The 60,948-nt window shown below is 39.9% G+C and overlaps 1 protein-coding gene across 1 annotated transcript; it reads right to left on the bottom strand.

Moving 5' to 3' along the window:
- Nucleotides 1-1,804: 1,804 nt before the first annotated feature.
- On the bottom strand, nucleotides 1,805-19,786 carry LOC141404621 (uncharacterized). The gene is made up of 5 exons (XM_073988095.1): nucleotides 19,436-19,786; nucleotides 19,104-19,367; nucleotides 18,933-19,001; nucleotides 18,778-18,867; nucleotides 1,805-3,037 (listed from the first exon to the last, which is right to left on the bottom strand). The coding sequence occupies exons 1-5, from the start codon at nucleotides 19,724-19,726 to the stop codon at nucleotides 2,942-2,944; spliced, it is 810 nt and encodes a 269-aa protein (XP_073844196.1). The 5' UTR covers nucleotides 19,727-19,786; the 3' UTR covers nucleotides 1,805-2,941.
- Nucleotides 19,787-60,948: the final 41,162 nt, after the last annotated feature.

Below are 60,948 nucleotides of genomic sequence, written 5' to 3'. Positions count from 1 at the left end.
AAAACATCCACCAAAGTGGATAAAACATCCACCAAAGTGGATAAAATATCCCAAAAGTCGATAAAATATCCACCAAAGTGGATAAAACATCCACCAAAGTGGATAAAATATCCCCATAGTGGATAAAATATCCCCAAAGTGGATAAAATATCCACCAAAGTGGATAAAACATCCACCAAAATGGATAAAACATCTACCAAAGTGGATAAAATATCCCCAAAGTGGATAAAACATCCACCAAAATGGATAAAACATCCACCAAAGTGGATTAAATATCCCCAAAGTGGATAAAATATCCACCAATGTGGATAAATATCCACCAGTGTGATATCCACCAATGTGGATCACCAATGTGGATAAATATCCACCAATGTAGATAAATATCCACCAATGTGGATAGAATATCCCCAAAGTGGATAAAATATCCCCAAAGTGGATAAAATATCCACCAAAGTGGATAAAACATCCACCAAAGTGGATAAAACATCCACCAAAGTGGATAAAATATCCACCAAAGTGGATAAAATATCCACCAAAGTGGATAAAAAATCCACCAAAATGGATAAAACATCCACCAAAGTGGATAAAATATCCCCAAAGTGGATAAAACATCCACCAAAATGGATAAAATATCCACCAACGTGGATAAAATATCCACCAATGTGGATAAATATCCACCAATGTGGATAAATATTCACCAATGTGGATAAATATCCACCAATGTGGATAAATATCCACCAATGTGGATAAAATAACCACCGATGTGAATAAAATATTCACCAACGTGGATCACCAATGTGGATAAAATATCCACCAAAGTGGATAAAACATCCACCAAAGTGGATAAAACATCCACCAAAGTGGATAAAATATCCCCAAAGTGGATAAAATATCCACCAAAGTGGATAAAACATCCACCAATGTGGATAAAACATCCACCAAAGTGGATAAAACATCCACTAAAGTGGATAAAATATCCCCAAAGTGGATAAAATATCCACCAAAGTGGATGAACATCCACCAAAGTGGATAAAACATCCACCAAAGTGTATAAAACATCCACCAAAGTCGATAAAACATCCACCAAAGTGGATAAAATATCCCAAAAGTCGATAAAATATCCACCAAAGTGGATAGAACATCCACCAAAGTGGATAATACATCCACTAAAGTGGATAAAATATCCCCAAAGTGGATAAAATATCCACCAAAGTGGATAAACATCCACCAAAGTGTATAAAACATCCACCAAAGTGGATAAAACATCCACCAAAGCGGATAAAACATCCACCAAAGTGGATAAAATATCCCAAAAGTCGATAAAATATCCACCAAAGTGGATAAAACATCCACCAAAGTGGATAATACATCCACTAAAGTGGATAAAATATCCCCAAAGTGGATAAAATATCCACCAAAGTGGATAAACATCCACCAAAGTGGATAAAACATCAACCAAAGTGTATAAAACATCCACCAAAGTGGATAAAATATCCCCAAAGTGGATAAAATATCCACCAAAGTGGATAAAACATCCACCAAAGTGGATAAAACATCCACTAATGTGGATAAAATATCCCCAAAGTGGATAAAATATCCACCAAGGTGGATAAAATATCCCCAAAGTGGATAAAATATCCACCAAGGTGGATAAACATCCACCAAAGTGGATAAAACATCCACCAAAGTGGATAAAATACACCAAAGTGGATAAAACATCCACCAAAGTGGATAAAATACACCAAAGTGGATAAAACATCCACCAAGGTGGATAAAACATTGTGGATAAAATATTTGTATATACATATATTTATTTTATTAAACATTTTTATCCCCAAATGTGAACAATATTTCCACAATTTTTCTATTATTATCTGCAAAATATTATTACCAACCCTCGTACTGTTCCGGCATCGAACCGTGGACGCTTTAGAATGCTGGTGCGTTCTATACGGACGATGGCAACGGCGTCAACGTATTGTCACGTTTGTTTGGTTCCATTTTCAGTTAAGGCTTGCTGAGCATTGTGGTCGGTCCTTCCTCATCGTTCCCAATGCTGCAAGTCCAAATGAAATGATATGTAATTGGCAATTACTGGACGCCTGCTAGCAGAACTAACTTATGTAGGTTCAGCGCTATTCGCTCACATGTATGGATTTCCCATAGAATTCAAAAAAATATTTGTGTGGATGTGTAGACAAAGGCTATGTTTTATTACGTCGAATCCAACAGATTGACCAAAAGGTGTTTCTATCTTTGCAATACTGTTTTAGTTATTTTGTTTTTTTTTTTGCGATTGTTAGAAACCAATGCCGACATTTGGTGGCAAGACCACCACCAAGCCTTCCAAGCCGTTCAATACTCCCAAGGCGTCGTAGTTTTTTTTGCTATTTTTTACATTTTCCTGTGGCGTTGGTGGTGACGGTGAACTTTTTCACAAACACACTCACACACAATTCTATTGCGAGCATTGATGGTTGGTGTGTGCAACAAATAAAACAACTTCAATTACGAAACATTACGATGGCCAACTGCCACTTGCCGCAGTAGGGAGTCATTGTTCGGAGAGATTTATGTCCCGTTTGAATGAATTGCCAATAATATTTTTGTTAATTTTATAGCCATTTATTAAGTTATAGTTTTTTTGTTGTTGTTGCTGTTTTTTGTGCGAAGGAGATACAGTAGGTAAAACATATTTGTTCACAAATGTGCTTAAGCATTCTGCCTTTTGGGCTACGGGGTCCAGTCTCTGCAACGAATTTTTCATAAGTAGTTTATGTTATAAAACTTGAAGATTTATTGGTTTTATGGCTTAAAACTGATTTTCAGCAAACATGTGTGTGCGCAGGTCTACCGAAATTGCTGGGAAATTATTTCGTTTTCCAAATCCAAGAACTTGCTCTACAGATAGACAACAGCTCGAAGAGTTATTGAAGTTTATTTATGTTTTGGTTTGATTTTGTGAAGCCTGACTAAATTCACCATTCTCACTATACTGGATGAGTATTATAATATAAGTTACTGTTCCGGAAATTAGCTGAAAAATAGAAAAAAATATGTTGGATTATTTTGAGTTTTATGGAGGACTTTTTACAGTTGTCCCAACCTAGCTCAATTGAACGACCTAGCACTCTAAGTAGTTTCAATTGATCGCTTAGTTTCTATGAAAAAAAACTACGTATGAGTGATTTACGTTCGTCAGTATAACAAACTGTACATTCTTTATAAAACGGAATTTAAAAGGACAGAGAGCCTGTAGAAAATGCCAAGACCAACGGATCCAAAGGTAGTCCTGGTCCTGATAACAATGTGACCCCTTAACTAAGTTTGAGTTCAGAGCTGAAAAGTTCAACACTTTTACGCTTTACATATTCCTATTTAAGGACACTTTTCGAATTGTGTTGCAATTTAAATAGCGACTAGTGCTTGCGATCATGACTACAACATTTGTCCATTCATCTAGAATTATATTCCTTATCATTATACCCTCAGCATTTATGCTAACGAGGGTATATCACGAATATTGTCAATTATTTAATATTCCATTTCAGAAAAAAGGTGAAATTTTTTTTCGCGCTACATCAACGATTTTTGATATGTAGGTTAAGAAAAAAATTCCCAGTACGAATCTGGTCGCGAGCCAACTTTTGGTTGTTGCGGACAAAAGTCATGGCGCTTTTATTTCGCTTTCTAAGAAAGAAAATATTATAAAACCGCTAATTATTTTAATGAGCACAATTGTTACAAAAAAGTTCTCTCGAAGTGACTTCAGCGAGTAGATTGCATAATACCTGCAAAATGTTACACAGAATTCGCGGAGTGTACATAAAATTGATAAATTATTGAATGTAAGTCAACTTTTTGTAATATTGAGGTCCATTTAGTGGTAATAAAATTACATAAAAAATTGTTGTGGATCAAAACTTCACGGCGAATCTAATGAGACTAAAATCGAACAGATTGGTGTTATAGTTTCAATGTTACAGCCAATATAAGCACATATTTTGGTTTAAAAAATTATATTTTGTTTGAAAAAATATTTATTTACATGCATTATGTAGTAGAAAATATTGTAAAAATCTATAGGAATACTTCCTTCATTTTGCTTAAATCTCCCAATAAAATAGACGGATTTTGCTTTATTGACATTCATATTAAAGCTTTCCCATTAGGGAAGGTAACTGGGTTGATGAGGATATATCTCAAAGCTTCTGAAGTGGAAATAGAGGTCAAATAACCCATTTTAATTTATATGCATTTTAAAATACGTGTAAATCGCGTAATTATCAAAATCATTTTGTCCGCATGTGATTTTGATGTACAGCAAGACCATATCTATTAAGTTGTATATATTTTTCGAAATATAATTTGGACTCTAAGATGTAGCATCGGCTGCATCTTTGCATTAAAAAACATATAAAATATAGCTAATTTGCGCAAAGTGCATACAATTTTTGTCCGCATCCGATTTCAGTGTCCACCATGAAAATCTACATCGATATATATCTGTTTGAAGGCGATCAATCAAGAACCGTGGATGTAGCATCACACACTATTTTTTGGGATAAAATGAATGTAACTTCCTTATCAGTGAAGTTTTCAAATCTTTGTTTCCGCTAAAACGAAGATGCTGCACTAGTTTTTTCATTGCAGTGGAAACGATCTGCAGAAAACGCGATAAAATACGCGATATTTTCAAAAACAATTTTAGGTGATTTTTCTACTTTGGAATTTCTCGTAACTCGCGTTTTAGTAGATGGATTTTCACGAGGAATGATTTATTGGATCCGGAACGTAAACAACCAAAATGTGCAATGGAGTACGAGGTATTCTAGAGACAATTGCAAATATTAGACCCGAAAAATATGATTTTTAGAAAAATGTGCGCACAAAATTTCCGCATTTGGATGCAGATTTCTATGAAGCTGTGCAGACTACATTGACAATATGCGTATCAAATAACTCAGAATCGCAAGTACTACAATCCTATATATGATTTTTTGAAAAACCTGTTTGCGGAATGAAATTAGAAGAAAATTTCAAAAAACACTGTAAATCTGGCTTCAAAATGTCAGCATCATTTAATGGTAGAAGCAGTTCAAATTTTGAGAAGTAATACATTAGTGAGATGATCCTTATTTAGTTTGCTTCTACTTTTACTTTGACACGAAAATCGAGAGAAGTGTGATTTACTCACAAATCGAGACAAAACAAAAAAAGACATGGTGGCTTCAACCCATTTTTACCCATTTTTTAACATAAATATAGCCACAGCTTCCACGCAAATTATCTTTTAAGGCCAATATTTTCGGCCGTGTCCTAAAACATTTCATTTTATCCAAAAATATTTAATTTGTATAATATACAATCACAAGTCGCGTGCTCTGAAAGGGTAAACCTTGGCTTCAGCTATGTTAAATTTTCAAAAATATTGGTGATATACACTTTAATACGGGCAAAATGTGCCTCATCGAAATAATGGTTTTAGACCCCAAGTATGTTTAGACGAAATCCGTTTCAGACAATTTGGAGTTGATTTAGCCATCCGTTCTTCTGTCTGTCAGATAACTCTCGAACGGATGAACCGATTTGGTCCAAAATTTGGGTTTCGTAATATTTTGTTCAAACTTAAGTTCGAAGATGGGTTATATCGGTCCATTCCTCCCGGTACCTCCCCCACAAAAGTTCGAAAATGTTCGGAAAATTTGTGCGCACGGTAATTCTTGAAGGGAGTAACCGATTTGGTCCAAAGTTTGCACATCGTGAAATTTCTACCAAACTTAGATGAAGTTCCAATATGGACTCAACAGGTCCACGCCTTCGGGTACCTCCCACACAACATTCGGAAAAGTTCAGTTTAGGACCTGCTCTCGAATCGTTTTGATTTTTGTTGTAGCATCTTGTATTCACGGCTCCCATACGACGGTACAAGTTTAATCAGGGACAAAAGCCTACTTCCTGAGAAAATAGCCTGAATGGTTCAAAAAACCCCTATGACACCGTGTGTAGTGGTTGGAGCGCAAGATAACTCTCCAACGGATCTACCGATTCGATCCAAAATTTGGCCTTCATAATATTTAGTCCAAACATAGTTTAAGTTCGAAGTAAGCCATATCGGTTCACTCCTTCAGGTACCTCCCCCACAAAAGTTCAAAAATGTTCGGAAAAATTGTGCGCACAATAACTCTTGAAGGGACGGATTGATTTGGTCCATACTTTACACATCCTAATATCTATACCAGATATAGATCAGGTTCAAATATGGACTATATTTGCCCACTCCTTCGGGTACCTCCCACACAAAATTTCATATAAGACCTGATCTCAAATCACTTTGATTTTTGTTGAAGCATATTGCATTCACTGGCTCAATTATGACAGTAAAAGTTTTTTCAGGGGCAAACCCCCTATGGCACCATAGGTAGTAGCACAATAACTCTCGAACTGATAAACCGATTTGGGCCTTCGTCATATTTTGACCAAACTTAGTTTAACTTCTAAAATGGGCCATATCGGTCCTCTCCTTAGGCTACCTTTCCCACAAAAGTTCAACATTTGTGTCCAAGTGCATTTTAGGGTCTGTTCGGAGATCCTTTGGAAATTTATACCGATGATGTACAGCCATATCATGTTTTCCGTGGACAAGTCTTTGCTTCCTGGTCCAACAGGTGTATACATATATAGGCTGAGGGTATATCTCTGTCGGCAAAGCCGACTGCTACTTTTCAAAATTACTCTCTAATGAAAAGTTTTACCAGAAAAGTAAAGGAACGAAAAAATGGTAGATCTGGTAGTAATGTCAAAAAGAAACATCAAGATCAGTTCTACCATTTTTTACCTGAAGAAATTTGTCTGGTAGCCTGTGGTAGAAGAGGAAGGCATTTTTGCTCTCTCTCTCTCACTCTCTTAAAAATTGCTTCCAGTTTTACCACTTTTTGGGGCTAAGGAACGCTTTGCAGGTTAAAAATGGTAACCTCAGGTAAGTAAAGGAACACAACTTATGTGTGTGGACGCCAGTCGTACGTGGTATTCAGGAACAAGAAGTGGAAGTTTCGTAGAGTGAAACAGGGAGTTCCCAAGGTTGGGTTATATCTCTGAAAATGTTTAAGCTCATTCTTTCCTATATTCCACCCTCTCCACACCGAATTGAGGTAACGTATGCGTATAATTTTACGATTTGCCATCAGGTTCCTTCCTTGATGTCATTTGTGAAAGGCGAAACTCATATTTAATCGAAATATCAAATATACGCCACTAAGTCTACGGCCTCTCTCTTCACCACGTGGAATGCGGAGATGAGCTCTGAGCTGTATGTTTTGGGTATGGCAACAGAACTCAGACCTCCAACTACCCCAAGATTCTAGGGGTATCATTGGAGCTATGTGCGACATGCTGAAAGGTAGGAACAAGGTTCTCAAGTCCATAGCCGGCAGCACTTGGGGTGGTGTTAAAAAAAACTTCTTGACCACTTATAACGCGTTAGGTCGGTCAGTGGTAAGCTATGTGGGCCAGTGTGGTCCGCGAACATAGTGCAACGCGATGGAAAAAATATTCGAACCTGACCTCATATCATCAGTGGACCGACCATCCATTAAGCATGTTTGAATATCATTCACACATATGAGGTCGCAAATGCCTTAAATAGCTGTTTTTTAATGCGGTCCTCGGAGTTAGTTCAATGATATGGGACCTACCCACCACTTGTAGAGATTTTCATGGCTGAAATACCTAGGAAATTTAGGCCAACATTTGCCATCGCCGAAAATTTTGATGTTCTGGCCAGGCAATGAACAGCAAACCTTCTGAGTGCAAGACGGACGTAGTTATCACTGAGCCACCACCAGTTTAAGGGCTGTTCGAGAATTGGTTTCAAAGGACCATAGTCCTTGTGGCCCTGATTTTAACGATATAAAATTTTTCGTGGGAAGGTCAATGCTTTCTAATGTAAAAAATCCTACGGTGCACAGTGGTTCAGGAATCGATTTTCCGGGTTAATTTCTATATGGGATTAGATTGTAAAAACATATTGAAACTAAGGAAATCAAAAAATTAGGTCTGAATATTAGAAGGTGCGGGCGCGGCGTGCTCCTAAAGACGACATTTTTTCGCAATTTTGGAAAATACGTCATTTTTGCAAATTTCTGAAGAAAGGAATAGCTATTTCTCCGGAACTATAACATATGTTCGTTGTATTTTTGTTAGGTAGGTAGGATTGTTGTCTTTAAGAATTGTATCAGCAAAATACCGGGAAATTCAGTCTCCACAGTGAAACATCTGACAATGGTATGAGGCTGATAGACTTTGCAGCTGCAAGAAACATGGTAGTATGGTAGTCTTAAGGGCACCTGGCTGTCGCCAGATCAAAGAACAAGAAATCAAATTCATCACGTTGTGATAGATGGAAGACATGCGTCAAGCGTGTTGGATGTACGATCGTTCCGAGGTGCAAACATAGACTCGGACCACTACCTTGTTGCAGCAAAAGTACGTACCAGATTAAACGTAGCAAACAAAGTGCGAACAGACACAACACGAAAGTTAGACATCGGTAAGCTGCAATCACAACAGATAGCCACAGCATATTCCACTTAACTAGCCCAATTGCTTAATCAAAGCACTCCTCATCCCGATAACATATCAGCGCAATGACAAAACATTGCTCACTCCATGCAAACAGCCGCAAAATCACTACTTGGATACCAGAGACCTCCAGCAAGGAATCCATGGTATGACCAGGAGTGTCGTGCTGCTACCGAAGAGAAAAATGCGGCATATAGGGCTACTTTACAATCCGTAGCAACGCGTAGCGCACGAGAGAGATACAGGGAGAAAAGGAAAGAGAAGAAACGTCTTTTCCGCAGGAAAAAAGAGAGATGGAAAAGCGGGAGTGTGAAAAAATCGAGATGTACAGGAGCCCGAATGAAGTCCGAAAATTCTACCAAAGAGTGAAACATCAAACTGATGGCTTTGGAACTGGCACATTCTCCTGTAGAGACCAGCAAGGTAATCTGGTAACTGATACAGATAGTGTACTCAGGATATGGAAAGAACATTTTTCAAAACTGTTGGTATCCAATAGCAGCGAAGACGACGAAGATACCACAGTCCCAATCCCAGAAGAAGGTATTGAATGTCTACCGCCCAGCCAAGATGAGGTAAAGACAGCAATAAACCGGCTGAAGAATAATAAGGCGGCAGGAGCCGATGGCTTACCAGCCGAGCTGTTCAAAACCGGAGGCGACACGCTGATAAGGTGTATTCATCACCTAGTTAGCACCATCTGGCAGGAAGAACGAGTACCCGACGATTGGAACCTTAGTATCCTCTGCCCCGTCCATAAGAAAGGAGATAAGACTGTATGCTCTAACTATAGGGGCATAAGTCTACTCCCGATTGCCTAGAAGATCGTGTCAGGGATATTGTGCGAACGACTAAAGCCTATGGTTAACGAGATAATTGGGCCATACCAATGCGGCTTTAGACCTGACAAGTCCACCATTGACCGGATATTTACCCTACGGCAAATCCTGGAGAAGATCCAAGAGATGCAGATCGACACCTTCCACCTTTTTGTCGATTATAAAGCAGCCTTCGACAGCCCGCTGCGTTCAAAGGTATTCCAAGCCATGTCTGAATTTGGTATCCCCGCAAAGCTCATCCGGCTTTGCAGACAAGGAGATAGCCTTTCGTGTGATCTCTTTAACATCCTGCTGGAGAAGGTTATTCGAGAAGTGGCACAATCTACACCAGTAGCCACATGTTACTTGCTTATGCTGATGATATAGACATCATGTGACGATCAGTAAAAGAAGTAACCGATACCTTTATGAAGGTCGAAGGAGAATCTGCTAAAGTGGGTCTGGCGGTAATCGGCGAGAATACCAAGTTCATGTTGTCGACGCGCAATGCGTCCATAGAGATCGACCAACTGTTGAAGTTGGTTCCTATAATTTTGAGGTAGTAAAAGACTTCGTATACCTCGGCACCGCCGTAAACACAACAAACGACATCAGTTGTGAAATAAAAAGAAGAATTGTATTGGCCAACAGATGCTACTATGGTCTAAGTAAGCAATTTAAAAACAAAGCCACATCTCGTCAAACAGAAATAACGCTGTACAAAACGCTAATACTACCCGTGCTAATGTATGGCTCCGAAGCATGGGTACTTGCGCAAGCAGATAAGGCAGTGCTTGGTGTGTTTGAGAGGAAAATTCTTCGAAAGATCTACGGGCCGATTTGCGTTGACGGTGAATATCGACGTCGTATGAACCACGAGCTATATCAGCTATACAAAGACATGAATATAGTTAAACGTATCGAGATGCAACGATTGCGTTGGCTAGGCCATATTATGAGAATGAGCGATGATGAACCCGCTAAAAAGGCATATGAATACATGCCACATGGCGGTGCACGCAGAATCGGCAGGCCTAAGCTTCGATGGATGAAGAAATGGAAAGGCGCGGTATTCCAAAAAGTCAAGCGAAAAACAGAGAGGAATGGAGATATTTTCTTAGTTCGGTCTATGGAACAAATGTTCTGTAATGGGCCAACTAAGTAAGTAATGCAAGGACCAACCGTTCAAAAAGGTAGCTCCAGTCCAGATAACAATGTAAAGTCTCCAAAGGAGTGACTCCTAAACTAAGTTTAAGTTCAGGGCTATGTCGGCCCATTCCTTTAGGTAGATCTTCTGAAAAGTTCAACACTTTTACGCTATACATATTCCTATTTAAGGTCACTTCTCGAATTGTGTTGACATTTAAGAAGCGAGTAGTGCTTGTGATCATGACTACAACATTTGTCCATTCATCTCGAATTATATTCCTTATCATTATACCCTCAGCATTTATGTTAACGAGGGTATATACACTTTCATACGGGCAAAATGTGCCTCATCGGACGAAATCCGTTTTAGACAATTTTGAGTTGATTTAGCCATCCGGTCATCTGTCTGTCAGGCTGGCTGGTGCGCACGATAACACTCGAACGGATGAACTGATTTGGTCCAAAATTTGGCTTTCGTAATATTGTGTCCAAACTTAAGTTCGAAGATGTGTTATATCGGACCATTCCTTCCGGTCACTCCTCCACAAAAGTTCGAAAATGTTCTGTTTTTTCCAAAATAGTCTGGCTTAATCCCATTGTTGTTGTTTTAATATTTTAAAACAACTATTTTATTAGTGGAAAAGATTTGGCATTGTTCGCCAAGGGGTAAGGCAGGGAATACTATAGTTTCGATCCACGCCACTGGATCTCATCAGTTCCCTTGTTTCTTGTTTGTGGATATTCTCCACCGAAGTTATTTTTCAATAACTTCTTCAACAAGAAACTTTTTATACCCAAACATCAATCGTCAGCTCGAAGTATAAAGGTAAGCAAAGAAAAAAGTTCAATGAGAAGTTTTTCCTTGGCAACCTCATACAACTCCGACGAAAGTGTCTGCGAATGCTTCAAATTGAAGACACTGGCACGACGTGTGTTGTTTTTGCTGTAAAGCAGACCAACCAAATTTTGGTGTGTGCATTTGTCGAAATTCGACGACACACACAAGTGGAAGAGGTTTGAATTGTTTCGCAGACACTTTCGTCGGAGTTGTATGAGGTTGCCAAGGAAAAACTTCTCATTGAACTTTTTTCTTTGCTTACCTTTATACTTCGAGCTGACGATTGATGTTTGGGTATAAAAAGTTTCTTGTTGAAGAAGTTATTGAAAAATAACTTCGGTGGAGAATATCCACAAACAAGAAACAAGGGAACTGATGAGATCCAGTGGCGTGGATCGAAACTATAGTATTCCCTGCCTTACCCCTTGGCGAACAATGCCAAATCTTTTCCACTAATAAAATAGTTGTTTTAAAATATTAAAACAACAACAATGGGATTAAGCCAGACTATTTTGGAAAAAACAAAATTGCAAACGCTATCCCAACAAAAAAACGCCACAATGCTTCGAAAATGTTCGGAAATTTTGTGCGTACGATAACTCTTGAAGGGAGTAACCGACTTGGTCCATACTTTGCACATCGTGAAATTTCTACCAGACTTAGATGATGTTCCAATATGGACTCAATCGATCCACTCCTTCGGGTACCTCCCACACAGTTTAGGACCTGCTCTCGAATCGCTTTGATTTTTATTGTAGCAACTTGTATTGACTGTCCCCCATACGACGGTATAGGCTTCATCAGGGGCAAGTCCATACTTCTTGAGAAAATAGCCTGAAAGGTAAAAAACCCTACGACACCGTGTGTAGTGGTTGGAGCACAAGATAACTCTCGAACGGATTTGCCGATTCGGTCCAAAATGTGGCCTTCGTATTATTTTGTGCAAACTTAGTTTAAGTTCGAAGATAAACCATATCGGTCCACTCCTTCAGGTACCTCCACCACAAAATTTCAAAAATGTTCGGAAAAATTGTGCGCACGATAACTATTGATGGGACTGACCGAATTGGTCCATACTTTACACATCCTAATACATCTACCAGTTATAGATCAGGTTCGAATATGAACTATATTTGTTGTTGTTGTTGTAACAGTGTTTGTTATTATGTTTGTATGTTCGTTCTTCTGTTCAATCTGGTTCTGGGTCTATCTCCAGTTCCAGGAAAGTGGTTGCTTCGATGGGATGTAACCACAGATCAACTGGAGTTAAATGAGTAGGTTTGGCTGGGCAGTTGAAAAGGTGTTTTGTGTCGTGCGGGCCCATGCCACATACCGGGCAGATGAACGCGGTCGATTTCCGCCCAATAAGAATTTAGGCGACTGCAACATCCCGAGCGTAGTTGAGTCAAAACTACTCTAGTTTGTCGTGGCAGCTATGTATTTCGAGGACTTTATTCACACTATAATTGCTTAAGGCCTTGACAACTGCATCCGTGTGAATACTATTTAAACCTGCTTGATATGCTTCTTGGTCTAGGGGTTCTCTCCTGTATGGTTGGACCTCTCCCTCTCGAGCATGGATATCCTTCCTGATCTGCCTGAATGTGTCGGGCCTACCCACAAGATGGTGATTGGGATGGTTCACACTGAAACATCCAAGCAGGTACTGCAACGAAAGCATCTCATTGTGTTGCTTTACTGGAAGAATCTTTGCCTCCTCATGTAGATGGTCCACTGAAGATTTGAGGAGGCATTCTGTTGCTGTTCTCAGGGCGGCATTCTGGCAAGTCTGAATCTTTTTCCAATTCGTATCACATAATCTCGGGGACCAGACTGGCGCCGGATAGCTTACCACAGACCGACCTATCGCGTTATATGTGGTCAACAAGGTTTCTTTATCTGCACCCCAACTACTGCCGGCTAGGGATTTGAGGACCTTGTTCCTACTTTTCAGTTTGTCGCAGATAGCTGTGGCGTGCGCGCACGACGTGAAAGTTGTGTCGAATGACCCCTAAAATGTTAAGGCAGTTTGTGGTCGGAATTCTGCTACCGTCGACCACGACATTCAATTCTCTTCCAAACTGCGCTGTCCATGTGGTGAACAGAGTGGCTGTTGATTTTGTGGCGGAAATATGCATATTCCTCGAATGCAAAAAGGTGGTAAGATCGGTTAAATAGTTGTTCAGTCTCTCACAGATGTCGTCAGTATAGGTACCCGGCGCCAGGATCGTGCAATCATCCGCATACGTTACGATCTCGATGCCGTCTGGAGGGGGAGGAATACAGGAGAAGTAGAGGTTAAACAGTTCTGGAGATATCACCCCACCTTGGGGAACTACCTGTTTCACTCTACGGGGTTTGGACTTCTTGTTCCTGAATTCCACGTACGACTGGCGTCCACACATACAGTTGACTATCCAACGTTTCAAGTTTGGCCGGAGGGTTGTCTGCTCAATGTCCTCAAACAGCGTGGAGTGCCGGACTGTATCAAAAGCTTTTGATAAGTCAAGCGCTACCATCACAGTTCTATCGCACGGCCGTCGTGCTGTTCTGCTTACGGAATCCATGCTGATGATCGGCAACTTGACAGCTATTTCTGATACTGGGGAGGACTAAGGCCTCAAGGGTCTTTGCTACGGGCGACAAAAGCGAAATCGGCCTGTACGATTCACTTTTGCTGGCATCCTTGCCGGGCTTCCGTAGTGGGACCACCCTGCCCATTTTCCAAACTTCGGGAACAATGAGGGTGGATAGCGACAAGTTGAGAACTTTAGTGAGATACTCCACTCCCGACTCATCCAGCTGCTTCAGCATTACCATGGAGATTCCATCAGGGCCCAACGCTTTGGATAATTTAGCGTTCCTGATGGCATTGGCAACATCATCCATTGTAAAATGTGGTGGTTCCTCCTCGGCAGGAAGAGATCTGATGCGACGTAATACTCTTCTCTTCGCCTTGTCACTCTCGGGGTGCTCGACAAACTGTCGATTGAAATAACTTGCGCACCTCTTCGGATCAGTCAACGTAACGTCGCCAAACGTGACTGAGGTCCTATCTTCCCTTCTTCCAGGGTTCGAGAGTGACTTAACCGTTGCCCACAATTCACCTATTCCGGCTCCAATGTTGCAACTCTTCAGATGATTTAACCACTTGTTCCGCTTACGCTCGCCGACCAGCCTGTTAACATCCAGTGTCAGCTCCCTGACTCTGGGGTCATTGGGGTTGGTTCGGCGAAGCTCATCACGCTCATTTGCTAATCCTGTCGCTTCTGCTGGGAAGTTTGGTCTTACTTTGGGTATTTGACCAGCAGCGATATGGCGAGCGGCTGCAGCAGTGATGATTTCTCGGAACGTCCTTTCCGCTACCCGAACATCAGAAGGATTGGGCAGTTCTCTGAAGCGGTGATTGGTGAACTCTCTGAAACTCGGCCAATCAGCTTTTTTTATGATTGACGATCGTGCGGCGTTCAGAGATGATGAAGTCGGGTGGTCTGCTAATGCAGACAATTATGGGGAGATGGTCTGATCCAAGGGAAATGACGGGTTGCCAGATAACGTCATTTGTCAGACCAGGTGACACGATGGTTATGTCAGGCGAACTGTGACACTCTCATCTAATTCTGGTAAGGGCGTCCTCATTGACCGTGCAAAACGTAGAGCTATCAATCTGCTCAGCTACCTCTCTGGTCGTTTCCGAGGGCCGAATGCCACATCTCATGATGCGCATTAAAATCCCCCAGGACCAGACGATTATGACCTTGCAAGAGCGGGCTAATGTCAGGCCTATAAGTAGGGATACAGCTATTTCTCGGCGGGATGTGTACATTCAGCAACTCTATCTCGGCAGCTCCACACCTGACTGCTACCCCCATACATTCCATGTACGGGTCATTAGAGACAGGCTCAAGCAAGATAGGTCTGTACTGGACAGACTGGTGCAATAGGAAAGCCAATCCCCCACCTCCACTTCTGGTGCGATCTTTCCTCAGAACATTGTAACCATCACAATGCTCTAAGCTGTGGTTGTTGTTCAGCTTGGTTTCCTGCACCGCCGCGACCTTGATGTTCTTCCGACTCATAAAATCTACTATCTCCTCGATCTTACCTCGGAGTCCATTGCAATTCAATTGCAAAAAGGCTGCATTTTCGGAGATTGGGACAACAACGGCTGGTGTTAAAGCCTGCGTGTGCGGTTGTTGTCGAGGGGACTGCGGGGGAGTTTCGTAATCAGACGACGAGGGAGTCTCGTAATCCGACGACGACTCACTGGGGACTGTGTTCACACAGCATGCAGCAACATAGTCCCTGTCGTAGTCCCTCACGTGGACGAGTCCAGAGCAACCCCTCAGATGCACCCACTCCTGACATCTATTGCATCTCACCGAAGGCTGGATGTGGGTGAAGATGCGAATGTGACAAACTGAGCACAGATATATTGGTCCTGGGTTTTCCTCCGTCCCGGCTCGGACCAATAGAATTCGGAGCAGGCATTCCGGGATATGCTGCTCCCAACACAGAAAAACGAAACAAATACGAACATGTACACACTGAGGTGACAGCCGCTGGCCGGAACATTGGTTTTGTGTTGTTCCGGGTCAATCCGGTACGAAAGAACCCGCTGCCGTGGAATTGATCCTTGTGATAGGACAGGGTTGGTGGTGACCGAAATTAAAAGCCTTTGATACTCTCAATCACTCGACGCTGTTTGTGGGCATCGAACAGACTAACCTCCGACCAAGTTTAAAATGTTTGATAATCGATTATAGCTTTGTTCCTTTACTTTTTTATACCCTCCACCATAATATGGAGGGTATTTTAAGTTTGTCATTCCGTTTGTAACTCATCGAAATAATCATTTGCGACCGTATAAATTCTTGATCAGCGTAAAATTCTAAGTCGATTTGGTCCTATCCGTCCGTCCGTCTGTTGTAATCACGCTATCTTCCGAATGAGTTGAGCTACAGGGGTGAAATTTCGTACACATGTGTTTTTGGTGTGAACTTAGATCAAGTTCTAAGATGGACTATATCGGTCCAAGGTTTGGTATAGCCCCCATGTAACGGTATCTCCCGATTTTAGATATTTTGACGTTTTTAGTCACATTTTTAGACTGAATTAGCTATTATTTAACATTTAGGGTTCCCAGTGAGCAAGAAACTTCTCCACCAAAAATTATGGACATAGGTCCACTTTTTCTTATAGCCCTCATATAGCGGTACCGCCCGATTTCCGGTATTTTGAAGTTTTTAGGTATATGATCTGGTCGAATTAGCTATACTTTGGCATTTAGGGTTTTTAGTCATCAAGAAATTTCTCCACCATAAGTTTGTCCATATTTACATTAGGCAATTTTCCTTGCGGCAATTGTCAGTTTAAAGGCGAGAGAGGTGAGGCATATGGTAACCCTTTGCCTCTCAGCACCCTCTCTCACCATCAAACTGACAATTGGCGCAAGTAAAATTGCCTAATGTAAATATGGACTTTTTAATTCTAAATCCTTTTTTTTCCTGAAGAAATTTGTCTGGTAGCCTGTGGTAGAAGAGAAAGAAATTTTTGCGCTCTCTCACTCTCTTAAAAATTGCTTCCAGTTTTACCACTTTTTGGTGTAAAAAATGGTAAAAATGGTAACCTCAGGTAAGTAAAGGAACACAACTTATGTGTGTCGCCAGGAACAAAAGTGGAAGTTTCGTAGAGTGAAACAGGGAGTTCCCAAGATTGGGTTATATATCCGAAAATGTTTAAGCTCATCCTTTCCTATATTCCATCCTCTCCACACGGAATTAAGAATAGTTACGTATGCGTTTAATTTTACGATTTTGGCATCAGGTTCCTTCCCTGATGTCATTTGTGAAAGGCGGAACTCATATTTGATTGAAATATCAAGTATCCGCCACTAAGTCTACGCCCTCTCTCTTCACCACGAGGACTGCGGAGATGAGCTCTGAGCTGAATGCCTTGGTGGATGTCAACAAAACTCAGACCTACAACTACCTCAAGATTCTAGGGGTAACATTGGACAGTATGTTCACAGCTATCTGCAGCATGCTGAAATTCTCAAGTCCATAGCCGGCAGCTGGGGTAGTGTTAAAAAAAACCTCCTCGGCCACATATAACGCGTTAGGTCGGTCAGTGGTAAGCAATGTAGGCCAGTGTGGTCCGTGAACATAATGCAACGCGATGGAAAAATATTCAAACCTGTCCTCATGTCATCGGTGGACCATCCGCATGAGCAGACGTAAATTCTTCCAGAAGGGCAATTCTTAGTTGCAGTACATGTTCGGGTATTACAGGAAGAGTCATTATCATCATGGTATGTTGAATACGACTCCCCCACCAAATCATGTCAGGAGGTATCTTTATGACCTAGAGAGAGAGAGCGCTCCAACGATATAAGAGAGAACTCCTACATCAAGTCCATAGCCGGCAGCACTTGGGGTGGTGTTAAAAAAACCTTCTAGACCACATATAACGCCTTAGGTCGGCCAGTGGTAAGCTATATGGGCCAGTGTGGTCCGTGAACATTGTGCAACGCGATGGAAAAATATTCGAACCTGACCTCATATCATAAGTGGACCATCCATCAAACATGGTTGGATAGCATTCACACATATGAGGTCGCAAATGCCGTAAATAGCTGTTTTTTAATTCGGTCCTCGGAGTTAGCTCAATGATATGGGACCAACCCACCACTTGTATAGATTTTCATGGCTGAAATACCTAGGAAATTTAAGCCAACATTTGCCATTGCCGAAAATTTTGATGTTCTGGCCAGGGAATGAACAGCAGACCTTCTCAGTGCATGACGGACGTAGTTATCACTGAGCCACAACCAGTTCCAGGGCTGTTCGAGAATTGGTTTCAAAGGACCATAGTCCTTGTGGTCCTGATTTTAACGATTTTCTGATGTAAAAAAATCCTACGGTGCACAGTGGTTCAGGAATCGATACGTCTCGAACGGCTCTGCCGATTCGATCCAAAATTCGGCCTTTGTAATATCGGTCCACTCCTTCAGTTCGAAGATGGGCAATACCAGACCGCAACTTCCGTTACTTCCCCCCAATATTTAAAAAATGTCACTAAAATTATATGCACGGTACACTTTCTTGAACGGGGCAACCAATTTGGCCCAAACTTTGGATCTCCTAATATTTGGTCCAAATTTAGGTTAACTTCTAAAATGGCCCATTTCGGTCCTCTCCTTAGGGTACCTCAGCCACAATACTACCTCATCCTGAATACTAATCCACATTTTTGTCGACAAGTTCAAATGTCCAAAAAGGGCCACAAAATTCTAATCTGTCCGTAGATGAAAGTTGCAATTCACATAGGCTGAGGGTATATCTCTGTCTGCAAAGTCGACTGATACTTTTTTATTTGTTTTTTCTTTCTTACCGAATTTATCAGAGATCCATTTAAGTCGACCAGGCCATAAAGGGTGAACGTCTTTACGTTATTATTAACCAATGCTGATAATTGTGAAAGCTACAGAGCGTAAACATTTAATACTATTTTCTTATGCAGAATTTAGATAAATCGAAAAAAATTACCCTCGCTTTAACATTTTCATCTGAAATATAAATATTCCATTCATCAGCAATGGGACCCGCTTTCTTGATCTATAAAAAAATACAAACAAAACAATCGATTAAAAGTAGAGCTAAGACTTTGCTGTTTTATATTTCCAAAGAACACGAGAAATGTTTCAAGTTTTCACCCACCTCTTCATTAAGACTCTGATAGACAATGATGGTCAAAAAAGTCGACAAGGACGATAGCAAAATATTAAAACCATAGAACAGCAACAACATTCCCAAACTGAGAGGACTTTTTGTGGGATCACCAAATGCCATGGCCAGGAGGAAAACAACCAAATTATAGGCATTGAAAACTATCGATAAGGCGTTACGTAAAAATATCCATATCAAGGGGATGCGACGACAATTGGCCAGGAATGTGGCCAATCCAATGATGGTATATTGTAACTGGGGAAAATAAAGAAAAGTAATTCATTTAATGAAGTAAAACTTGTATTTTCCTAAGCCCCATTCACCATTTGACTATGCGTTGTAATTTGCATTAATTCCTGTACCGAAGGTGGTTTTCTTTGCACGGCAATTTCTTTCGAATCTGCGCCTCTCTCCTGCTGTACACGCAAATGTCTCTTTATGATATTCCATTTGTGTTGTTGAAATAATTTATTTTTCTTGTTTTTGTTTTTCTTCATTTGTGGAGATGTTTTACCACCCGGTCGCGTTGGATACATTTTTTGCCTATGAAATTTTTCTAAATTTTCTTCAATTTTTATTTCAAACATACAATTATTATCGCTGTGGCGTTTCATGTTGCCGTTTTGTGGATGTTCGTTCGATGTTTACGACAGTTGATGGGTTAGTTAATGACTGAACGAACGAACGGTGGTATTAATTGTTACGATGTCATTTCTTTCACATTCCATGAGACCTTGGTCCCATGGGTGTTATAAAAAAATATTCATTAACAGGAAAAGTTCTAATATTAATATATATATTCTGTTTCATGGTTTCTTCCCATAGAATTTTTAAATTAATTATCAATTGCATGCCTTGGTATTGGTGCAAGTACCACAGTGTTCATTTATATTTTCGTTTTTGTATATATCGAACTTTGACCTTTGCTTCTATGCTTATAAAACGTGATGTACCCTTGCGGAACACATAATCTTGGATTATACATTGGCCTATGTGGCCATAACACACATTTGTTATTGATTTTGTATTGTTCATAGCCTTGATAAAAAATATTTTCAGAAAATATAATTACCTTGTATTGAATACTTTTACTAATCCAAGATTAAATTGAATGGAAATGCGTGCGTCTTTGAAACCTCCTCTTCTAAGTGAACATGCATAAATTGCCAGTTGTTAGTATACGCCATAAATATTTAAAATGGTTAGAGAGAGAGAGAGAGGAGGGACTTGGATTTGGAGACTTTTATGTGTATCGATAATATTTTTATACACAGGCAAGAGTCAGTGAAATATGATAACACTATGATATAAAACTGTGGAGTCCATGGAAGACGAAAATACCTTGTTTGCTTTGGGTCTCTCTTTTTTTATTTTATATCGGTAAATATAGAGAAAAACGAGATTTCTTAGATTTTCAATTTGAAATGACAAGAACTTATTTTTTCGCAAAGTATTTCTATCATTCAATACCAGAGAGGGCGTATAAGTAATAAGAACCATACGCATCCTCTTAGTACTTATACGCATCATGGGTTCCAACGATAATAATACAAAATATTAATAAAAAACCAAAAAGGTAAAACTCAAACGCAACTCATCTATTTTGTTACCAGATTTTATTGTTTTTTCTCATATGTTAATCGATTAAAACAAGTAAAAAGTATCAGTCGGCTTTGCCGACAGAGTATACCCTCAGCCTGTGTGGATTGAAATACTTTTTTCCAAAACAAAAACAAAAAAGGAAAAAAAAAGAAGTAAGGGGGGGGGGGGGGGGGTTTCAAAAATTTTGGCGGTATGCACCGACAAAAGTATAGATAGGATTAAAGCTCAAAATTTTACGGGGACATCGATCTGCGAAAAACATAATATGGTTATATTCGGTAATATATTTGGTTCGAACCCTCCAGTCACTACATATCGTCGATGTCATGTTTAAGTGTTCCATACGCAATTTTTGACATTTTGAGGTAAAGATTTTAAACCATCCCCTTCCGATTTTTTAATCGGATTTCTTCTATCTCCTATAGTTTTTGAGATATTCAAATGTCAATATGTTCCATATCCGCTTTGTGAAGCAAAAAATTCTGTCTTTTTGATCCATATCCATAAAACCTGACGTATGGAACAAAACAACATTGAACTTTTTTGTTCCACATCCATGCCGTGTGGCGTATGGAACAACAAGAGACAAAAACGAATTGTTCCGCCCAAAAAATCAAGGCGTTTGGAACAACAAATTGCCCAATTTTATTAAGATATGAATAATGTGGCGTATGGAACAAATTATTTTAAAGGACTTGGCTTAAAAACTGAAGAATAATAGGTTTTAAATCTAAATATTTTTGAATAATGTAATTTTATATGAAAAACCAAAATTTCTTTACGCTTAAGGTAACGCCTCCTATAAGAAAATTCCTCGTTTTAGGACACGATTTTTATTTAAGCCCACAAAAATATACGCAGGTACGTTCATTCGTCTTTAAGCTACCGAATACACAAATGGTATTTTAAGAAAAACGCGTTTAAAGTTTTTATGTTACATTAGAAATTAAAAATTCAGTTCCGATCGAAATTTTACCACATATTCTACGCTGCTTCTATATATTTCAAATAAATAAATGTTAAGGAGACCTATAATAATGGTCCTTAAATAAATAAATAAATGTTAAGGAGACCTATAATAATGGTCCTTAATGAATTTATTTGCTCATATATATGTATCATTTGAAGCCGTGAATTTTTAACCTCACAGTAGCACTTCACATAAGGGAGGTGGAACACAATTGGTAAAAAGTGTTTCTGTTGAAATGTGACAAAATGTGTTCCATGTGACACAAACAGCCAAAAACACGAAAAAAATTAATTCAGCAACTTTTTGCGATTATAAAAATCGGCCATAACTTCCAGACTATCACAGATACCTGACTAAAATAAACTACTGATAAATTCTTTGAGTTTAGTAAAGCAGAACTGAGCTCTTAAAGTATTGGATTTTTGCACCACTTTTAAACCGTATGGGCTCAAACATTAACTTGAGTTTTTCTCGAATCAGGCAAATGGCGTATGGAACACATAAGCTGACACCGACGATATGGTGGCATAGGGATTTTTTACAACTTTTGGGCTGTTTTCTCAAGAAGTATGGACTTGCCCCTGCAAAAACCTTTTACTGCCGTAATTGAGGCAGCGAATGCAAGTTGCATCAACAAAAATCAAAGTGATTCGAAAGCAGGTCTTAAAGTGAATTTATCCAAAATTTTGTGTGGGAGGTACTCGAAGGAGTGGACACATATAGTCCATATTTGAACCTGATCTTTATCTGGTAGGTCACTCCCACAGTGTTGCCGAATTTGACGATTTATCGTCATTTTGACGATTTTTTGGCCTAAAATTGAAAATTGACGATTTGACGATTTTATGGTCCAAAATGACGATTTTTCACGTAATCCCGAATTACATGAAATAAAACATGATAACTATATTTTGGCCAGAATTTCACGAAAGTCTTTAAGGAAAGCAATATTCCAAACTCGGTTTCATGAGCTATTTAATTGTTTTTAAACAATTTCGAGACGGAATGGCTTTATTTAGGCAAATACATATCTGGAATAGAGGTATTTTCATAGTTTTTGCCTCATCTTGGATTTACATCAGCTGAACATTTTCATGTAGGATTGTTAATGAATGAAAATCTTCCTTTAACATTTTTTGAGATATAATACTTCCGACCCATGTCCTCTTTAATGAGAGTTTTTGTCGATTTTCTGCCCATCAACCAAATGTACGTGTACCGACAAACCTGGACGGTCACACTGTCAAGCAAGCGAAGTTTGAGGGAACAATTTCTTGATACTTTGAACGCGTTTTTTTGGAAAGGGCATTTTTGAAGTCGGTGCCAACGATAGGTCGAACCGAAACCGATCTTTACATGGTTTGGTGAGCTTTCTAAATAAATAAAAGGCTGCCCTTAAGCGAGACAGTTTAAAAAAAATGGCCAGATTTTTTGACAAAAAAAAAAAAAAACAGTAATTTTTTTTTTGTTAAAATCAAAATTTTGACTTTGACAGTTAATTTTTTTTATAAAAAAGTTTGTTTAAAATTCTGTTTCGCCTTAAGGTAATATTAATAGGTTCTTAAAATGCTTACACACATGTGCGATAATCGACCCATTCGTTTTCGACTCATCGTTGGCATCGCAAAACGCTTTTATAAAAAAGGGTTTCGCAGATAGTCATTTACCGCAAGACTTTGCAATATTTTTCAACAACAAAAATACCAAAAGTAGTATAAGATGTGCTATTTCCTTCTTGATGAACGAATTAAAAAAAAATTGTAGTTTCTTTATGTTGTTGGTCTCATTGACAAACCTATCGGCTAAAAATTGCATTAAACGGTAACCAAACCTAGTTTTGGATCATGATGACGATTTTTTGACGATTTTCCAATTTTTGTTGACGATTTGACGATTTTTTTGACGATTTCCGACCAAAAACTGTCGGCAACGCTGCACTCCCATCAAGAGTTATCGTGTGCACAATTTTTCCGAACATTTTTGAACTTCTGTGGGGGAGGTACCTGAAGGAGTGGGCCGATATGACTTATCTTCGAACTTAAACTAAGTTTGCACAAAATATTACAAAGACCAAATTGGTGACCGAATCGGCAGATCTGTTTGAGAGTTATCTTGCGCTCCAACCACTACACACAGTGTCATAGCGATTTTTTGCACCTTTTAGGCTATTTTCTCAGGAAGTATGGACTTGCCTCTGATGAAGCTTATACCACTATATGGGGGCAGTGAATAAAAGTTGCTACAACAAAAATCAAAGCGATTCGAGAGATGGCCCTAAACTGAACTTTTCCAAAATTTTGTGTGGGAGGTACCCGAAGGAGTGGACCGATTGAGACCATATTTAAACTTCATCTAAGTCTGGTTGAAATTTCACGATGTGCAAAGTATGGACCAAATCGGTTACTCACTTCAAGAGTTATCGTGCGTACAAATTTTCCGAACATTTTCGAACTTTTGTTGGGGGAGGTACCAGAAGGAGTGGACCGATATAGCCCATTTTGGAACTTAAACTAAGTTTGGGCAAAATATTACGAAAGCCAAAATGTGAACCGAATCGATTTATCCGTTCGAGAATTATGGTCCGTTCCAACCAGCCAGACAGACAGACAGACGGACGGACATTACTCAATCGACTCCAAATTGTCTGAAACACATTTCGTACAAACATACTTGGGGTCTAAAACCATTATTTCGATGAGGCACATTTTGCCCGTATGAAAGTGTATATGGGCAAAACTGCCAATTATTTCATATTCCATTTCTAAAAAATTGAATTTTTTCTTTTCGCGCTACATTAACGATTTTTGGTACATAGGTTAAGAAAAAATTCCCCAGTACAAATCCGCTCGCGAACAATTTTTTGGTTATTGCGGACAAATGTTATCGCGGTTTTACTTCTGCTTTTAAGAAAAAATTATTATAAAAACGCTAGTTATTTTATTGAGCACAATTGGCACTAAAAAGTTATCACGAAGTGACGTCATTTAGTAGATTGCATAATATTTGTAAAATGTTACTCAGCATTCGCGGAATTTACAAAAAATTTACAAAATTTTAAATGTAATCCGAATTGTTTGAAAATATAGGTCCATTTACCCGTCAAAAATTAGAAAAAAGTAACAGTTTTAAAGAAAGACTTCACGGGGAATCAAATGAGGCCAAATTTATAATCATCGGGATAGTAGTTAGGATAATATAGCCAAACATGCATTCTAGAGTTGAAAATATTGGAAAAATTCTATAGGAGTACTTCTTTTATTTTTCTTGAAACTCCCAAGAAAATGGGCGGATTTTGTTTTATCTACATTCAGATAGAAGGTTTCCCATTGAGGAAAGTTATCAGGTTGTTGAAATAAGTCATTAGACTTCTTAAACGGAAATAGAGTTCAAATAAACCGCTTTAACTTATATGCATTATTAAAATATGTGTAAATCGCGTAATTATCAAAATCGTTTTGTCCGCATGTGATTTTTATGTACAGCAAGACCCTATCTTTTAATCTGTATATATTTTTCGAAATATAATTTGGATGCTAAGATGTAGCATCGGCTGCATCTTAGCATTAAAAAACCTATAAAATATCGCTAATTTGAGCAAAGTTCATACAATTTCGTTCCGCATCCGGTTTTAGTGTCAACATGAAGATCTGCATCGATATATACCTATTTCAAGGTAATCAGTCAAGAACCGTAGATGTAGCATCACACACTATTTTTGGGATAAAATGAATGTAGTTCCCTTATCAGTGAAGTTTTTAAATCTCTGTTTCCGCAAAAAGGAAGATGCTGCACTAGTTTTTTCATAGTAGTGCAAGCGGCCGACAGAATACGCGGTAAAAAGCGCGATATTTTCAAAAACAATATTAGGTGATTTTCCTACCTTGGAATTTCTCCTATCTCGCGTTTTAGTAGATGGATTTTAACGAATAATGATTTATTAGATCCGCAACGTAAAAATCCAAAATTTGCAATCATGCACGAGTAAATCGAATGCCAATTGTACAAATTAGACCCGAAATATATGATTTTTAGAAATTTGTTCGCACAAAATTTTCGTATTTGGATACAGATTTCTCTGAAGCTGTGTAAGCTACATTCACGACACATATATCAAATAACTCAAAATCGCGAGTTCTACAATCCTATATATGATTTTTTGAAAAACCTGTTTGCGGAACGAAATTATAAGAAAATTTCAAAAACACTTAAAATCTGGCTTCAAAATGTCAGCATCATTTAATGGTAGACGCAGATCAAATTTTGAGAAGTTATACACTAGTGAGATGATCCTTATTTAGTTGCCTTCTACTTTTACTTTAACGGGAAAATCGTGAAAAGTGGGGTTTAATCACAAATCGAGAGAAAACAAAAAAAGACACGTTGGCTTCAACCCATTTTTACCCATTTTTTTAACATAAATATAGCCACAGCTTCCACGCAAATCAACCTTGAAGGCCAATATTTTTTGCCAAGTCTAAAAACATTTCATTTTATCCAAAAGCATGTAAATTGTACAATATACAACCACTATTCGCGAGTTATAAACGGGTAAACCTAGGCTTTAACGATGTTAAATTTCCAATAATATTGCCCATATACCCTTAGCATAAATGCTGAGGGTATAAAAAGGTGTACATCCCGCCGATAAATAGTTTTACTCCAGGTTATTGGCCCAACATTAGTATGTTCTTGCAAGGTCATAACCGTCTGGTCTTGGGGAATTCTACTACTCATCACGAGTTGCTGCATTCAATACTCGGAAACGACTAGAGCCGTATAGTGCTGGCTGTGGAGATTGATAGGTCTACGTTTTGCACGGTCAATGTGGACGACTGTTAGAAAAATTAACCGAGATTGCCACGTAACCATTGTGTAACATGGTTTGAAGTCATAGTGCAACCTTTCGCTTCTTTTGGACCAGACCATCTGCCTGTAACTATCTCCATCAGCAGACCGCCCGACTTTATAATCTCTAAACGCCGCACTTTCGTCAATCATTGTAAAGCATTGGCCTAGAAAATCATCACTGCCGCAGCCGCTCGGCTGCTGGTCGAATACCCGAAGTGAGACCATATTTCCGAGCAAAGGAAATAAGTGTAATGTGATTTGTCGTGCCAACGCCGAGTGAAACCACAGTCAGGGAGTTGACACTGGAAGTTAACAGGTTGGTCGGTGAGCATAAGCGGAACAAGTGGCTAAATCATCTGAAGAGTTGCAATACTGGAGACGGAATAAGTGAATTGTGGGCAAAGCTTAAGTCACCCTCGAACTCTGTCTCAGTCACATTTGGCGATGTTACGCTGACTTCTGCGAAGAAGTGCGCAAGTTATTTTAATCGACAGTTTGTCGAGCACCCTGGGAGTGACAGGGAAAATTGAAAATCAATTTCTTCCTGTCGATAATGAACCACCACAATTTACAACGGATGATGCTGCGAATGTCACCCGGAACGCTAAATCATCCAAAGCGTTGGGCCCTGATGGAATCTCCGTGGTAATGCTAAAACAACTGGATGTGCCGGTAGTCGAGTATCTCACTAAAGTTCTCAACCTGTCGCAAGCCACCCACATCATTTCAGAAGTCTGGAAAATGGGCATGGTGGTCCAGCTAGTTAAAACCGGCTAGAATGCCAGCATAGGTGAATCGTACAAACCGATTTCGCTTTTGTCGCCATGGCAAAGACCCTTGAGGCTTTAATCATCCCCAGCGATGGAAATAGCTATCCAGTTGCTAATCATAAGCATGGGTTCCGTAAGCAGCACAGCACGACAACAGCGCTGCACGCCATCTACATAAATATCAGTGGATGATTCAACCAGAGCAGGCCTTGTGATAGACTTCACGCCTCCGACCATGTTTGAAATGTTGGATAATCAATTAAATGTGTGGACGCCAGTCGTACGTAGAATTCAGGAACAAGAAGTCTAAGCCCCGTAGAGTAAAACAGGGAGTTCCACAAGGTGTGGTGATATCTCCGGAACTGTTTAACCTCTACCTTTCCTGTATACCACCTCCTCCAAACGGCATTGAGAATGTAACGTATGCGGATGATTGTAGGATCTTGGCGTCAGATACTTTCCCCGATGTAATTTGTGAAAGGCTAAACTCCTATTTGATTGATCTTACCACGTATTTCCACGCGAGGAATATGCAATTATCCTCCACTAAATCTAATACCACTCTGTTCCAAACATGGACTGCAGAGGTGATCACAGCTATCTGCGACAAACTGAGATGTACGAACAAGTTCCTCAAGTCCCAGCCGGCAGCACTTGGATTACAGATAAAGAAACCCTGTTGACCACATATAACGCTATTATCTCATGGAACTATGGACATTAGAGTTTGGGAATTCTCGACTTTTTCTCATTCCCGGGATCCCGGGAATTCCCGGGACTATGGGAAATCGAATTTGTGAAGCATAGATGTGACAGAGAGTAAGCAAACATGAAGTACTCACTCCCTTTAGTAGTTGTGTCGCTATATGAAGGGGCTATAGTTGGTAGTTGGGGGCTATATTAAGGCGTGGACCTATACAGACAAAATTAGAAGGGAAAGTCGAATACCCCCAACGAAGACTAAATACCAAATTTTAGCCACTTCAATTGATTATTGTGGCCATAACCTTCAAAATATCGAAAATCGGGAGGTACCATTGTATGGGGGCTATATACAGACGTGGACTTATATCGAGAAATTTCAGGTGAAAGTTTTATACCCCAAGGAAGACTTAATACCAAATTTCAGCTATTTAGGAGGAATATTGAGGCCACAACCTTCAAAATACCAGAAATCCGGAGGTACCGTTCTATGGGGGCTATATCAAAACATGGACCGATATACTCCATTTGCAATACCAAACATCCTAGGAGTAATAGAAACTTCTATACCAAATTACAAAGCTCTATCTTAAAAATTGCGAGCCGTATCTTGATTTCAACAGACGGTCGGACAGACGGACATGGTTATACCGACATAGAATTTTACACTGATCAAGAATATATGTACTTTATTGGGTCCCCGATGAATATTTCGATGTGTTACAAACGGAATGACAAATTTAATTATACCCTCCAAATTTAATTATACCCTCTATATATTGGGTGGAGGGTATAAAAATATATATGATTAATACATGAAAATACAAAGACCCGTATACCCGGGAATTTCAAAAAAATTTCCCGGGAAATCCCGTTCAAAAATTTTCGGGAATTCCCGGGAAATCCCGGGCCGGGAATTCCCGGTCAGAAACTCTAATGGACATGCTCACGAAAAATGTTCATCATTGTAATTAAGAGCAAGAGAGAAATGGAAAAGCGGGAGTGTGAAAAAATCGAGATGTACAGCAGCCAGAATGAAGTCCGAAAATTCTACCAAAGAGTGAAACATCAAACAGATGGCTTTGGTACAGGCACATCCTCCTGTAGAGACCAGCAAGGTAATCTGGTAACAGATACAGATAGCGTGCTCAGGATATGGAAGGAACATTTCTCCAACCTGCTGGTATTCAATAGTAGTGAAGACGATGATACCACAGATCCAATTCCAGAAGATGGTATAGAATGTATACCGTCCGGCCAAGATGAGGTAAAAACAGCAATCAATCGGCTGAAGAATAATAAAGCAGCAGGAGCCGATGGCTTACCAGCCGAGCTGTTTAAAACCGGAGGCGACGCGCTGATAAGGTGTATGCATCAGCTAGTTAGCACCATCCGGCAGGAAGAACGCGTACCCGACGATTGGAACCTGAGAATCCTGTGTCCTGTCCACAAGAAAGGAGATAAGACTGTATGCTCCAACTATAGGGGCATAAGTCTTCTCCCTATTGCCTATAAGATAGTGTCAGGGATATTGTGCGAACGACTAAAGCCAATGGTCAACGAAATAATTGGACCATACCAATGTGGCTTTAGATCTGGCAAGTCCACCATTGACCAGATATTTACCCTGCGGCAAATCCTGGAGAAGACCCAATAGATGCAGATCGACACATATCACCTTTTTGTCGATTATAAAGCAGCATTCGACAGTCCCCTCCGATCAAAGGTATTTCATGCAATGTCTGAATTTTCTATCCCCGCAAAGCTCATCCGGCTTTGTAAGGTGACTTTAACTGATACTAGGTCCTCAGTTAAAATTGGAAAGAACCTCTCCGAACAGTTCAGTACCAAAAGAGGTTCCAGACAAGGAGACAGCCTTTCGTGTGACCTATTCAACATTTTGCTGGAAAAGGTAATACGAGATGCAAATGTCAAAAGAAATGGCACAATTTACGCCAATAGCCACATGCTAATTGCTTATGCTGATGACATAGACATCATGGGACGATCAGTAAAGGAAGTCACTGATACCTTTAGGAAGGTCGAAGCAGAATCTGCGAAAGTGGGTCTGGCGGTAAACGGCGAAAAGACCAAATTGATGGTGTCGACGCGAAAAGCGTCCATAGAGCTCGGACCAACTGTGGAAGTTGGTACCTATAATTTTGAGGTATTTAAAGACTTCGTCTACCTCGGCACTGCCATAAACACAACAACCGACATCAGTTGCGAAATAAGAAGAAGAATTGTATTGGCCAACAGATGCTACTATGGTTTAAAGCCACATCTCGTCAAACAAAAATAACACTATACAAACGCTGGTAGTACCCGTGCTAATGTATCTCTCCGAAGCATGGGTAATTGCGCAAGCAGATAAGGCAGTTCTTGGTGTGTTTGAGAGGAAAATTCTTCGAAAGATCTACGGGCCGATTTGCGTTGACGGTGAATATCGACGTCGTATGAACCACGAGCTATATCAGCTATACAAAGACATGAATATAGTTAAACGTATCGAGATGCAGCGATTGCGTTGGCTAGGCCATATCATAAGAATGAGCGATGATGAACCTGCTAAAAAGGCATATGAATACATGACACATGGCGGTGCACGCAGAATTGGCAGGCCAAAGAATAGATGGCGCAAACAAGTTGATAAAGAGATGACAAGGCGCGGTATTCCAGAAAGCGAAGCGAAACACAGAGAGAATTGGAAAAAATTTCCCGAGTTTGATTATTAATAAAAATAATTATGTTGAATTTTCGTGGGAGAGGTACCCAAAGGACTGGACCGACGTAGTCCATTATCGAACTCGATCGAAGTTTTGCATAAATAATACAATTTGTAAAGTTTGGACAAATCGGTAACTCTCATCAAAAGTTAATGAGTTAACCAACCAGCTGTTTGGTTGAAACGGATTTGGCCTTAATGTATGTGAGGTCTAAAACCATTTTTTTCAATAAGCCACATTTTTGATCGTGTATATACCCTCTGTAGCTATAAGGCTGAGGGATGGCTAATCCTTTATAAAAATTGTAAATTTGGGAATCCAATTCCCCTACCTAATGCTGTATGTTTTTAGCCAAACTGTAATTAGATGTATTTGTATCATATAGTCAGTCAGACATAAAACTCAATATGGATACCGAATATGTACTACCTCTGCATGCGTTTGTCTGACTATGTGACTGTATTCAGGCAAATATAAAAACTCTCTGGGGGAATCAAATTGAATTTTGAAAAAGAAAAAAAAAAAGAAAACGGCAACGACGTAAAATTGAAAATGAAACAAAAATTACCCAATAGTCGTGCAAAAATGCATTATTCATGGCAAAAAGACGCACACATACACACTCACACAAAAGTACAATCTCTCGACTTAGCATCTGATTGTTGTTGCTGCATTTTGCGGCTGTATTTTAATCGCACAAATCAAAATGCAATTATCTGCGTATATTTTATTAATTGCAGGTTGCATGCTTTTCTGTCTACTCTCCTATGTACAGCATAAAATAAAACATAAAATTGTAATGGTGTCTACGGATACATGTAAATATGCTGTATATGTTGCATGTACGAGTATATAGGGTATATGTATGTATGGTAGTAGTGTATTTTAATATCACGTAGGCTAAGTTGTTAAAATTTGAATTTTGTATATTTTTGGATTTTGTCATAGAGAAATCTAGTTTAGGATGCAAAACAACATGTGATTAACAGAAGAATACTTTTATTTGTTGAAAGCAGAAAAAAATGTTTGTATTTCATGGTAATGTTTCACCTTAAAAATTACAAAGAACCAGAGCACAATGAACAATGATTTCGTTCTGAGTAATCGAAATTCGTTAAACCTGCTTCTAGGTGTAAATGCATTTTTCACAAAGACGTTTACATTTATGAGAAAACTAAAAACAATCACATTGCATTGTTCAGCTGACTTTATACGCATTGATTTTTAATTATTTTAATTTTCTGTTGTTATTTTTCTTTCGTATGTTCATTGGAACAAGTGAATGACTAATTTAGCCTGTTTTCAAAAAGGTAAATTAACAATAAGAAATTTTCAATAAATGTGTCGTCATACAATTTATTTATTTTTTTTATTAAAAGCTCTGAGTTTTTTATCCTTAAAATGGCATTAACACATATTACAACAAGGTGTTTATATTTTATACTAGCTGACCCGGTCCGCGTTGCTGGCCCGTAGCTTGAGTTCTTCGTCGTTTTACTTTTAAAGAATTTAATGCTTTAAAAATTTTTTAACTTGCTTAAAATGCATTTTTTATGTGATCTTCAATATTAAACTATAATTAAGTTTACAAAAACCCATAACAACATAAGCCTTCTTAACATTTTGTGACTAATTATCTGGATATGTATATGTTAATATATTTAATTTTGATAAAAATCATGCACAACATTTTATAACTGCCCATGTGAAAAACACGGTGTGCTCAAATCTATTCCACAAACTGACATCGTCTGGCCCTGCGACTTATTAATAGTCATAGCAAATGCCAATTGTGTTGGAAATTGAAGCCGTTTAAATTGAATTGTTGGTATAATAGGGTTGCGTGGTAACAATATATTTTCGCCTCGAAATTTTCCATTTAAAATTGTCGCTTCAATAACATTTCTCATTCGTTTTTTAATTACTAATCGTGTACCGTTGCACAGTCGAGGTGGATTCAAATTCCGAAGTAAGATAACCGGCAAATCTGATGAGTTCAAAAACTCGGGTGGGTAGTTCACTGCTTCGGTCGTATCGCAAACCGTGTCAATGGATTTGTATGACACCATATTCCCTGGCAACAATTCTTGTATTTTAAGATTTAGTTCATTCACATCCACATTTTTGGTGCTAAAATCGCTCTTTCCGCCAGCCATTCATAGTTAATGAATTGCGCATGTATATGAGGAAAAATGTGCTGAATGAGAGCATCTTGAGAATTTACAATTGTGCAGAAATCTGCAAATAGTTTTATGCATCCTGTTTCATTAACAGCTATTTTTCAATCGCCGATGTCTAATAGTTGTTTTGAAAACGTTTCGCCGATGTCTAATAGTTGTTTTGAAAACGTTTCAGCGGATGGGTCTCGAAGCATTTGAAACCGCATATTAAGTTTTAGTTAGAGTTTTTGGACATTACCCCACAGTGGAGATAATTTAAAAAATGCGTTGATCTCATCAGCATAAGTTGAGGAAGGAAGAGTTTGCCTAAAGTCACCTGAGAGGAGTAACAAACCGCCGCCAAATAGTTGGCCATTGTTCCTGATGTCTTTCAATGTCCTATTTAACGCTTCCAGAGAGTGTTTGTGCGCCATGGTACATTCATCCCAGATGATAATTTGACACTGCTTTAACACCGCGGCCATAGACGACTGTTTCTTAATATTGCACACAGCTCTGGGGTTAAATACAGAATGAGGTGTTCTCCCTCCATCTAATAATGTTGCGGCAATTCCAGACGATGCAACAGCCAGAGCAATAGAATTTTTTGAGCGTATTTCGGCGAGTATAAGGGAAATAAGGAATGTTTTTCCAGTTCCGCCTGGTGCATCCACGAAAAAGAATGCACCTTGCCCAGCGGAAACTGCTGCCATAATGCGGTCGAAAATATTTTTTTGTTCATCATTCAACAATGGAACATTGCGAGTAACTAACGCTGCCATTTCTGAAGTATTGTACTGAAGTTCACGATTTAGTTCAGTGTTAGATACATCAGATGCACTTCGATTTGGTGAATGCATTCCAAAATGGCTGAGTCGCAAATTAGCAATAAGAATACACTGATCCTCAATAGCAATCAATGCCTTATTGTAGATGTCGTCATTAAATGATATTGTAAGATCGTTGCACCGTGTAAAATATCTTTGCTTATTGCATCTTTGTGATTATCCCATAATATCTCTGCTCTTCCAGGAAAACATGATGTCAACATTATGGCGAATAAACAACGAATTTGTTTCAATGTTGCTTCTGCAAGCATACATTCCCACTGGTTATAATCTTCCAGTAAACCGAGTGCTAGACATGCATCTTTATACGTTGGATACTGTTGCTCATTCACGTTACGAATACCTTCAAATGACAATGGACCTTTGACATTTACCAGCAACAGCCTAAGATAAAAGCATTCAGTCTGTCTTGAGTTAACTGCAAACACTCGACCCAGTGTGTTGGACATGTATAAACCGGGGCATCCTGCAACAGTTGCACCTTGTTTGCGCGGCATCCATTTTTTGTTTTGAGCCCATGTAAAATAACGTGGTACTTTAGAATACAGTAATGTTCTGGCGAATGCACCAAAGGCATCTGCATTGTTACACAATAGAAAAAATCTGTAAGAGTAGTTTTGGGTGGGATTTCAGCTCGATTAGCAGCTGTCTCATTCGTGAAATATACACGCTGACCATTTTTAAGGTAATCCACTTACAGCTGGATCACGTTCATGAATTGGGAAACCACAGATACACCAAACTGCCTCATTCGAACTGATGTATCAACCAATTTGATACATTGCTATTTCATCGTTGGTACTCACTGGAGGAGCATTTGCAGTTTGAACTCTAAACGCGGCCATATCGCTGCCTTTATTGACATACTTGCATATATATTTGATGCTCTTCACGGAACTACAGAGCTCAACATTACTATGAACATTAAAAGTTTTGCTAAGCAGAGGCGAACATGGGACAACCTAACGATTATCTATGTCAATGTCGACACAATTTGTAGTGGAATATCCACCAGCACCCGGACTTCTACGACGATATATTGGATATCCATCAACATCACTGACTGTTTTATTCGTGAATATGGCGATAAGGGATTCAACTCTCCGCATGGACCATGAATCATGTTTGCTGTGACAATATCAAACAACGATGGATCAGTGGAAGGATCGGGAATTTCCGCCGAAATAATACAGTCAATTTCTTCCGGTCGTATTTTGTCGATGAGCCATATCAAAATATGCGCATGTGGCAATCCGCGCTTTTGCCATTCCACAGAGTACATCCAACAACGAACGGCACCGAAAACTTGTAATTTTGTGATCAAATTTATAAAAGATTTTAATTTTTGTCTAAACACACGTGCAGTAATGTCATGGCGATGTATTGGTCTTTGCCCAGACATTAATAAAGAGGTAATTTCAGGCCAATTTGGGTTACATGTGAATGTTATAAACAAACATTGCCGCCCATATTCCCGCACGTAGGTCAAAGCATCCTGTATGTATTCTTGCATATGACGTGGGCTACCTGTGTATGTTGCTGGCAGAATAACATGATTCCCAATTTCAGTCGCATCCGCATTATTGGCAATAGCGTCACGCAAGTGGATGTATTCTACGGCTCGTAGTTTTTGTTGATTGTATCTCAAATATCGTAACCGTTCGCTCTCAATCTGTACGTACATATCGACCATGAATTGTTGGGCAAGCTCACGACAACGTAAAATAATATTATCCTCATCGGGCCTAATCATTAAACGATATGCATAATAATCCTTTGAGCTGACATTCTTCTGCAACTGAGCACCTGTTGAGGGATCTCGTTGTTTGATATTGATTCTGTAGCCGTCCTGTCCCTTCCAGAGAATCAGCGGATACTGCAGGGCGTCATATGAACGGTGCGTATCAGCAATAAATTGGAGGTTATTATTTCGTCTACGAATGACTATTTCCCTTGCTGCAGTTCGGTCACCAACCACGATTCCTGCAACTTCATTAACAACAGGAGCATTGAATCTGCGAATGTGCTCTCCAGCAGGCGCCCGATCAGGATTTATGACAATAGCGTGGTCATCACTTTGTAATTGGTGCATGTGGGATTTGAATATTTTCAAGAGCTCATTATGCGAATTCAACAAACCGTCTAGTTCGCTGACAATACGCCGTTCAATGACAGAATCCAAGTTGTGATATCCACAACGTGCTTCTACTCGTGCATCTTCACCACCCAAAAAATAGATTTGCAAACATTTGTGTGACTCATTTGGCATTGGTAGCAATGATCCTATTTTGTGGTAAATTTGGCCTTTTATTTTAAAGGTGGACGCAAATTGTTGACCATTCGCCGAGCTACTCCTTACGACTTCAGTTGCTCCAAAAGATGACATTTGGAAGCATGAGTTAAATGTTCGAATATTTCTCAGGAAAGTATTGGAGTCCGGATCTGTACCTGTCAGCAAACCTTTCAATGGTTCTGGTGGTGATTCAATTGCTGGTATTTGAACTTTACCTGATGTGCAACACATCCCTGCGGTCTCATTTTTAAATTTTAAAGCGTTGCAATGTGGGCACACTTTGTCCATACCACCAATTACCACTTTTGAGTGAGTGTAATATACAACATCTTGCTCGTAGTTGAATGCCAGACGTAGGAATGAGCCCACAAATGATCTATGTACCTGTTGTTGTTGATCTTCGATACCTCTTCGTCTGTTGAAAAGTAAACGGCGTGTCTGCCTTCTTTGCAATCGCATGTGCTCATTTCGCTCAGCTCTTGTAGCTTCGGGTTCAGATTGACGAAATTGTGACATCCGTAATCGCGCATTGTTGTTTTCTTGATGATGCTGCTGTTCATTTCTGGTTCCTCTTCTATTTCTTAAATTTGCTGCATTAAATGTTTGACGTCCCAAAGCAACCCGTCTGCGTCTTGGCATTGTTTCTAAGAACTTGTATAGTAATGATTTTGGATTTTAAACTGCGTATTTTACACAATGAGCTTACCTAATATTTGCAATATTCCAATTTTTTGAATATTCGAACAATAAAAAAGTTCATACCCTGACAATATATTTATATTACATGGACAACAATTTGTTGTATACTATTTAAAATATTTTCCTAAAATAGAATACAACATTTACAGCTCCCTGCGTTTTAAAGACAGTGAGTCTCAATCGGCAAGATCGTTGGCAATATTAAGATCGTCGTTATAGACCCGGGTTTCGGCATACGGGTATCTCCCGGTTTTCGGCAATTGCAAGGATTTTAGCTAAATCAATCAACCGAAATGGATATAATAATTCGGTTTTAAGTCTCCCTTCGAGGCATAAAATATTTTTGCACAGAATTATTGGTTTAGTTTCACGTTCTGATATAGCTACCGTAGAACAGTACCTCCCGATTATATATATTTTGGAGGTTTTTGTTTCATTATCCTACCCAAATGGCTATATTTTGGTATTTCGTCTTCTTTGTGCTTACAAAACCTTTCCGCATGGAATATTTCGTACAGGTCCAGGTATTACATATAGCTTCCGAAGAACTTACTTCCCAATTTTCAGTATTTTCTAGGTTATATCCACAGTATCTAACCGAAATGACTATGTTTGGTATTTAATGTCCCTTCGAGGTATAAAATATTTTGACAGAGAATTGTCGGTATAGGCCTACGTTTTGATATAACCCTCATACAACGATACCTTTCGATTTTGGGGATTTTGAAAGTTTAAGATGTTAACAAAGTGCTGTTTCATTAAAAACGTTTTTATTTTATTCTCCTAAACATAAAATCTTCGGTAATTCATAAAAAATTACCTTTAAATGCAAGTTGGATTTATCGAGACTTTACTGTACCTAAAGACGTGGTTTTGATCGAGTTAATCCGAGCACTGAAGTCAGTGTTAATGGGGTTTTTTAGTCCCACGTACTAAATTTATAAATATTTTCTGAAATTATAAAGTCTTAAGAAATAGGACGCGATCGTGGATTTCAACTACCAAACACCAACTAATGATATAGACCGCAATTACCAATATTGTGTATAACAATACGTCTAATAATCTCTGAAATTTCGCGTTTTGGTCAAAGCCTCTGTGGGGGATGTCACTCGTGACCACACCTTCCCGTTATTCTTTGAGATTTTGCATTGAAAGGTGGTACTTGGACGTTTTCCAGAACTTTGGCTTAATTCAAAATCTATTGTTTTGGTATCTTGGTTAAGTGTCATTTCAAATTATCGGGATTTTACTGTATTCCAGATTGTGATATCTAATACTATGTTTACATTTACGGAATCCTCTAGATTTCAACTGTCAATTCCATTGCTCAAACGTCAAATGAAATTCAATCGATTTCAGATGAGTTTTCATTTGACGTATACACAAAGGAATTGACAGATGAAATCGAGTGGATTTCGTAAATGTAAACATAGTATAACTTATTGCAGCCAGTGTTTATAGCAATTTCGCAGCCACGCTTACTAACATTAAGGATATTATCTGTATTATCAGTATCAAAACAGTTATTATCATAGTATTGCAAGTAATTTTTAAACAATACGTCCAAAAATATCTATAATTTCACGTTTTCTTAAAAAAAAATGTGAGGGAGGTACCCTGGTCACTCCACTGACCAGTATAAAAAGTAGCTAAAAACCTATTCTCAGACCTAAAAACTCCACATACAAAATTTCATCGAATTCGGTCCAGCCGTCTCGGAGGAGTTTCATTTCGAACATCATGGCAGACTCGGAGAATTTTATATATATATATATATATATATATATATATATAGATATTTTATATTTTACATAAAATATATTTTATGTCTTATATTTTTTTTATTATATTTTATATTCCATATTCTATATTTTATATTTTATATTTTGCATTTTATATATTATATTTTATAGTTTACATATATTTTAGATTTTAAATTTTATATTTTATATATTATATTTTATATTCTATATGTTGTGTTTTATATTTTACATTCTGTATTTTATATTTTATATACTTGTCCTACCCTTCCAGTAATTCCAGACATTTTTAATTTTTTGTGATTGGAACTCTGAACTTACCGAAGATCCTATATAAAAATAAACTGTAGCAAAATTATTATACATATTTGATTGTCTATTGTCTATTTTTGTAGTTGTCGGCCTTCTTTTAATGAAACGGCATTGAAGGCAGATAAACAGTCTTATCTCTGCATTCCAGCTCTTAACAATGTTTCAATTCCAATCAATTTATCTCATCAAAGTCATTTGTTTTCTAAACTCCAAGCACTTGACATTCGTTGTCTGTGCCAAAAAAAAAAAAAAAATACGCCACCTGCAAACATTTCCCTCCACTTTGTTTTCTATTATGAAACGTTTATGAAAGAAGATCGTGTATTGCAGATTTCCAAAAAAAAAAAAAAAACTCATTACCAAAAGGCAGTGCCGCTACAGGTGAGATTCAAATCATTAATCAATCAAAGACTGAAACATGTTCTTGTTAAACAGCAGCCTGAGTGACATTCCAATTTAAACGAATCCAAAAACAACAGCACGAATCTGATATGCTGGCTAACTCATTTATAAGCGAAGTTGGAGAAACAATTGGACCGGGCGTTCGACCGGCCATACCTTTTTCCGGATAAGTTCAAGCAACAGTAATTATGGTTCAATGACTTTCGAAAGTAACAGTGGCCTTGTAAAGGTTTCGCCTTTTTATTCGGGTTGTTGGTTCTTTTTTTTTTCTTAATGGAGAATGTTCAAAATTTATTGAACTTGTTCGTTCGGACAGAGCCTCTGTTAAGTGGTTCACGTTTTTTTTCTTGTTTTTTGTTTGTTGTTCGCTTGTGTTGTTAATGATGTTGTTGATATGTTGTTATTTTCAATTAAAATCACTTTTTTGACGTTATTAGTCACCATAGCCATCAACAACAGCAACAATAACAACAAAACAGTGGCAACAGCATCGTCATTACCATCTGATCCCCCACAAAATGGTACCTGGCTCGCACTTCTTAACCGATTCTTATTTTGATTATTGTTCTACTTGTTTCAGAATTTCATTTGAATTTTGTTTTTCGTTTCTTATCGGCGGAAGTTGATTTGATTTGAAGTGTTTTTTGATTTTCAGTCTCCTATTGTTGGAATTGTAGAACAAAAAAAAAAAAAAAAATAATATCGATTAATTTTTATCTCAGCTGCCATTGTCAATTATAGATTTATTACAATTATTTTGAAATTGCTATAATTGTTCTGTCAGCATTCGAGTACATGCAGGGAGGGAGGTGGGTAGGGAGTTTGCTAAGAGCCAATATGCGTTGAAGAAATATTTAGAATGGAAATCGAAACTTGTTGTGGGTTGCTTGTAAAGTGTTTTGAATATGTTTTCGCTTATTTTTGGCTTTCTTCAATCAATACGCTATCGGACTAGATCTTGTTTTGTTTTCAATACACAATTGTTTCATACTTCCTGTGGAATTATTTTTATGACAACATATAGAAAAAAAATACATTTCAAAATAATCCCCACCTACATAAATGAAATAGCATAGCTCTACACAATTAAATGCTTTACTTTTTGATGAGAAAAACAGAAATTTAAAAAAATAAACAAGAGAGGTTCTCTTCAAAAATCCACACCTAAAGACCTCTGGGTACTTAAAAAAGTCTTAAAAGTCCTCAGCTAAGAGTTTCTGGGTGCTTGAACAAAATCTTTAAAAATCTCGGCGCTTGAAAAATATTCTCTAAAAAACGACGCGTATACTGGGTATTCTGTAAAAATCTGCGCCTACGGGGACGCTGGTTGCTTGAAAAAATATTGTTTAAAAATCCACGCTTTAGACCTTCGGTGCTTGAGAAAATCCACACCTAAGGGCCTCTGGGTGCTTGGAAGAATTTTTGAAAATCAACGTCTAGGGGCTATCGGTTGCTTGACAAAAAATCTTTAAATATCCAGGCATAAGAGCCTTTGGTTGCTTGAATTTTTTGTTTAAATCCTGGCTAAGGGTGCTTGAAAAAATATTCTTTAAAAATCCACGCCTAAGGAAGGGCCTCAGGGTGCTTGAAAAAATATTCTTTAAAAATCCACGCCTAAGGAAGGGCCTCAGGGTGCTTGAAAAAATATTCTTTAAAAATCCACGCCTAAGGAAGGGCCTCAGGGTGCTTGAAAAAATATTCTTTAAAAATCCACGCCTAAGGAAGGGCCTCAGGGTGCTTGAAAAAATATTCTTTAAAAATCCGCGCCTAAGGAAGGGCCTCAGGGTGCTTGAAAAAATATTCTTTAAAAATCCACGCCTAAGGAAGGGCCTCAGGGTGCTTGAAAAAATATTCTTTAAAAATCCACGCCTAAGGAAGGGCCTCAGGGTGCTTGAAAAAATATTCTTTAAAAATCCACGCCAAAGGGGTCTGGGTGGTTGAAAAAATATTCTTTAAAAATCCATGCCAAAGGGCCTCTTGGAGCTTGAAAAAATATTCTTTAAAAATCCACGCCTAAGTGGGTCAGGGTGCTTGAAAAAATATTCTTTAAAAATCCATGCCAAAGGGCCTCTTGGAGCTTGAAAAAATATTCTTTAAAAATCCACGCCTAAGTGGGTCAGGGTGCTTGAAAAAATATTCTTTAAAAATCCACGCCAAAGGGGTCTGGGTGGTTGAAAAAATATTCTTTAAAAATCCATGCCAAAGGGCCTCTTGGAGCTTGAAAAAATATTCTTTAAAAATCCATGCCAAAGGGCCTCTTGGAGCTTGAAAAAATATTCTTTAAAAATCCACGCCTAAGTGGGTCAGGGTGCTTGAAAAAATATTCTTTAAAAATCCATGCCAAAGGGCCTCTTGGAGCTTGAAAAAATATTCTTTAAAAATCCACGCCTAAGTGGGTCAGGGTGCTTGAAAAAATATTCTTTAAAAATCCACGCCAAAGGGGTCTGGGTGGTTGAAAAAATATTCTTTAAAAATCCATGCCAAAGGGCCTCTTGGAGCTTGAAAAAATATTCTTTAAAAATCCATGCCAAAGGGCCTCTTGGAGCTTGAAAAAATATTCTTTAAAAATCCATGCCAAAGGGCCTCTTGGAGCTTGAAAAAATATTCTTTAAAAATCCATGCCAAAGGGCCTCTTGGAGCTTGAAAAAATATTCTTTAAAAATCCATGCCAAAGGGCCTCTTGGAGCTTGAAAAAATATTCTTTAAAAATCCACGCCTAAGGGCCTCAGGGTGCTTGAAAAAATATTCTTTAAAAATCCCCGCCTAAGGGCCTCAGGGTGCTTGAAAAAATATTCTTTAAAAACCCCCGCCTAAGGGCCTCAGGGTGCTTGAAAAAATATTCTTTAAAAATCCACGGCTAAGGAAGGGCCTCAGGGTGCTTGAAAAAATATTCTTTAAAAATCCACGGCTAAGGAAGGGCCTCAGGGTGCTTGAAAAAATATTCTTTAAAAATCCACGCCTAAGGAAGGGCCTCAGGTTGCTTGAAAAAATATTCTTTAAAAATCCACGGCTAAGGAAGGGCCTCAGGGTGCTTGAAAAAATATTCTTTAAAAATCCACGCCTAAGGAAGGGCCTCAGGGTGCTTGAAAAAATATTCTTTAAAAATCCACGCCTAAGGAAGGTCCTCGGGGTGCTTGAAAAAATATTCTTTAAAAATCCACGCCTAAGGAAGGGCCTCGGGGTGCTTGAAAAAATATTCTTTAAAAATCCACGCCTAAGGAAGGGCCTCGGGGTGCTTGAAAAAATATTCTTTAAAAATCCACGCCTAAGGGGGTCTGGGTGCTTGAAAAATGTTATTCAATATTTGAGGCCTAAAGGTGTCTTTAAAAGTTCACGCCAAGGACCCCTGTTTGCTTGAAAAAATATTTAAAAGTACACGCAAAAGAGCCTCTGGTTGCTTGAAAAAAATATTTAAAAGTACACTCTTAAGGGCCTCTGGGTGCTTGAAAAAATATTCTTTAAAAATCCTCGCCTGAGGGCCTCTGGTTGCTTGAAAACATATTCTTTAAGAATCCTCGCCTAAGGGCTTCTGGGTGCTTGAAAAAATATTCATTAAAAGTTCACGTCTAAAGGACTCTTTAAAATTCCACGCCTAAGGGCCCCTGCTTGAAAAAACATTCTTTAAAAATCCACGCCTAAGGGCCCCTGCTTGAAAAAACATTCTTTAAAAATCCACGCCTAAGGGCTTCTGCTGGAAAAAACATTCTTTAAAAATCCACGCCTAAGGTGCTCTGGATGCTTGAAAAAATATTTGTTTTTTTAAATATCCACCCTTAAAAACCCCTGGGTGCTTGAAAAAATATTATTTAAAAATCAAAGCCAAAGGAAGTACCTGTGGGTGATTTACAAATTAAAGCCAAAGAAAGGACCTATGCGTGCTTGAACAAATATTCTTTGAAAATCAAAGCCATAGGAAGTACCTACGGGTGCTTGAAATCCACGCCTAAGGGCCTCTGGATGCTTGAAAAATATTCTTTAAAAATCAAGGCCAAAGGAAGGACCTATGGGTGTTAAAAAAACTATTTTTTAAAAATCCACGCCAATGAGCCTATGGGTGCTTGAAAAAATATTCTTTAAGAATGCACGCCAATGGACCTATGGGCGCTTGAAAAAAATATATTCAAATAACCACGGGTCTTTGACAAACATCTCTAAAATCCACGCCTAAGGGCCTATGAGAACTTGACCTGAGGCTCAAAACCAGGCTATTAAGCGGATTTGCTAACAATGGCACCACCGCGCTACCCTATTTCCATCTAGCGTTCATTATAAACTGACATTTTACCCCTCGCATTTCTTGAAATGCAGGAACATCATTTAAATCGTTCGGTCCCACACTAAGTGTCATTCAACTGAAGTGCACTTCTCTCAAAACGAAAAAAAAAACAAAAAAACGAAAAACGCTTTAAAGATAAGAAGATAAAAGAGTACAAGCCCACCAAATAAACAAAAGAAAAAAACATAATGCTTAACATACAGCTTACGACAAGCTGAACAAAATATTTGGATATAAATGCTGGAGCATATAAAATTATATTATTAAAAACTTACTTACTTACTTACTTAGCTGGCCCATTACAGAACATTTGTTCTATAGGCCGAACTAAGAAGAGATCTCCATTCCTCTCTATTTGTTGCTTTGCTCTCTGGAATACCGCGCCTTTTCATCTCAACATCCACTTGTTTGCGCCATCTATTCCTTGGCCTGCCAATTCTGCGTGCACCGCCATGTGGCATGTATTCATACGCCTTTTTAGCGGGTTCATCATCGCTCATTCTTATGATATGGCCTAGCCAACGCAATCGCTGCATCTCGATACGTTTAACAATATTCATGTCGTTGTATAGCAGATACAGCTCGTGGTTCATGCGACGTCGATATTCACCGTCAACGCAGATTGGTCCGTAGATCTTTCGAAGAATTTTTCTCTCAAACACACCAAGCACTGCCATGTCTGCTTGCGCAAGTACCCAGGCTTCGGAGCCATACATCAGCACGGGTAGTATCAGTGTTTTGTAGAGCGTTATTTTTGTTTGACGAGATGTGGCTTTGTTTTTAAACTGCTTACTTAATCCAAAGTAGCATCTGTTGGCCAATACAATTCTTCTTTTTATTTCACAACTGATGTCGTTTGTTGTGTTGACGGAGGTGCCGAGGTAGACGAAGTCTTTTACTACCTCAATATTATAGGAACCAACTTCCACAGTCGGTCCGAGCTCAATGGACGCATTGCGCGTCGACACCATCAACTTGGTCTTCTCACCGTTTACCGCCAGACCCACTTTAGCAGATTCTCCTTCGACCTTTATAAAGGTATCAGTTACTTCTTTTACTGATCGACCCATGATGTCTATATCATCAGCATAAGCAAGTAACATGTGACTATTGGTGTAGATTGTGCCACTTCTTTTGACGTTTGCCTCTCGTATAACCTTTTCTAGCAGGATGTTGAAGAGGTCACACGAAAGGCTGTCTCCTTGTCTGAAACCTCTTTTGGTACCAAACTCTTCGGAGAGGTTCTTTCCTATTTTAACTGAGGACCTCGTGTCAGTTAAAGTCATTTTACAAAGCCGGATGAGCTTTGCGGGAATACCAAATTCAGACATTATTAAAAACTATTAACAACAATATGCTGTGTTGTTGCTGTGATGTTGTTATTGGCGCTTGCTGACAAGGCAAAAAACGAAGAAATCTCCATGGAAAGCAAACCAATCAGGCAATCAAATTAATAGCCGAACCGACACTTTGCTAACAATGGGTAAAACGTTTAATTACAATAGCGTTATTAAAACGATACATTACAAATCCAACAAGGGGGTACAGTGGGAGAGGGTGGGAGGTTGCAGGCCAATTGATTTTTTGAGGTAAAAGGCCAAAAAACTTTGACAGATACTTAAGAGGCAATTGATTGGTATTGTTGTTATGTTAAACCTAAAAAGAAATATGTTATGCACTTTGTAGTAACCCACAGATGAAGCAGTGGTAGTGGTTGTGCTTGTTGTTGTTGGTCATGTCTGCTGCAGTAATACCTTGAACTGTTGAAATTTTCGCACATTACCAACTAATCCAAGTATCGATTTATTTGTCAGTCGAAATGTTGTTGTTTCTTTTGGTTAATCTTGTGATTTTATGGATTAAAAGCTGATCAATTCTCTTTTTTTTTCTTCTTCTTTGATCGCACAAGAGTTCATTAGCGGCCCCTATTAAATACTTCCATATGAAATGGAATACCTTGTAATTTTTGTGATTTTGAGTTTTTATGTTGGGCCGGTTTGTAATCGACTAGACCATTTATGGCGGTATGGTCGCATAACGAACATTTTGGTTAATTTGAAAATGGCTGAAATATTTCTCACTTCCATTTATGTGCTGAAAAACAAATTGTATCACAAATTTTCAACTTTTTGAAATGAAATCATGAAAATAAAAACTAAAGAATATGCTATAGTTGAATTGGTTTAGAACGAATTTGAAAAACACTTCATAAAGGAAGTACCAAGAGGCCGGCCCTTAGGCGTGGAATTTTAAAGTTTTGTTTTCAAGCACCCAGAGGCTCTTAGGCATGGATTTTTAAAGAATATTTTTTCAAGCAACCAGAGACTCTTAGGCGTGGATTTTTAAAGAATACTTTTTCAAGCACCCAGATGCTCTTACGCGTTAATTTTTAAAGAATATTTTTTCAAGAAAGAACATTTTTTCAAGCACCCAGAGGCTATGGATAAATTGGTTTAGAACGAATTTGAAAAACACTTCATGAGGAAAGTACCAAGAGTCCGGCCCTTAGGCGTGGATTTTTAAAGAATATTTTTTCAAGCACCCAGATGCTCTTACGCGTGAATTTTTAAAGAATATTTTTTCAAGAAAGAACATTTTTTCAAGCAACCAGAGGCCGGCCCTTAGGCGTGGATTTTTGAAGAATATTTTTTCAAGCAACCAGAGGCTCTTAGTCGTGGATTTTTAAAGAATATTTTTTCAAGCACCCTGACGCCCTTAGGCTTGGATTTTTAAAGAATATTTTTTCAAGCACCCTGTCGCCCTTAGGCTTGGACTTTTAAAGAATATTTTTTCTAGAAACCTGACGCCCTTAGGCGTGGATTTTAAAGAATATTTTTTCAAGCAACCTGACGCCCTTAGGCGTGGATTTTAAAGAATATTTTTTCAAGCAACCTGACGCCCTTCTACCTTGGGCCCATCTCCTCTACAGTAGACGGCCCTTGGACCCATCTGCTATACAGTAGACGGCCCATGGGCCCATCTACTCTACAGTAGACGGATCTTGGGCCCATCTACTCTACAGTAGACAGATCTTGGGCCCATCTAGATTTTAAAGAATATTTTTTCAAAAATCCAGAGGCTGTTTGACGTGGATTTTTAAAGAATATTTTACAAGCACCCAGAGGCCCTTAGGCGTGGATTTTTAAAGATTATTTTTAAGCACCCAGAGGCCCTTAGGCCTGGATTTTTAAAGAATATTTTTTAAGCAGCCAGAGGCCCTTAGGCGTGGGTTTTTAAAGAATATTTTTTAAGCAGCCAGAGGCCCTTAGGCGTGTATTTTTAAAGAATATTTTTTAAGAACCGAGAGGCCCTTAGGCGTGGATTTTTAAAGCACCCAGAGGCTCTTAGACGTGGATTTTTAAAGCATCCAGAGGCTCTTGGGCGTGGATTTTTAAAGAATATTTTTAAGCACCCAGAGGCCCTTAGGCGTGGATTTTTAAAGCATCCAGAGACTCTTAGACTTTGATTTTTAAAGCATCCAGAGGCTCTTAGACTTTGATTTTTAAAGCATCCAGAGGCTCTTGGTCGTGGATTTTTAAAGAATATATTTAAGCACCCAGAGGCTCTTAGACTTTGATTTTTAAAGCATCCAGAGGCTCTTGGGCGTGGATTTTTAAAGAATATTTTTAAGCACCCAGAGGCTCTTAGACTTTGATTTTTAAAGCATCCAGAGGCTCTTGGGCGTGGATTTTTAAAGCATCCAGAGGCTCTTGGGCGTGGATTTTTAAAGAATATTTTTAAGCACCCAGAGGCCCTTAGGCGTGGATTTTTAAAGCACCCAGAGGCTCTTAGACGTGGATTTTTAAAGCACCCAGAGGCCCTTAGGCGTGGATTTTTAAAGCACCCAGAGGCTCTTAGACGTGGATTTTTAAAGCACCCAGAGGCCCTTAGGCGTGGATTTTTAAAATATATTTTTTCAAGCACCCAGAGGCTCTTAGGCCTGGATTTTTAAAGAAATTTTTTCAAGCACCCAGAGGCTCCTAGACCTGGATTTGTGAAGAATTTCTTCAAGTTCCCAGAGGCTCTTAGGCCTGATTTTTTAAAGAATTATTTTCAAGCTCCCAGAGGTTCTTAGGCCAGGATTTTTAAAGAATTTTTTTTCATTAGAGCCATGTTTAAGCGAGATAGCTCGGTATTGAACTAATTGGTACAATATAGATTATTATCTATTACTCCGTTGTTCTATGTTTCTATCGTTTTGTAGGATTTTGGTCGTTCATTCTCTACCTTTCTTTAGTTTCCCGTCGTATACTTGTTTTTTTTTATACCCTACACCACTATGTGGGGAGGGTATTATAAGTTGGTTTTGGCCAAAAAGTTTGTAACGCATCGAAATAATGGTCGTAGACCCATACTTATATATACCAAAATGAATGTCTCGACGAGCTGAGTCGATCTGGCTATGTGTGTCCGTCCGTCAGTCCGTCCGTTCGTCCGTCTGTCCGTCTGTCCATCTAAACCTTGTAATCACGATACAGGTCGCAATTTTGACCGAATCGTCACGAAATTTTGCATGTTGATGGGGGTCCCGGAGGGGAAGAAGCCTATTGATTTTGTTGATGGTCGGATAATATTTAGGTGTCGGAAAGGGCAAAAAACTTAGATGGATAAAAAGACAACCTTTTTTTCCAAAGCGAATATCTCAGCTTCTATATGGGGTACACCAAAAGCAAAACCTGACGATTAAAGTAGAAAATTTCACCTTTCCAATGATGTAAAGTAGGTGCTCGTAGGTGATCAAACAACGAAGATATCACAATAGTAGCAAATAAAACCCCAATTTTAATTTTTGCGATTTTAATTATATTGACGAATATGACAGCTTTAGTTATAAACTTTCCAAAAGCAAAGCCTGACTATGAAAGTAGAAGATCCCGTCTTTACAATGATGCAAACTAGGTCGGCGTAGGTAACCAAATGACGGAGATATCGCAATAGTCGGTAATACATCCCATTTTTTCTATTTTTTGGAAATCACGCTACAAGTCGCAATTTTGATCGGATCGTCACGAAAATTAGAGGGTTAATGGGGGTCTCACAGATGAAGAAACCTATTGATTTTGGTGATGGTCCGATAATATTTAGGGGTCGGAATGGGCAAACACTTATTTGGAGAAAAGTCAACATTTTATTTCAAAGCCAATATCTCTGTTTCTTTAAGAGGTATATCAAAAACAAAACTGGGCAAGGAAAGTAGAAAATATAACCATTACAACGATGTAAAGTAGGTTGTCGTAGGTGGTCAAATGGCAGAGATATGGCAATAGTCGATAATGCATCCCATTTTCCGATTTGTTTGTAATCACGCTACAGGTCGCAATTTTGATCGGATCGTCACGAAATTTTGGGGGTTAATGGGGGTCCCAAAGAGTAAGAAGCCCATATTCCAAAAGGAATACCCGTCAATGGAAGAAGAAAGGATCTCGTTTATATTGATGCAAAGTATGCTGGCGTAAGTGAGCAAACCGAGATATTGCAAAATTCAGTAATATACCAAATTTTTCCATTTTTTGTAATCACTACAAGTCGGAATTTTGACCGGATAGTGACGAAATTTTTGGGGCAGATGGGGCCCCGCAGACGGAGAAGCCTATTGATTTTGGTGATAGTCGGATAATATTTAGGGGTCGGAATGGGTAAAAACTCATTTGGAGACAAATTCAAAGTTTTATTCTTTGTGAATATATCGGCTTCTAGTAGGGGTATTCCAACGGCAAAGCCTGTCAATTGTAGAAGAAAATTTTACCTTTACATTGGTGTAAAGCAGGTAGGCGAAGGTGGTCAAACAAGGTAGTACCACAATAGTCGGTAATGCATCCAATTCTTCCATTTTTTGCAATCAAGCTACAGGTTGTAATTTTGATCGGATGGTCACGAAATTTTGGTTGCTTATGGGGGTCCCAGAGAGAAAGAGGCATATAATTTTTGGTGGTAGTCGGATTATTTTCCCTAAAAGAAATGTTTACCAGTGAAAAGCTTATGCACAGGGGTAGTGGTGTAGGGTATCACATGGTCGGCCCCATGCCGACTATAGCCTTTGCTCACTTGTTTTTTATTATTTTCGTTTTTGGTTAACAGTTCTTTGTGCTTTGATTCATCTATCTCATTTTCAAGCTCCTTATCGATAACTAAGTACGATCGCTCTCTTTTTCCTTTGATCATAAGCTTTCATGTCATTACAAACATATCGCCAAACTTAGTATACCCTCCAACTCATTAGTGAAAAGATAATAACCAGCTGTACTACAACGAAAATATGCGCTAGACCCTACCTCTTCCCGCTCTCCACCTCACCTCACCTACTTTGTTTTGATTATATTTCATCTGAAATCTGAAACCATTTCGGCAGCACCAGATATCATGCGTCGCAGTTTTTGAGCTGATAATTACTGTGTCAAATCAAGAAAGCCTAAACGTACGTATATACGTACCATTAATGTTGAGTCTGTACGTGTGTGTGTGTACGTCTCCGTAGTGAGGATTACCAAATTGGTTAAACACCTGATTGAGCTGCCATGCCATGGCATTTTCCAGCGTCCACATAAAACGCATACTTTTGAGCCGTAATTAATTTAATTGTGTGACAATTAGCCATGGTAAACACATTGCAGTTTGTGGTTGGGCTGACTTGAATGGGCTAGCTAGCTAACAGTTTGGCTTAGTAATGTCCATAAAATACCGCCATGTCGTGTTCAATCCAATTTTTATTCGTATTTGTTGTGAAAAATGATCGATTACTTTATGAGTTACTCACTTCGTTTGGTGCGTTTTTTGTTTTGGTTTTGGTTTTTGCAATTTAAACAAGAAATTGAGAAGCGTTTTTTTCCTTTTCTTCTTTTTCTTTGTAAATGCGTTTAATTGGCAACATTTATGATAGATTTGATCGATTTTGTTGTCGTGAAGCTGCCTGCCTATCAGCCTACCAGCCTAGCTGTAGCCTGTTGCCATTCAGAATTCAGCCAATTCTTCTTGATTTCGGTGACGTGGGAAATTAAGTCATTTGTTAGGAACAAAACGAACTTAGCTTCATGTTGTTAACAATTTATGGTTATTCATTCGTTCGTTGCGCCAGAAGAATGCATGTCGTTTTAGGGGTAACCAAATATGAGATGTGCGACTCACTCTGCTCCACTGGACAATTTCGAATGCAATTTGTTATAGTTTTGTGTTGTGCGTAATGATCGAGAGTTTATTGCATGGTAAATTGGTCGGTATGGTTGCACCATACACCGGCACTATGCATTGTGGTCATTTGTTGGGCATCTTAGTAACAAATTGTGCTCAATAGGAACTGTAAAGTGTGTCAGTAAATTTTGTAAATTCACTTTACTCCGAACAGTAGACATGGTTGGATGCATAGGCGACCATCGATAAGTAAAGGGCCACTACGTCTATCCCATTGCTTGGTATGTTCTAGATCGGGAAGACAAAGATAGGAATGTGGTCAAAAACAAATCTGAACTGGGCTAAAAACATTCGTGTTTGTCTTGGCAGTTGGCGTTTTTCTGCTGCGATGGAAGCGGTTTGGTCCCAAAGTACGGCATTTACATTGTGCCTTTGTACTGCCCGCGAAACATCATGAGCATGAATGCTATTCAAGCATGTCTGATAGGCTCGTTGACCTAGAGGTTTTCGTTTATACCTTTGGATCTCTTTCTGCAATCTCTACCGACGTGCCAGGGTGGGGGAAGTCTGCTCACTACGTCAGTTGTATTAGGATGTAATCTGGAAACAAAAATACTTTTTCTGGGAGGAAGTACGATTAGTTCATTACTACCCCGGACCAAGAAGGATTGGAATTAAAAGTTGGATCAGTTTCCTGAATTTGTAATTGGAACAGAAGCATTAACATTTTTACAGGTTGCATTAATAGTAACTAGGGGAACAGAATTGGTTAGAGAACATATGGGTAACATTTCTGAAGAAGGCATTTCAATTGTCGAATTTCCCTTTGATCTCGAAACGATTGGAAGTGATGAACGCTGCCCCGGAAGGGCAGGTCTCAACCGACTTACGTCGCAGAACCAGAGCTGGTGAATTAAAGCTAATTAATTTCTCACCAGGAACAACAGTTGAGATTTTTTACGTTTCGGAGAGCCATCAGCGAAATCAAAATTTTTTAAGATTTTTTCAAAAATTTCAAGTCTAAAAAAAACGACTTCAAAATCCTTCTTGTCGCAAATAGCTGTGGCATGCGCGGACATCTTAAAATTGTTATCGAACGTTACATCTAATATCTTAGAGTAGTCAGTGGTCATAATCCCACCAATATGTTCTGCCGGAGCCTCAGTTTAGCCATTCAGGTGGTCAAGAGGCTGCCAGTGGATTTAGAGGCGGATATTTTCATATTCCTCAGATATAAGAACTGCAGATGTCAGCTATGTAGACATTTAACCTATCACATATGGCGTCGACGATAGGACCCTCTATGTCGTCTACATGGTGTGGGATTTTAGCAAGTTAGAGGTTAAACGGTTCCGGAGATATCACACCGCCTTTTGAGAACACCCTGTTTCACTATACGTGGTTTGGACTTATTTCTGAATTCTGCAAACGACTGGCTTCCACACATATTGTTGATTATCCAACGTTAATGTCCTCGAAAATTTTGGCTTGGTTGACGATATTGAAGGCCTTCGATAGATCAAGAGCCTGTTGTTATCGCGTTCTGCTTCAGTCCTCGACTGATATGTGTGGATATGGCGTGCAAAGCTGTTTTTATGCTCGGCATTTTCCCGAATCCATGCAGATGTCAGGCAACTGAAAAACTGCTTATCATCATGGGGAGGAATAGTGCATCTAGAGTCGTTGCTACTGGCGACAAGAGGGGGATCGCCCTGTATAATGGCATCCTTTCCTTTCTTCAGTAGAATAACCCCACTGCCAACATTCCAGGCCTATGGTGCAATATGGGTAGCTAACGATAGACTAAGATCACCTGGTTCATCCAGTTGCTTAAGCATTGCCATTGAGAATCCGTGTAGGTCCAACGCTTTGGATGATTTCGCGTTTCGGATGACGTTTTTAACAGCGCTCAAAGTTAATTATGGTTGAACCTCCTTGATTGACAAAGTTACTCATTAAGAAAGGGTCTATGGAAACACCCCTTATTTAAGGAAGGGTCTATGGAAGCACCCCTTCTTTAGTAAAGGGTCTATGGAAGCACCCCTTCTTTAAGAAAGGGTCTATGGGAGCACCCCTTCTTTAAGAAAGGGTCTATGGGAGCACCTCTTCTTTAAGAAAGAACCTATGGAAGCACCCCTTCTTTATGAAAGGGTCTATGGAAGCACCCCTTATTTAAGAAAGGGTCTATGGAAGCACCCCTTATTTAAGAAAGGGTCTATGGAAGCACCCCTTATTTAAGAAAGGGTCTATGGAAGCACCCCTTCTTTAAGAAAGGGTCTATGGGAGCACCCCTTCTTTAAGAAAGGGTCTATGGGAGCACCTCTTCTTTAAGAAAGAACCTATGGAAGCACCCCTTCTTTATGAAAGGGTCTATGGAAGCACCCCTTATTTAAGAAAGGGTCTATGGAAGCACCCCTTATTTAAGAAAGGGTCTATGGAAGCACCCCTTATTTAAGAAAGGGTCTATGGAAGCACCCCTTCTTTAAGAAAGGGTCTATGGAAGCACCCCTTATTTAAGAAAGGGTCTATGGAAGCACCCCTTCTTTAAGAAAGGATCTATGGAAGCACCCCTTCTTTAAGAAAGGATCTATGGAAGCACCCCTTATTTAAGAAAGAGTCTATGTAAGCACCCCTTCTTTAAGAAAGGGTCTATGGAAGCACCCCTTCTTTAAGAAAGGGTCTATGGGAGCACCCCTTCTTTAAGAAAGGGTCTATGGAAGCACCCCTTCTTTAAGAAAGGGTCTATGGAAGCACCCCTTCTTTAAGAAAGGGTCTATGGAAGCACCCCTTCTTTAAGAAAGGGTCTATGGAAGCGCCCCTTCTTTAAGAAAGGGTCTATCGAAGCACCCCTTCTTTAAGAAAGGGTCTATGGAAGCACCCCTTCTTTAAGATAGGGTCTATGGAAGCACCCCTTGTTTAAGAAAGGGTCTATGGAGGCACCACTTCTTTAAGAAAGGGGCTATGGAAGCACCCCTCTTTATGAAAGGTATATGGAAACACTCCTTCCTTAAGAAAGGATCTGTGGAAGCACCTCTTCTTTAAGAAAGGATCTATTGAAGCACCGCTTTTTTAAGAAAAGGTCTATGGAAGCACCCCCTCCGTATGAAAAGGGTCTATGGAAGCACCCCTTCTTTATGAAAGGGTCTATGGAATCCCCCCTCTTTAAGAAAGGGCCGATGGTAGCACCTCTTCTTCAAGAAAGCGTCTATGGAATCCCCCCTCTTTAAGAAAGGGCCGATGGTAGCACCCCTTCTTCAAGAAAGCGTCTATGGAAGCACCACTTCTTTATAAAAGGTTCTATGGATGCACCCCTTCTTTAAGAAAGGGTCTAGGTTAGGTTAGGTTAGAGGATGTGCAGCCACTAAATGTGACTGCGCCACTCGGAGACCTTACGGTCCATTGTGATCATCCTTTAGAAAAGTGGAGAGAGATAAAGATAGACAAGAGAGATATAATAGAAATAATAGAATAAATAGATAAATAAGAATGAAAAGAATTAAGAAACAAATAAGAAACAAGGTAGGCAGAATAATCGAAAAAACAAAGCGTTACGCATTTAGGTTGCGTTGTCCCAGCCACTTTAGATTTTTAACGATGTTGCAGATTACAGTAGGTTCCACAGTTGAGTAGAAGGTTAGAGACGGCGGAAAACGAACACCCACTAGTCTGTGTCGTCTACGAGCCAGGGCTGGACAACGACACAGGAGGTGTTCGATCGACCCCGACTCCTCCTCATCCTCACAGAGTCTGCAGTAGTCATTAACATCCCTATCCCATTTAATGGTAAAGGCCCTGACATAGCAGTGTCCAGTGATGACTCCGGTCGTTACCTTCACTTCCGCTTTGCTCAGGTTCAACAGCGAATTCGTTCTTTTGGCTGACAGAGACGGCCATATGGATCTTGCCACAATGCACCTAGGTTCATTGTGCCACAATTCACTGGCTCTTTCCTCAGAGAACGCTTCGACTTTTTGGAAAAAGTGACAGATGGGTGGTTTGATAGAGTCAGTGATAGCTAGATCAGCGGACTGTGATCCTCGTCTAGCTAATTCATCTGCTTTTTCATTACCCTGGTAGTCACGATGTCCAGGTACCCAACATAGCCGAAAGCCGTTAGTTAGCGCATCCAGAGCTGTTCTACACTTGAGGACGACGTCGGATTTGATGTTGCAGGATTTGATGGCTTTAAGAGCCGCTTGACTATCCACATAGATAGTCACCGGTTCAAAGATTTCTGCATCCAGATTTTTAATCAATTCCGCCGCCTTCCAAATCGCGAAGATTTCAGCCTGGAACACACTACAGTTGCTGTCTAGCCTGTATGTGCGTTCAAGTGATAAACTTTCACAGTAGACACCGGCACCGGTACCTTCCTCCATCTTGGAGCCGTCTGTATATATAGCCAGACCGCCCAGAGGGGGGTTACTGCGGTTCCAGTTGTCTCTACTAGGTATAATGACTTCTATATCGTCAAATCTCAAGACTGGTGATATATAGTCACTTATTTTGCCACAATGGTTCACAAAAATACCCGATTCATTCAGGATACACCCATGCCCATAGGTACGACCCCGCCATAGACCCTGTTCATGAAGCCGCAGGGCACTCCTGGTTGCCTGACACTTAATGCTGATACTCAGTGGTCTTAAGTTCAGCATTGCGTTCAGTGCAGCCTGTGGCGTGCTCCTGGTAGTTCCAGTAATAAGAGTGGCGGCGGCTCTTTGTACCTTATCAAGCTTAGTGGATGTTGACTTTTGACGCAATGAGTGCCACCAAACGAGAGAACCATAGGATAGGATGGGTCTAACCACTGTATTATACAGCCATCGTATAATCGAAGGAGTTAGTCCCCAGCTTTTCCCGATGGAATTCTTACATGAATAGAGTGCAATCATTCCCTTCTTCGCCCGCTCCTCAGCATTCCTATTCCATCGCAATTGACAGTCAAGGATTGTGCCAAGGTACTTTGCTTCGGGGGAGAGTTGGAGCTGCACCCCATCCAGTGTTGGTGGAACAAAGGCGCCGAGCTTACGCTTTCTTGTGAACATTACCAGTTCCGTTTTCGTTGGGTTAATCCCAAGACCATTAGCCTTGGCCCAGCGTGATAGAGTCGATAATGCCCCCTGCATAAGCTCCGAAATGGTTGACGGAAATTTACCGGAAACCAGCAGTACCACGTCATCAGCATAAGCAACAACTTTGATACCTTGATTGTCCAGTTCCATCAAAATATTGTTTATAACAAGGAGCCACAGTAATGGCGAGAGCACACCTCCTTGAGGGGTGCCTCTGGTCACTGTTTTCCTTATTTTTACCTCCCCAATGCTAGAATTTATAATTCTGCTTTGAAGCATATTATTAATCCAGCACGTTAGGGGTTCAGGTGCATTAACTTTTTTCAGTGAGAGATTGATGGACTCAAGTTTTACATTGTTAAAAGCTCCTTCTATGTCTAGAAAGGCAGCCAAGGTAAAGTTTGAGTCTTCCATGTTTTTCTCAATGAAGCCGACCACCTCTTGCAAGGCAGACTCAACAGATTTACCTTTAACATAGGCGTGCTGTGAGTTGCTTATAGAGACGGTGTCTACCTGACTCCTTATCTCCAAGTCGATCAGTCTTTCGAGTGTCTTAAGGAGAAAGGATGATAAACTTATGGGTCTGTAGTCTTTAGGTGCAGAGTGACTAGGTTTTCCCGCTTTGGGAATGTAAGTTACCTTTACCTCCTTCCACAGCCCCGGTATAAATGAGAAAGTCAAGCACGCCCTAAAAATCTCCTCCAGGATTTGGTATAAGGTCGGTGATGCAAATTGTAGCATCGCCGGCGTTATGCCATCCGGCCCAGGAGACTTGTAAGGCTTGAAAGTGCTGACCGCCCACTTAATTCTACTTCTGTTGACCACCCTGTCAATGAGTACCAAATCCAAAGGCTCCTGAACTCGGAAGTCGTCACGCTCATTGTTGACAGTATCCTCATCCTTGCAGCCTGGGAAGTGGGTCTCCGCAAGGAGATCAAGAGTCTCCGTAGCGGAGTCTGTCCACGCACCATCTTGTTTCTTGATACTTCCAATGGATTTGGGGTCCTTGGAGAGTAGTCGTCGAGACCTAGCTGCGTCGCTAACTCCTTCTACCGACTCACAGAAGTTAACCCAAGATGTTTTCTTTGCCCGCTTGATTTCACTCTTATATTTATTCAAACTCACTTTATAGGAGTCCCAATCAATATCGAGTTTAGTCTCATGCGCCCTGTTATACAGTCGTCTAGTGTTTTTCCTAAGTTCGCTAAGCTCCTTTCTCCACCACACCGGCTGAGATTTCCTCCCAGGATAAGTTAGTGGACAGGACTCCTTATGGCAACGAAGAAGAACATCAGTGAGATTATTTACGGTTCCATTGAGGTCATCAACTGTAGCCGTACTAATATTAGGAGTCAGTTGCGAGTTCGTTAGTTCCGTGTATTTGTCCCAGTTTGTCCTTCGTGGGTTCCTATAAGGAATTTGGCGACCTCTGTCCAGAGAGACATCAAAGAATATCTTCATATGGTCCGAAAAGGAACATTCTTTAGATACCCTCCAATTCCTCAGGACAGAGTCATCTAAATTAGAAAGGGTTAGGTCAATGACCTCTTCCCTGTTCCTAATTTTAAACGTTGGATCACTACCCCTATTACATATCCGTAAATTATAAGATAAAATAAAATCGAATATGGACTCACCCCTTTTGTTGGTGTCCTTGCTGCCCCACTGGAAATGGTGAGCCTTTGCGTCGCAACCCAGGATTACGTTACAGGTACCCATCATCTCGTCAAGCAGACGACACACTGGTCGATGACAGCAGCGTGGCCTTGCTTTCTCTATGCTCCATCCTGACCGTGCATATCTCACCGTTACTGTAATTAGATAGAAAGATTAGATTTAAACTCTTTTTACCTACTATACAAGTCCTTACCTTGTCCCCCTCGGACGCGGCAAAGATGTCGAAGTTGGCATTGTTTAGTCCAGAAACCTTATTTTTATAGATATAAGGCTCCTGGACTAAGACAATGTCTACTTCAGAGTTCGTGAGGGACAAGAGCAGTTCAGCGGCAGCGGCCTTGCAATGGTGCAGATTAATCTGCAGTATGCGCAGCCTTTGCCGCTTCCCTACCCTTACTGTTTTTCGTGAGGTGGACTCAGTCGAAACCGAACCCATCCTGAACCGAAATTCAGCTTTCCCTCACGTTCTCTTAAGTATAACTCCCCAGGGGGGTCGACCGCCACTCTGGCCACTAAGCCACCCAACTCGCTACAGGGGACTAGACTAATAACAGTCCAGCCCGCTGTAACAAGATTGGGATTCTGCAACCTCAGCATTCTCAGCAGGATTTCCTTGCTTACCGTAGGTGGGGGAGTCCACGCTGAGAGTACCTTTCTGGACGGGATATCCGATAGGGAGACCGCCGCCAGATCAGCTCCTTCCCACAGAGCACCAAGACCACTCACTGTCTGAACGAGAAAGTCTCGCGACCTTTCATTCATACAGTTGCTGACCTTGACACCCTTACGCAAGAAGGCGCTGCCAAGCTGACGGTCTTCCGGATCTTCCGGTCCAGAAACTATCGCAGCCCGAAGACCAGTTTCAAATAGCAACCAGTGACTGTCGCTGATTTTACCATTTGGATCAGCTCTGTCGATGATTGCTATTTGCAGGCCATCGTCTGTCACAGCAGTTGATCTACCGTATGGCTTATTGCGCCTTTGACCGCGTACCTTGGATTTAACTTTTCCAGAAGAGGCGGAAACCTTCTCCGTACTCAGTTGCTTCTCCTTGGTCACACGCTCAGCGGCCGCTGCATACGAGGTTGATGGTTCGATCAGCTGAGAAGTCATCGTCTTCTTGGCTGAAGGCTGCGGACCCTCAGAGGAGCGTACACGCTTCACAGATTTAGTCTGCGAGGCGCTGTTCTCCCCACCCGAAGACGATATTTCCTTAGCTGGTCCAACCTTCTCCCTGTTGAGACCAGCATCTCCGATTGCGTCACCCTTGCCTTTTGGAGCAGAATCGGGCTTTGAGGCAGAGTCCTTTACCGCTCGATCACCACTAGGGGTGACTGTTGGCTTAGGGGTGCTCTCAATAGCCTTTTTCTTTACCTCTCGGTTCGGGTTAGGCTTCGAAGAAGATTTTGGCGCAGCACATTTACCGGAGGTAGCAGGCTTTGCCTTCTCTACTACGTCTTCCGGGAGGAAGATCCTCTCCACCGGGAATTCGCGATGAAATTTACGAGGGTACATTCTTTCGAACTTCCTCATAAATTTCAACTTGCCCTTGATGAGGTGGACCTCCCTCTCCGAATACAAGTTCGCATCTCTCCCTACAAACCTGCGGAGATAGGATACGGCACGCTTGTAGTGTCTCGCATCCGATGCTTTGCGGGCCGAGGCAAACTTTGAGCAGCTGTCCGTTTTCGGGTCATCTACCGATTCCCCGTCATCGGACATCATTTCCGTCGCCTCCTGCCTTTCAAGCTTTTTGTCGGCATGTGCCGACACAGGACCAGTCGGAATACGACTTGCCTCCGGTTGAGTCACCAGGCTTATACCCCCTTCGTCAGCGCTGCAACAATCTACCCGTGTAGACTTGGCCGGGATCACCGTGGTGTCCAGCTCATCGTCAGTCAGAGTAAGATTGTGCAGCAGTTCCTCCGGGAGCATGTCCTCAGTGGTTTCTTCCGGCACAAGCCTTTCCAGCTGGTCGAGGAGTTCCCTACTCTGTCTCTCTAAACTGTCGTCGATAGTTTTTTTTGAGATTCGTCCTAGGGTCGTCCCCGCCCAAACTTGCAGTCCTGTCTGCCTTGGACTGGCTTTCACCAGCCCTGGTCAAATCATGATCCTTACGAAAAACCGAGTCGTCAACTTTGGAATTAGAAACTGATGCACTTGTAACAGGTACAGCTGTAGGTGCCAAGGCATCCACACCTAAAACAGCCGGATCACAATCACTTGATCTCGACGACACATGGCTTGTGGTCACACCAACACTTGCCGCCGGTACTGGGTTATTAACTCCCTGCACCGTAACTTTATTCCTTCTTTTTCTTCTACCCATGTTTAGTTAATTATTTAAGGGGACTACCCCGATCCAGTTTTTGGTCCACGGGGGGTCCAAAGACCCCCAGAGTCCCCACAATGTGCGGAAACGGCCCCGTCTTTGGTTGCCCTAGGACGATTTCGTTTTCGCACATTGCAGTGACCCCCTTCCCATCCGCAACCCCGGGAAGACGCGCCTGGTAGGAGAACGGCAAACTCCCCCAGGAAGAAAGGGTCTATGGAGGCGCCACTTCTTTATGAAAGGGTCTATGGAAGCACTCCTTCTTTATGAAAGGGTCTATGGAAGCATCCCTTCTTTATGAAAGGGTCTATGGGTCACCCCTTCATTGAGAAAGGATCTATAGAAGCACTCTTTCTTTCAGAAATGTTCTCTAGAAACAGCTTTTTTTCCGAAAGGATCTTAAGGATCTCAGCTCTCGAACTGCACATAGATGTTCTTCGCCTTAGATCTGGTAGCAAGCCTTCCAATAACACAGCACTCAACGCCCTCTGCAAGTAGTTCCACTAGACAGAAAATATTTTCCAAATATAATTCATTCCCGTCACATACATATATCATAAGAATGACATAAATATTCCGACAAGAGTGGTTTGTGTGTGGTTTTAATTAACAAAAGCATGGAATTTGAAACCGGCAATTTTAATTGCCTTCTTATTCGGATTCCATAATTTTTCTTTAATGGAGGAAACTTTTAGTTTAAATTGTGATCAAATAACGTTTTTTTCCTTCGCTCTCCATGAGGCTTTTAACTAAACGGATGATCATTTAGCGGTGTTAGTAAGTTGAGCACTGCATGTGGAAGCTATCCTGAGGTGAAGTGTTCACATATTTCAAACTTCTTCTTCTCTATACTTGTTGGCGAAGCGCGGGGCTATTCTTTGGTGCCGACGACCACTGAAACAACAAAGACAAGGTGCATGTCACATTGCAACATTTACGAAGCAATTAATTTCGGGAACTTAATTAAATGGAACCGCATGAGACAAGTGTATAAATCCATTGGGAAAAACGGCGGACACCAGCACAATTACCTGGGCCACGAGGAGTTGTGGTAATGGTTGGTTGGTGGTGGCAGTAGACTGGACAACAACTTAAAACATTACCACTTGTATCAAAGCCAAAGACAAGACAAAGCAACATAAAAAACATAGGAAGTCCAGCTGTGACAACAAGAAGCAACATGGGCTGCGGTCAATAATTCCAATGTGTCGCCTCGGTAAGAAAACGACAGAAACCAATTGTAAAGTTGGCAAGCAT

This window comes from Musca autumnalis, unplaced genomic scaffold (genome assembly GCF_047663935.1).
Source record: "Musca autumnalis isolate F117 unplaced genomic scaffold, ASM4766393v1 scaffold_5, whole genome shotgun sequence".
Classification (NCBI taxonomy): Eukaryota; Metazoa; Arthropoda; class Insecta; order Diptera; family Muscidae; genus Musca; species Musca autumnalis.
Note: the sequence above shows the minus strand (reverse complement) of the source record. Positions and strands in the feature narration are given on the sequence as shown.

What these genes read in the sequence shown, in the direction of transcription:
- LOC141404621 (XM_073988095.1), bottom strand. Translation starts at nt 19,726, where the DNA reads ATGAAACGCCACAGCGATAATAATTGTATGTTTGAAATAAAAATTGAA. An exon ending in ATCAGAGTCTTAATGAAGAG is followed by an intron (nt 19,002 to 19,103) that starts GTGGGTGAAAAC and finishes ATTTTTTTATAG; the next exon opens with ATCAAGAAAGCGGGTCCCAT. An exon ending in ATGAAAATGTTAAAGCGAGG is followed by an intron (nt 18,868 to 18,932) that starts GTAATTTTTTTC and finishes TACGCTCTGTAG; the next exon opens with CTTTCACAATTATCAGCATT.